The sequence below is a fragment of the Orbicella franksi genome, chromosome 1 (genome assembly GCF_964199315.1).
Source record: "Orbicella franksi chromosome 1, jaOrbFran1.1, whole genome shotgun sequence".
In the NCBI taxonomy this organism is placed as follows: Eukaryota; Metazoa; Cnidaria; class Anthozoa; order Scleractinia; family Merulinidae; genus Orbicella; species Orbicella franksi.
The window spans coordinates 7,567,090-7,626,061 of NC_138145.1; the positions used below are offsets into that span (position 1 = coordinate 7,567,090).

Consider the following 58,972-nt stretch of genomic DNA (forward strand, 5'->3'; position numbering starts at 1 on the left):
TAAATGTGCTATCGGCGGCTGGGAGGAGAAACCTGGCCATTATCGAGTGGGTCATGAGTAAACTTACACAGAATGAACGTATAGTTTATTTTTTATTCTATTATACAACTGTACATATGATAGCCTTTACAGCGCTTTTTCTTTTGCAGTGACAGTCTGCAGGAAGTGAGTTGATGGGTCCAGGTATAATTCATTCGTTCGTTCCTCCGATTGAAATATACAGCAATCCAGCACAAAACACCGCGAACAGTGTGGTAAAGAAAAAAAAACAAGCTTCGAAGAAAAAGAAAATGAGATCTCCGTCTTACCCTCAACAGCGAATTGCTAAATGAGTCCTTTGGATTAATACTGAGATCAGTGAACAATGTTGTCAATGTTGTTTGAGATAAATTTCTCATAATGCAAATCAAGTACCAACCGTTGAAGTCAAGAAAAAAAACGGAACTCAATTGAGCGGATAGCTATCTCTCGAACTCAAACCTATGTCTTCGCAACTTTCCAGTTGTTACTTGAGAAATTTCGTATTCCAGGTAAAATTAGACTCAGTACTATGGTTTACTCCAATCCAAAAGGCACAGCATTGATTAATCGATACTCCTAGCTAATGTTTTGTGCGTCAGTCTGGTTGAGCTTTTGTCTCAAATTGGACACATGCCAGGAGCCCATGCTCGTCCTGGGAAGTTTACTTGCCAACTTTGCCACCATGCCAGGGTCCGGTTGTTCAAAGCTCGATTAAGCTAACCCAGGATTAACATTAAGAATTTTGATTTCAGTCTTGTAACTTCTCGGCGAAGTTTTCTGTTTATAACGTTTGTCTTTCAGTTTTGAACTTGACTAAGCTCAAACTGCACAAAACGTGAGCAGTAAAAAACCTTTTTATACAAGAAAAATTAATACTTCGGTTAACTTTTAATCCTGGGTTAGCGTTAACCGGCTTTCAAACAACCCGGCCTTGCAGAGTAATATACTTGATGAGGTGCGCAGATGTCCCAAACTCACTCCTGTAGGAAAAGAAGAATGAATTATCTGTCCATCCATATAAGAACGGTTTTCATTTGAGTGTCAAAATGTAATTGGTTTTGCGTCAACTACGCCACACGATTGGCTTATAACACTAGCGCCACTTTTTCTACAAATCATGAGTAGAACCAAAACCAATCGTAACTCTATCGCACACGTTTTCCTGCGTTTGGCGTTAGCGTTGTCACGTTGACTTAATTCCAAGAGCCATATTTTATAATGATTCAGAGAGCATTTCATTCCATCCCTTCTATGTTAGAATACTGGCCCTGTAGATGAAAGAAAACAAACACACAACGCCAGTGATTTCTCCATTTTTTTCATTATTATTTTTATTGCTGCAAAAACTGCAGTATTGTAACCCGACAAAGACAGCTCTCGTCCCAATGACTTATTTCATTCGGTACTGTTAACATCGTTGACGGGTAGTTGCCGTTGTCACTGGAGATAAAAAAGGAAATAATAAATCATTCTAAGTAATTAATGATATCATTCGAAAACATGCTCTTGCTTTCTTGTCTCCTTGCGCTCTTGCGCTTAAAACGAAGAGAAAGACGCGAATGGAGAGAGAAGGGGGTTAACGAAATGATGCTAGTACATTTCTGGAAGGACGAAAAATTCTGCCAGCGTTTTACTGCTTTCAGCTTAAAACTCGTCATCAAACGTTTGTGAACCCAATATAACAACCCTTAGTTTTGTATTAAATCGGAGTGAAGTAGCTTTATGGGCGTCTAAGCCTCTTTGACTCACGGTTGCGCTGTCAAGCAGAAGTGTTTCAAATCAACGCCGGGTTGTCCAGGTGTTCAGCGCTTCAGTCAAGGGCGGTTATTTAAACGTTTGCTCTCATGTGCGGCGCTTATTCAAGTACGGTCTTATTTGAGTAACTACGATTCTTAAAAGTTAGTTTCATCATCAAATGCTTTTCTCGTTAAACGCGTTTTCAGATCTTCTGCTAACAGTCGGTTTAACATTACAGCCAGGCTTTCTGTGAAAAACAAAGGGTCTTTGAAAGAAAAATATATCAATATTCATAGATTTAAAATTTACCTGAGGACCCCTGCGACAACAATTCTGATCCGGATAAGGGCAATATCCATAGCCGTCGATCGCACATGAAGCACTGATGCAAAAGTCTTCGGGATTTTGTTGTCCGCAGGGCGGCAGTTGACGACTTTCCAATACTGCGTCATCGAATTCACCTGTTGAAACACCAATATGGGTGGAAATTCCTAAGTATAAACTTGTATGCTGCACATCTCTTCGAGTACTTTTCTTTTAATTTGCTTCGCTCATGTAATTTTTAAATCTGTCCCTCTCCTTTCTCAATAGCTGACTTGGGAGCAAAGATCAAGTAATTTTCGGCCAAGTTGATAAGGATTATATTAAATGTAATAATACATAAAATATATTCTGCTCGTACATTCTCGGTATTGGACTGGAACTAGCTTGCAACTGTGGCTAATGCAGGAGTCTTTTCAAATACAAATGATATTTATCTCTTTTTAATAATATTTCCCGCATGAGCCTCCATTGCATGCTAGTTCCAGTCCACTGACCGAGAATACGAATATGTTCTATTCCACAGGACCAAAACCATGTGCGTACATCCGGGTTACAAAGGCATTCGCCTAGCTTTTACTTCACATAAAGTCCACGTAATGTCAAATCCGATTAAAGATAAAGTGAACTACAGATCTAGAGGGGGAAACATTGGCTTTGGGGCGCTTATTACAAAGGGGCGCTTATTTGTAAAAACGGCCCTCAATGGAGAGCTCGAGCGCACTGAAAGGAGCGCTTATTGGAAGGAGGGCGCTAACTCAAATCATTGTGGTAGTTATTCTACTTTTCTTAGTTAGCCAAATCGAAATGTCAATTGTATTCCCCTAGAAAGACATTCAAGTAATTGAGACACAAAGATTTCACGTCCGCTGGCCAGTCAAATGCTCAAACATTGAGCTACATAACATTGACTAGAAATAACTATGATATATAACTAGGCCTAGAACTGAAAAGTGTGCCTCTTACTGTTGATTGATTGACATATATTTCTTTGACAGTTCCATTTTTTTCAGAGAACTCAGCGCTGCATCAAATCATGACCTAAGCTAACTCAATGTCGGCAAGCTCGGAAATGAACTAAGAGGGCATATAACTCTTGTGTGTTTTTGTAAACAATTCTTAGTGAGAAAGGATGAGTAATTTGATCGGGAGACTCTACAATTTTACAATCAGTTCTAGCATTTGTTAAAATACCTTCTTGGGGATCCCATCGTCCAGGAGCTCCCTCCAGCATCACCGAAGACAACAGAAGAATAAACGAAATAGTCTTCACGAGCGACATCTAATCCTTTGGGCACCGTTGGTAAGAGGGAAGAAAAGAAAATACTGTAAAAAACCTGCTGTCGAGGGAAAACATATGTGGAATCTAGACCAATAGGGTAAAACTGAAGACCTTGCCATCGAATAATATCCTCTTCAGTCCTATCGCAAAGATGTACGGGAAAAGAATTTGCTCACTGCCGACTAACACCGGCACCAAAAGTGGTCTAATAGAGAAGACAGTTAGAAACGATCAACAAAAAAAATCCCCTGGGCTATCGAAGAAGTTAAAAGAGTCTTCCAGTGCATGGTAAGGTTTTATGAGTTATTTTCGCCCAGGACAGAACGATGACTTCTTGTGAGAGATCTTGACTTAATTTAATTTTAATTTTGGTGTTGTAGGTCGATAGAAAGTTGATTTCGGCAATAAGTCTACAACTTAAAAATAATCCTGAAATAGTACCAAGGCACAAAAGCCCACGGTGAAAAACTTATTTTTGGCTATTGGAAACAGTGACATTATATTGTGTTTGAGGGAGTATCTCACCTTGACAGTTGCTATCCAATATAATAATACTCTAATAACGAGCAATTCAGCACTTCCTCAATGAAAAACTGCTGACGGAATCATCAACAAAGCTATAATAGTGTGCGAAGATAAACGTTTTGGTTGTAACAATTAAGCCATCGTAATGAGTATCGTGACACGCAACGATTGGCCACGTTTGGGTGAATAAATTACACAAATAGTGCGCGACAAGTCTCTTCGATACCGAAGCAATGTAACGGTTTCCCAGGTGTGCTGTTCCGTTCTGTTCTCCGTAAAGTCTCCCTGCATTACCATAACAAGTCAGTTGAATCTTCCTTCAGATAGTGCGTCACTCATACCAATTTGTAAATATATTTCTCGCTAAAGCATTGTGTGTAAAGAAAAACCGTGACAAAAACTCATTTTCGGAAAGAAACTCATTTTGTTTGAATTCTCATGCCGGAGGGCAAACTGAGTAGACAAGTCTGACAGAGGCGATTGTTTTAGATCTCTTGTTCTTTTCACTGAGAGCCTACCTTGGTGAAAATCATTGCAGTTGATGTACGGTCTCACCATAACACAGGGTATATTAAGTGACTGAAATGTTAGTTTCATGTTACTTGCAAGTTATTTGATTCGTAAATAGGTAAGTATAATATACAATGGTACAAGTTAAAATAATTAAAAGCGAGGTTAAGCTGATTAATCGAATTACTAATTGGAAAGGCCATGGATGTTGAATAAACGTGACAACTAACACAATAAGTCACATATATTTCGACTCCACTCAGAAGCAAGTGTGGTTAAATTTCATAGCATAGAAATAACTTTATCACTTAGTAGGCCATGCGAATTCCACGTGTTGCACGCGTACGTTGTTTGGTTTGATTGACAATAATGCGAGATCACACGAAACTCAATGCTCCGCATTGGCGTCTTACTAAAGGCTGGTTTTCACTAGCGACGGAGTCGGAGCCGGAGTCGTGGTCGGAGTGATAAGAGCGCTTATAACTTAGTAAAAATCGAAAATCAGATTCGTATGCGAAGTCGTAAGCTCGACGGAATCGGAGTAGGAAGAATCGCAACGTTTCCATTTCTTCCGATTCCGTTTACGACTCCGTCGCTTAGGATCCAATGAAAACTACATTGTTGGAGTCGGAAGGAGAAACGGAAGAACCAACCAATCACAAGGCCCGGAATCAAACATTGTGATTGGTTTATTCTTCCGCTTCCGCTTGCGACTCCGACAATTTAGTTTTCACTGGATCGTAAGCGACGGAGTCGTAGGCGGATGCGGTGTTCTGCTTCCGACTCCGTTAGTTTGATTTCATTAGATAGTATCACTCTAGGCTTCTGAGTACGACTCCGACTCCGACTCCGTCACTTAGCTAGAGAAAACCAGCATGGTGCAACGACATAACGGGTAACAGAGAGTTGTAACATATGCTCGGGTCGCCTCGGTAGCATTCTCGGGCCTAAATGGTGCTTTGGTTAACCTAAATAGCGCTTAGGTTACCCTAACTAGCGTCTGGATTAGCCCGAACAGCTTTCCTATTAGTGTAGATAGCACCAACTCGACAATGATTGCGAGGATGTGCTGAAAGCTATTACTGTTTCGCCGTTAAGTGTTTTACTAACAAACCATGAAAAGAAGCATCCGATAAATAACTCAGAAGGTAGGTGTTTACTTACACAAGTCTTAACAAGGAAACCGGCTTTACTTCTGCGTACCAAACCACAGTCATTATTGAACATTAGAAAGCTTTGTTGAAAGCCTGGAATATATTCGGTTTTGCTCAGTGAAGACCACGTCCAGATTCCAGATTGCTGAAATTATTAACAGTTACGTTAGATTCTGTTTTGCGTAGTATCTACAAAACTTAACGAGGCCAATGAGTTTGGATTCTTTTGAATTAAGGTGGCTCCCTATAGTTTTACGATCGCGCGAGCGCTGAGGAAGTAATCTGCGCGCGCTCAAAGGAAACGTCAGTGTTTGTCGATATTTTATTACGTCAAAGCGAGCACAAAAGGCAAAACTGACGGTGAATTTTCTCGCGTTTCCTTCGGTGAAATTCCGTAAAATTTGGCAGATTGGTAGAGAATATTTTACTTAAAATAAAATATCGAAAAAACTGCCTTTACAACCCCGACTTTTTTCGTGTTTAAAATTCGTATCCCGCTGGAAGCGATGTGATGTAAAAATTTTGGAAGATTTCACCGAAGGAAATTCATGAAAATCACAAATAAAGCCATAAAAACAGTAAAAAACACTTTTGTTTGGGCATTTATTATTTAAGACTAAATCCCAAAATTTTAACAAAGATGATAGCAAAACACTATTTAATCATTGCTTATTACATGTAATAAGTTTGAGAGGACTAGGTGTGAAAGCGAATTCAAAGACAGCATTCAAAACATAACACTTGCGCGCGCAACGCCATAAATGATTATCCTATGGAGCCACCTTAAATGTGCTATCGGCGGCTGGGAGGAGAAACCTGGCCATTATCGAGTGGGTCATGAGTAAACTTACACAGAAAGAACGTATAGTTTATTTTTTATTCTATTATACAACTGTACATATGATAGCCTTTACAGCGCTTTTTCTTTTGCAGTGACAGTCTGCAGGAAGTGAGTTGATGGGTCCAGGTATAATTCATTCGTTCGTTCGTTCTTTCGTTCGTTCCTCCGATTGAAATATACAGCAATCCAGCACAATACTGGTCGAATACCATAGCAAAATGCTTTTTTTATCCTAGATCTTCATCGATTGGTTTTAATTGAGAAACTACTGCAATGGATCTTTCTTGTTTGATTAATTTGCGCCGGAAAACCCCCACTTTCGTATTCAAAATCCCTTTGACTGAACGTCCTCAGTTTAAACACTTACCAAAACTGGCCGCAAGGGCTCCTTAAAGGAACATGAAAAGACGATACGAACACAAAACACCGCGAACAGTGTGGTAAAGAAAAAAAAAAACAAGCTTCGAAGAAAAAGAAAATGAGATCTCCGTCTTACCCTCAAAAGCGAATTGCTAAATGAGTCCTTTGGATTAATACTGAGATCAGTGAGCAATGTTGCCAACGTTGTTTGAGATAAATTTCTTATAATGCAAATCGAGTATCTCGGATCACAGTTTTGGCGCGAAGGAAACAAGATGGAGTCTTAAATCTTTAATTGGTATACTTCTAAAACAGTAAATACTATACTAGAAGTTTAAAAATAAATAACTCAAAAAGTAAGATGTTAGTCTGTCATACTCGCGTACGAATTGATGAAGAATGTTGTCTTTCGCGGTTATTTAATATTGTAAGATCAATGTATGAAATGCATTGTGGTATTAAAAAGAAGGGACGAATGGCAAAGGAAGCAATGCAAATTCCCTCAAATTTCCGCTCCTAGCTCGGTCAAATGACTTACCTGTCAACAGTCACAAGGGTTGTGAGTAGAAACACAGCCAAAATGGCGACAACTGTAGCGGACTTGTTCATCTTTCACTTTTGCTAAATAGTCACCTGTGATCAAATAGTTTGAATGAATTGATTGAATGTTTGCACTACATAAATAACTCAAGACTACTAGCGATACGTCTTTTTCGTTGAAGAACACAACACTTAGAAGTTTACATACCTCTTGGCTTCACGACTATTTTTTACGAGAGAAGACAAAAACGTATGAGTCAAGGTTGCCAACTTTTTGCCATTAGAGTAATATACCTAGGAGCAGAAGTGTGCCAAACTCACGTCCCTATCGATAAAGCGAAGTATTTACTAACTATTCATTTATATAAGCGTGTAAAGGGTTTAATTAATTGTTTCCTTTCTTGAAACATAAGCTTGGGATGCCTGTGTAGACGTAGGATTATTTCGAGTTGACCTTAGACATCGTTGAGTTCTTTAACAAAGTGTTATTATGTTCCCCTTTTTCCAGCCATGAAGAATATTTCAATAATTCGCCGGTCTCTTGAGTTGTGTCTTGGAACACGAGAACAGGGCTCGAGTGTTCGACAGCTGTGTTCGACCGAACATGTTTCAGGTTCCATAAGCTGTGAAGTTTGAAGAGCCCCAAACATGGTATTAAATCGATGGACACAGGGAAACCATTATGTGGAACTGAATATAACCACGCATGCCCAGGACAGAAGTACATCATGGGAACATATATATTAATGAAGTCAAGCTTTTTGTTAAGTGTTCACGTTTAGCTCCGATGTCGATCCCATGTTCACTTAGTTTCAAAAGACATGTTTTATTACGCCGGATTGAGAGAGTATTTCATGCCATCCACCATGTTAATTTTGTCGAGGTGTCTTGAGGATTTTAACTTTAGTCTCAAAATAGACACAATCTACCTCCTAGCTTGACGACAGTTCCACCGCGATTGGGTCAATGCGGCCAAAACTTTCTGTCATCCCGAAAAATATTTTATTACTAGAACAATGTACTACGTGCAGACTAGGATTATCTCCAGTTGACCTAAGACATCATTGAAGTCTTTAACAAAGTGAAGTGTCTTGAAAAACGAGAACAGGGTTCAAGTGTTCAACGGAACATTCAGATTCCATAAGCTGTGAAATTTGAAGAATCTGAAAGACAGCTTTAAATCCATGGACATATGGGAACCTGGAAATTGGAAATGAATATAACCACAGCTGCATAGGATAGAACTACATTACAGTATATTAATGAAGAAAATAAATTTGCTTTTCGCTAATTGTTCAAAGTTAGCTCGGATATCGTTGACATGTTCACTTAGTCTCAAAAGCCATCTTTTATTACGATAGAGGGAGCATTTCATTCCATACCTTCTTTGCTAGTAAACTGAAAAAAAAAAAACAACAACAGCAGCAACAACAACAACAACAACAACACAGAACGTTTCCCCATTTTGTTTTTTTATAGCTGCGAAAAAATACTATTGGAGGACAAATTATCCAAGCTTTATACTTCTTTCAGGTAAAAGGGAAGCACTAATTGAAAACTCAGTGATAAACGTGTCTGACCCGAATGGGACAGTCCTCGCTTCTTGCCAAAAATGGAGTAAAGTATCGTGGCTTTGTATGAGCGTGAGCCTCTTTGAATTCTGGCGCCTTAAAGTCTAATTAAGTGTTTTGAATGAGCGGCACCTTTTTTCCCAGGGGCACGATGCTTATTCGAGGACCAGGGACTTATTTGAGTAAATACGATATTTTTGGGGGTTAACTACATCATAAAAGGCTTTTTTCGTAACACTCCTCTAAGTGCTGTTCCCTCTGCAATCTTCTGTTAGCAGTCATCTTCACATTTTAACCTATCTATGGACGGCAAAGGATCTTTGAAAGAAAAGAAAGCGATATATTGATGAAAGTAAAATATACCTAAGGACCCTTGGGATAACAAATCTGTTCATAAGGAAAATACCCAAAGTTAGGGTTCCCACACGTGCAGTCCTGAACACCGACCCTAGCCGCAATTAACTATACCCTCAGGTAGGCTTTTAAAAATTCGAAGGAGACCTCAGGCAACTATGCACTGTTAGAAGTGTAATAATATCTATTTAGTGTTGAGTCATTTTTTGATTACTCCTTCCTAGAGAAACCAGAATTTATTTGTTATCTTCCCCTTTAGTACGTACACCTCCATAATGCAGGCACTCAGCTCTGCCTCGCAGGTGTCCAAGATACGTTCGACTGTATACTTGAGGAGAAAGTTTGTCCTGGTTGGAGGTTCACCCCCCACACAGACCCGCATCATTGGTGTGAGAACTATTCATACCGTTCTTTATAAATAGATTGAGGTGAAATGTTAACGAGGAACCTCGCAAAGCCAGCTAGAGTGACCATGTATAGAGCGTAAGGTGACTCTGGGAGCTGACAAGCCAGATACCTTTCTCCGTATCATTCACACTTTAGATATCTTTGATTCGCTTACTTAAGCCGGGACATTTATTTGATGCTTACCAATGTTCGAGCATTCCTTTATTACCACTGATGTAACTTATAATCCATCAAACTATTCTCGCTCGCGCACGTGATTCAGATCTAAGCCAGTAACTTGACTGAGTATGTCTTACCTAAAACTGAGGAATATTCGAGTGATATTCCCCAAATTTCAAGATCCGAGTGTTGCGAGAAAGATTTGAAGGATAATGGACACAATAGCCCCATTTGATTTTAAAATATGCTCGGGTATTTGTCCTCGGATATTATCTGTTCCAAGAAGCAAACAGTTCTGAGGAAAACTGAGCTTCTCGGAACGCATAATGTCGGAGAACAAATATCTGAGCATATTTTCGTGCCAAATAAAGGCTAATGGCTGCTATTGAATGGCAGTATGAATTCATCACAGCATTAGTGGTGGAAAGTGCTGGAAATTTGTTGCCAGCTTCCTTAAAAGTCCTTCTTCTGTACGCATGTACACGTATGTGAAAGTAATTTCGCTAAACCAGAGTTAAGTCATAACTGATCCCATATTATATCTCGCTGGGGCCAATCTTAGTGCGGAGTTGGTGTTGTAAACTTTTTTTGCTGTTTCGGATCAATCAAAATTCTCTTTTTTACCAAGTATCGATCTGAAGTTCAAAGAACAATGAAGAGAGATTATAATTCTTACCTTTAACCACCTTTTATTGCCTTGTAGTCATTTAAACAGTAATGGCATGCGTTTTTATGCTGTACTGATGTTTCTCAGTCTAAATAAAATGGTTGCTCGTGTAATACAAGAACTATTTGAAACAAATCCTATTTAACGCAAATCCTCATTTAAACTTGTATATTGTATAATCACGATATTAGTTGTTCATTCGTTGTTTATCATCATTCCACTAATGGCATGGCTCGTTAACGGGATTGAAATCTTAAGTGTTACTCTCCTGTATCGAATTCCAGCTGTTCATTGGAAAGGAGAGCCTTATTACATGCTACGACTCGTTTACAAGTAAATTACTCCTTTTCAAGTGCGATATTCCAGTTCCAGGAAAGAGCAAACATTGTAATACAATAATCTTGCATTTTCCCACTGCACAAGGCAAATAAGCGGGTTTCTTCTTCTTTTGTTTGTGTTTATGCTTATGCTTATGTCGTGGCTGTTTTCACTTGTGCTTATGCTTATACTTGTGCTTATGCTCTAGTGAAAACCAGCCTTAATTGGTCAATTTAGCGGGCCGTGCTCTCCTAAACGGCCCGCTAAAATTTACAGTTGGTTTTGCTGCCAAACTGTTTGGTGATTTATCGATAAGTGTTCCTACCTTTTATAGCAAGTGAAAGTTTAAAACTTTCTTACACTCTTAATTATGTAATAAATCCAGCTCACGACTTAAAAACAGTTTCAAACTGACTCATTTTGCTTTCGAGGTAAGTCAGAAATTTGAAGCCTTTCCGAGTCCGCGTGATGAATAGAAATCGTTTCCGAACCCGTCAGACACACAGTAGAGATATAATAAATATCTTACTAACCTTGTCTTCTCGGTCCTTACTGTAAGTTACGGACCCTCGCTTTTTCCCCTTCGATTTATGACCCGCGTGCTTCGCGCTTGGGCCATAAATCGAAGGGGAAAAAAACTCGGTCCGTAACTTACAGTACGGACCTCGAACTCGTTAGTAAAGAGGTATGTATGCGCATATTTTGGAGCATTCCACTGACTTAGTTACATTGTACACACTTTTAACTTCGCTTGCGGCTTTTTCTAGAACTATAAGGGAAGACCAAACATTGTAATATACCCTTGGATTTTACACATTCAAATATACAGCAATCCAGCACAATACTGGTCGAATACCATACCAAAATGGTTTTTTTTTCATCCCAGGTCTTCTTCCACTGGTTTTAATTGAGAAATCGCACTGCAGGGAGTCTTTCTTGTTTGATCAATTTGCGCTGGAAGACACCCACTTTCGTATTCAAAATCACTTTCACTGAACTTCGTCAGTTTAAAAGTCTGCCAAAAGTGGCTACGAGGTCTCCTTAAAGGAACATGAAAAGACGAAACGAGCACAAAACACCGCGAACAGTGTGGCAAACAAAAAGAACACAAGCTTCGAAGAAAAAGAAAATGAGATCTCCGTCTTACCCTCAACAGCGAATTGCTAAATGAGTCCTTTGGATTAATACTGAGATCAGTGAACAATGCTGTCAATGTTGTTTCAGATAAATTCCTCATAATGCAAATCGAGCAACAACCGTACGTTGAAGTCAAGAAAACAACGGAACTCAATTGAGCGGGCAGCTATCTCTCGAACGCAAAACTATGTCCTCGCAACTTTGGAGTTGTTACTTGAGAAATTTCGTATTCCAGGTAAAATTAGCCTCAGTGCTATGGTTTACTCCCATCCAAAAGGCACAGCATTGATTAATCGCGATCGATACTCCTAGCTAATGTTTTGTGCGTCAGTCTTCTTGTGCTTTTGTCTCAAATTGGACACATGCCAGGAGCCCATGCTCATCCTGCGAAGTTTACTTGCCTCTTCGCTTTACGACTGTTGTTTCGAGAGATGACAAATACGAACGAGTCAAGGGATCGTTGCCAACTTTGCCACCAGGGCCCGGTTTTTCAAAGGCCGATTAAGATAACCCAGGATTAACATTAAGAATTTTGATTTCAGCTATGTAACTTTTCGTGAGGTTTTCTGTTTATAATGTTTGTCTTTCAGTTTTGAGCTTGACTAAGCTCAAACTACACAAAACGTGAGCAGTAAAAAACATTTTTATACAAGAAAAATTAATACTTCGCTTAACTTTTAATCCTGGGTTAGCGTTAACCGGCTTTCAAACAACCCGGCCCCGCAGAGTAATATACTTGATGAGGTGCACAGATGTCCCAAGCTCACTCCTCAAGAAAAAGAAGAATGAATTATCTGTCCATCCATATAAGAACGGTTTTCATTTGAGTGTCAAAATGTAATTGGTTTTGCGTCAACTACGCTACACGATTGGCTTATAACACTAGCGCCACTTTTTCTACCAATCATAAGTAGAACCAAAACCAATCGTAACTCTATCGCATACGTTTTCCTGCGTTTTGCGTTAGCGTTGTCACGTTCACTTAATCTCAAGAGTCATATTTTATAACGATTCAGAGAGCATTTCATTCCATCCCTTCTATGTTAGAATACTGGCCCTGTAGATGAAAGAAAACAAACACACAACGTCAGTGATTTCTCCATTTTTTTCATTATTATTTTTATTGCCGCAAAAACTGCAGTATTTTAACCCGACAAAGACAGCTCTTGTCCCAATGACTTATTTCATTCGGTACTGTTAACGTCGTTGACGGGTAGTTGCCGTTGTCACTGCAGATAAAAAACAAGAAATAATCAATCATTCTAAGTAATTAATGATATCATTCGAAAACATGCTCTTGCTTTCTTGTCTCCTTGTGCTCTTGTGCTTAAAACGAAGAGAAAGAAGCGAAGGGAGAGAGAAGTGGGTTAACGAAATGATGCTAGTACATTTCTGGTAGGACGAAAAATTCTGCCAGCGTTTTACTGCTTTCAACTTAAAACTCGTCATCAAACGTTTGTGAACCCAATATAACAGCCCTTAGTTTTGTATTAAATCGGAGTGAAGTAGCTTTATGGGCGTCTAAGCCTCTTTGACTCACGGTTGCGCTGTCAAGTAGAAGTGTTCGGCGCTTCAGTCAAGGACGGTTATTTAAACGTTTGCTGTCATGTGCGGCGCTCATTCAAGTACGTGCTTATTTGAGTAACTACGATTCTTAAAAGTTAGTTTCATAATCAAATGTTTTTCTCGTTAAACGTCTTATCAGATCTTCTGCTAACAGTTGGTTTAACATTACAGCCAGGCTTTCTGTGAAAAACAAAGGGTCTTTGAAAGAAAAATATATTAATATTAATAGATTTAAAACTTACCTAAGTACCCTTGCGACAACAATTCTGATCCGGATAAGGGCAAGATCCAACACCGGGGTAGTCCCCACATGGAAAATTCATACAAAAGTCTTCCGGATTTTGTCGTCCGCAGGGCGGCAGTTGACGACCTTCCAATACTGCGTCATCGAATTCACCTGTTGAAACACCAATAGGGGTAGAACTTCCTAAATATAAACTTATATGCTGCACATCTCTTCGAATACTTTTCTTTTAATTTGCTTCGCTGATGTAATTTTTAAATCTGTCCCTCTCCTTTCTCAATAGAACTCTTGTGTCTTCTTGTAAACAATTCTTAGTGAGAAAGGATGAGTAATTTGATCGGGAGACTCCTCAATTTTACAATCAGTTCTAGCATTTGTTAAAATACCTTCTTGGGGATCCCATCGTCCAGGAGCTCCCTCCAGCATCACCGCAGACAACAGAAGAATGAACGAAATAGTCTTCACGAGCGACATCTAATCCTTTGGGCACCGTTGGAAAGAGGGAAGAAAACAAAATACTGTAAAAAACCTGCTGTCGCGGGAAAACATATGTGGAATTTAGACCAATAGGGTAAAACTGAAGACCTTGCCATCGAATAACATCCTCTTCAGTCCTATCACAAAGATGTACGGGAAAAGAATTTGCTTGCTGCTGACTAACGCCGACACCAAAAGTGGTCTAATAGAAAAGAGGGTTAGAAACGATCGAAAAAAAAAAAAATCCTCTGGGCTATTATAGAAGTTAAAAGAGTCTTCTAATGAACGGTAAGGTTTTATGAGTTATTTTCGCCCAGGACAGAATGATTACTTCCTGTGAGAGATCTTGACTTAATGTAATTTTAAGTTTCGTGTTGTAGGTCGATAGAAAGTTGATTTCGGCAGTAAGTCTACAACTTAAAAATAATCCTGAAATAGTTCCAAGGCACAAAAGCCCACGGTGAAAAACTTATTTTTGGCTATTGGAAACAGTGACATTATATTGTGTTTGAGGGAGTATCTCACCTTGACAGTTGCTATCCAATATAATAATACTCTAATAACGAGCAATTCAGCACTTCCTCAATGAAAAACTCCTGACGGAATCATCAACAAAGCTATAATAGTGTGCGAAGATAAACTTTTTGGTTGTAACAAATAAACCATTGTAATCAGTATCGTGCCACGCAACGATTGGCCACGTTTGGGTGAATAAATTACACAAATAGTGCACGACAAGTCTCTTCGATACCGAAGCAATGTAACGGTTTCCCAGGTGTGCTGTTCCGTTCTGTTCTCCGTAAAGTCTCCCTGCATTACCATAACAGGTCAGTTGAATCTTCCTTCAGATAGTGCGTCACTCATACCAATTTGTAAATATATTTCTCGCTGAAGCATTGTGTGTAAAGAAAAACCGTGACAAAAACTCATTTTCGGAAAGAAACTCATTTTGTTTAAATTCTCATGCGGGAGGGCAAACTGAGTAGACAAGTCTGACAGAGGCGATTGTTTTAGATCTCTTGTTCTTTTCACTGAGAGCCTACCTTGGTGAAAATCATTGCAGTTGATGTACGGTCTCACCATAACATAGCGTATATTAAGTGACTGAAATGTTAGTTTCATGTTACTTGCAAGTTATTTGATTCGTAAATAGGTAAGTATAATATACAAGGGTACAAGTTAAAATAATTAAAATCGAGGTTATGCTGATTAATCGAATTACTAATTGGAAAGGCCATGGATGTTGAATAAACGTGACAACTAACACAATAAGTCACATATATTTCGACTCCACTCAGAAGTAAGTGTGGTTAAATTTCATAGCATAGAAATAACTTTATCACTTAGTAGGCCATGCGAATTCCACGTGTTGCACGCGTACGTTGTTTGGTTTGATTGACAATAATGAGAGATCACAGGAAACTCAATGCTCATTGGCGTCTCAGTAAAACGTGGAACGACATAACGGGTTACAGCGTAACGAGAGTTGTAACGTATGTTCAGTTCGCCTCGGTAGCATTCCCTAGCCTAAATGGTGCTTTGATTAGCCCAAATAGCACTCTGGTTAACCTAAACAGCGCCTGGGTTAGCATGAATAGCTTTCCCGTTAGCCTAGAGAGCACAACTCGACAATGATTGCGAGGATGTACTGAAAGCTATTACCGTTTCGTCGTTAAGTGTTTTACCAACAAACCATGAAAAGAAGCATCCGATAAATAACTTAAGGTAGGTGTTTAGTTACTGAAGTCTTAACAAGGAAACCAGCTTTACTTCTACCAATCCACAGTCATTATTGAACATTGGAAAGCTTTGTTGAAAACCTGGAAATATATTCGCTACAGCTCAGTGCAGACCATGTTTAGATTCCAGATTGCAGAAATCATTAACAGTTACGTTAGATTCTGTTTTTAATAGTATTGACAAAACTTAACGAGGCCGATGAGTTTTGGGTTCCTTTGAAGTAAATGTGCTGTTGGTGGCTGGGAAGAGAAACCTGGCCATGATTGAGTGGGTCATAAGTAAAGTTAGACAGAATGAACGTAAAGTTTGTTTTTCATTCTTTTATGCAACTGTACTTATTGTCACAATTTAAACATATGATAGCTTTTACAGAGCTTTTTCTTTTGAGGTGCTACAGGAAGTGAGTGGATGGGTCCAGGTTTAATTTATCCATTCGTTCGTTCGTTCGTTCGTTCGTTCGTTCATTCGTTCATTCGTTCGAATTCGTTCGTTCGTTCATTCTTTCATTTATTCATTCATTCATGTATGCATGCTTGCATGCATTTCCACTAAGAAACAAGAACCAATGGTCATTTAGGGACTGGATATTTGTTTTGATGAATACAACTACCATGATTCCCTGCAGGCGCATCTCACGAAGGGAATTGGCCATTATAGGTATAATACCGTCTTCGATAATCTGACGGAGCCCGCGATGTTATCTCTGTAGTTGCTAAGCAACATATACGGCCTGTCCCTTATTGCGTCATGCTCTGGCGGCAGAATCCTGGATGAGCTTGTTACTTATTGGATAAGAAGAATAGGAAATCGTATGAAAGTACATAAGTATCGCAGCTTGTAATACATTTTCCTGTTTAATAAAAATCAAGTTTATTCACATTAATTCTCTGTCATACAAGACTTTCATTCTCTGTCGAATAAGACCTTCGCAAAAATGTCCAACAAAGTAATGTTCTTTACTTAGCTACGGGCTTAATCAGATTCCTAACGTCGTTTTCTAAATAATTTCCCTTTTTCTGGATGCCAAGAATCATGGAATATCTCTTGATGACGTGGGTTAAAAATTGGTAAAACTGTAAAAACTTTGCTCTGCGCGAGTGGATTCTTGAATATAAGAATGGCTAATGTATACGAATGAGAACAACTCTCCACAAATAATTTGACTGGCGATTAGTTGGAAAAATGATAAATGAGAAACGATGTTAGCGGTTTATTTTTCAAGCTTTTTTAAGTCTTAATGTTCTCCCGTTTTAAATATATTAAAATATGTCTATATATTAAAAAATGTGCTTTGCATCGTATATTAAACGTTAAGTTCTCTTTTGATAAATTCCTCAATCAATCTCCTAGTTTACTTGCCATGCATTAGTAAAACTCAACCAATTTTTTACACGCGCTGTATCTTGCGGTACGATTAAAACTCGTCATTTAGCAATGGTCACTTCTTCAAATCCGATGACCTTTCTTTTCAAATTTGGTCTGAAAATAATGTTACTCTTTTGTGACAAGATAGACATATCATTGCGGCTTAATCTTTTAAACAGATTTGAACCGATACTTTTCATCGTTTTATACATACGTGATCCCTTGAGTTCAAACTTCCTCGTTCTCTAACTATCACAAAGATAATTCCCCAGTGAAAGGGAAACCACTTTCATCTAGATTAACAACCGTTGAGGTACGTCTTGGGTAACTTGATGTATCTTCAGTATTAACGTACCTATAACCCAAAAATTTTCTTAGGGGGATTAAATCTTTGTATTGTATGGAGCAGAATGCTGCAAAGAGTCTTGTTTTTGGTTAAAACGGCGATTTCTTTATGAATTTAGTCAGTTGGAATTAATTAGCACACGACCGAGGGTAACGGAGACGGGAGCTAATGACGTCAAACAAGGATATTGGCGCCAGTTTTGAAGTGAAGAGAAGAGGAGTAGAAATTGAACAGTAGTAACGAATTTGCGCGGTATGTCAATGAAATAACATTTTTCTTGGCGATCTTAAACATTTAAGATGTTTAGATGTATTGCATGTTGATTATCCAAACTTTATCAGATTCTTTATCAGACTCTGGAAGACTGTTTCCACGACCTTGTAAACACCAGTTGATATAGACTACTCATTCCACAGGGAATGCAAAGCTGAACCAAATAAACCGGAATCGCTTCGAAGACTTGCAGAAAGAATTCCAGAATACCCTGACTTGGAATAACTATTTGCATGACAATTCGCCAACGAAAGTCTCACGTATTAATTTTTGCGATGGCTATTCGTTCAGATCTGTAAGCTATACACAAATGCGAAGTGCTCCGAATCGAGTCGATCGTTCACGTAGTACATACGTGTAAACAGACTGAGAAGATTTGCAACTCACCAGCGGTCACTAGAATCACTTAATGCATTTAAACAAAGATAATGGTTTGAATTCCGTACCAAATCCTGCAACCCGAACAAGCCAAAGCCCTTATAATTATGATTTCAGCCTTACTCATTCTTCGCTGCAGACTCGCCGATCGGTCAAACATGACCATGAAATCTTCCCAAATCTTGTTGGCTGAGGCGCTTAATGAACACTGCTTTGAACGTGATCGACTTTCACAGTTTTATACGTAATTTCCTTGCTCAGAATAATGTTACAACAACTCGAGGCAAGCAAGTATATTTGTGCGCATGTTGTGCAAATGATCTCCTTGTAGGACGTCACGAAATGCGCTAGACCCAGATATTTTTGACTTGTTCTTTGACTCGGTAATGGTTTTCATCATAGCGATTTTTCACGACTTTGAAAATTCATAAAAAAAACTCGCGGTTTCAACCGAAAGCAAAACTTTTTCGGTATTATGATCACGAATGTATCAATATTGTTTTCAACTAAAACAATTTTGGGGTTGTAGGCACTTTGATAGAAGCTGGTTTCTCCTGACAAGGACCGGGGACTCTTCAAATATCCACTCGCTGTGAAATATATGTAATATTCGTTTCTCCAAGACGGCATTTATTCCACATAGCCAAGATGATGACAGTAATGTCTTCCAGCCATGTCCATACAGCATACTCCGCCAGTCCCACAATCACCCGAGTCTTTGCATGTCTGAAACCCAGTGTAGTATGGAGTTCTTAGGGGACAGACGGTGGAAACTGAGGAAAAATAAACAAACATTTTTATTGACAAAATCTAAGTTCAGGTTATCATCTCAACGATTGTCAACCGCTGATTAGAAAAGCTTTCTGCTAACCCAAAAACCCCTTTGCAAATCTCTCTTTGCAAAATTACTCAGCTAAACTTAACTGCTGATCGAAAACAACATCGTGCTTCGATCGATTAACTGCCAATTGCGGTGGAAACCCGTTTCTGATTTGCGATCCCTGCATGGATGGGTGTCCTGAATGAGCGATACGTCTTTCTCAGGACCGGCCTTAGTCAAGCCTTCACACGTCGCAGGCCAAATGGAGGTTCAGTTTTCAAATAAGGTTACAGTGGCTGTACAGAACTAGTGGTATGATTAAACCCTGCTACATACGATTCCTTCCATCGTGGAACTTCTGCTCTAACTAAGGGAAAGTTGTAGAAAGTAAAATAAAACTGTTGTGTTATCACGGGTGCGTTTCTAATTTTGAGGTTTCGTCAGTTTAGACTTTGCGCATGCCCCTTACCTCGCGGAATGCACATCTTTTTTCCGTATGTACATTTGGTGTTGCAGCATGTCATGCCGTTCTCAAAGCAATCATCATCATTACTACACGGAAACGAGTAGAGTAGATTGAGGCAGCTGAGTGACTTTAAAGGTGGACATGAACCTGCAAATCAGACAGTTGAAAGAATACAAGAAGGAGATGTCTCTTTTGCGTAGGTTAGTTAATAAGAATTAGTTTAGCTCTTAAATTAGACCTGCAAGCAATGTTTAATTCGGTGGTTGTCATAAAATAAGCGGCTAGGTGTAGATTGCTTTTTTATGCACTGGCTAAAATACTAATCCTTAGGCCACTCCAACAAATTTCTTTCAATGATTCACGAGTGCATACATACATACTTACATAAAACTTTATTTTATCTCAGATTTTGAGTAGCCAAAAATAGGCTAGTAACTCCGAGAAAATTAAACTCAAAATAACGTAACACTAAGTATATTAAATCATAAAATATTAACTTAGAAGAAATAAAGTACCAATTGAAAAATTCGTTGTGAACAAAAAAGGTGTCCGATCGATGAACTTTGCGTTAATAGTTCTTCTACAAAAATGGACACTCTTTTGAGAACTAAACATATTCTTAACACTAACTCAGGAGTCATTCCTGTTAGAACGTTAGCTAATTAGAAATTATGGTTTACCTTGGTTAAGGATAGGCTTAATAAGCCCAGCCAACCCCTTGCCTTGAATATCTTGGATCGATGCGAGGTCATTAGATTCTGTAACGAAAGCAACCTTAGTATCAGTCGAAATCATCCGTTTAATTCCATCCTCAGAAATTATAATTCTAGATCTCTTTTTCTGAGTAATTCTTAGACTATGTGACAGTGTATCGAAATAACACTTCAAATTGGTTATGCCTGATTGTATTACTTGTCTGTTGTCTGCTCATTTACTTTTTAAAGTTTTCAGCGGTAGATAAACCGAATCTCTCACTTTAATCCTAGCTGGTTAAAGAAATCGGCTTTTAACACTACTCTAGTTTTTATTAGCAGAGTAAGGCGACTTGGAGAACCGCCACTTCCGTAGAGGGAAAGCTTGTCCGTCGCGCTCTGGTACGTATTAGATATTGGTTTCCTTGTAGTATTATCGGCCTTTATAATACTACCTTTAAAGATCAAGTACACGAGAAGTCATTTGCACCGCGAATCAAACTTTGGGGTGTGCCGCGAAACCAAGAGGTTTCATTTCAAGGCTTATATGCAAAAAGGCTCACCTGATGAATTGTGCAAAGTTTGCAAGTTATCAACTGTTGTTTTATTAAGGGCATTCCCTGAAAAAAGGAAAAGAAACACGCGAATGTGGACTTATTGAGGGTGATGATATATCGCTTAGAAGACGACGAAAGTAATCTTTAAGTCCAGAAAACTCCAAGAAATCCAATTTAGATTTAAAAAGCGGGTAAGTCATGTCCCCCACTACCCATTAGAATGAGGCTCATCCCTACGAAAACAACAGATATTTAAAGATGAATTGACGGAGTTGTATGTATTGGAAGGAACTGTGTTTCAACGGGACCTGAGCTTTGATTCGCGATCTCTGGTTTTTGATTTTCTCACCATCTCGGATCCCAGTGTGTGGCCTGATAGTACGTGGTAGAGTAGTGAAGCTCTGATGTTTCTCGGGCCTCTTCAATCGCAGTTAATAAAATGAAAAGTAACCTTGAGGATTCAGTTCCTTCACTGAAAAATTCTGTTCGCCTTTTAAATTTGATTTCATCCATAAGCTTCACGTGACGAATGAAAATACAGTTTCCAGAGAGCTGTGATTCACTGCATGATTCTAATGATGTTACCCTTCTGAAATTAAATGGTTTTAAGTTTACTAATATTCAAACCGATTCAGTGAACCGATTTTAAAACAATCATGAACTCTCAACAGTTTCGTTCATGAATTTTTCCTTTTGCCTTCCATGTTTCTGCTAACCAAATAGTCGAAACCAGAACATGAGGTCGTAATGATTATTACACTAAGTAGTCAGAATTATGTTATTCTGCAAATCCCCTATTTTGGTTATTTTTCTCATAGTGGCGTTGCATTATCACATCTCACTGATAAGACGATGTTAAAATAGTTCAGTCACGGTATTTTGAGTTATTTTGGCCCGGTACAATATTACCTTGAAATTGAAGGTAATATATCAGGTTATGTCCATATTTTTAATAAACCATAAACGAGCAATCACGGTTAAGGATGGAGAAGATTAACAAGGATTACAAACGATCAGCTTTAAAAATTAGGCCAAACTTTTCAAGATACGAAAACCGTGACGTCGATTCTTTAAATTCAATATGAGTGTGCACATAATGATGTATGTACTCCCATGTATCAGTGTACTTAAACGTAGGTGTACCAATTACGACCTCTTGCGAAAGGAAAGTGACTTCATGAATAATCCCGCATGGACACAAATAGTCACATGCAGTAGTGGACGTTGTGCATACCATGTGATTTTATGGCTTCTGCAAGTGCTCCGGCGAGAGTCTGGTTGCTAGAAGTGTCTGTGAGTGACAATGTACAAAATATGCAAGCATATGAATTGAATAATGGCTATAAATGCATAACAATGACAGGAAATGATCGAGGTTACTTGTTTTCCTAATTATATAGCTTGTAACGGAACATTAGAACACAATTTTAAACAGGAATATAAATATGTAAAAAGTAAATGTTCTCCGCATGGTCTGTGTAGCTCGAATATATTAAAGTATAATAAATAACTAGAGAGGATGTAAATATAAGGTAATACAATAAATTCCCCATACAATCCTTATTTTATAAATAGAAAACACGTTCTCCGTGTTTCTATCGAGTTTTAGTATAAATCTACCAGCGTTCTATCACGAATGCCGTTCTATGATTGGCTACGCTACTCTCTATCTATTCTGTAATAGATAGTGAGTAGCGTGACAGTGTGCCCTTCTTAACAAAATGACGGCCGCTCGAAGTGTCTGTAAAGAGGATTTAGATAAAGTTTTGAACGACTAGTAAATTTATACTAAAACAATTAGGTTATTCGCTCTCGATTTCTATGCGTGATGGTTGACTATCAAAATTTATCTAAATTGCAAACCCATAGCGACCAACCAATGAAGAGCGCCGGACCTATTATATCGGGCAAGGATCAGTTCGCCCAATGACTCCCATTGGGTCTAGAAACAGCCAATCCTGTAAAGCCAACTATGCTCATGTGAACAGCCCAAGCGATTCCACCCGTCACGAAAACATCTAAACAGCGCGAATGGGAACGTTATCCGCAGGGGATAATTTGATTCGAAAATAATCTGAGATGGATTACCTCGGGTGTAAGGCCTCTATGGGGGATGAAAACGTTTACTCTATGTCCTCCCTTAATAATTATTAAGCGTAAGACTGAAATTTATTTCTTTACCATTCAGTTGAGTCTCATTATCGAGGCTATTTGACATGGTCTGATTGACGAGGCTCCCTGAGGATTAAGCGAGTTAATATTAATATTGGACATGCAGGAATATATAAATCGTTCACGATACAGTTACTGCGTCTCGTATTTACCTGGACGAACTTATCAGACGTATTATTCGTCCTCCTGGGTAAATACGGTTAAAACTGTCATTTTAAAGACTTTTTGTTCCTGCTGTAGTGTTGTATCTTGATTTGAGGTACACGTTGATTCTAAAGAACGTTTAGTTAACAAGATTTGTGCGTAGGCTTATACACAACGCTCTACTGGTCACCTAAAAACTTGTAAAAAACTGAAATTTACCTAACCCACACAAAGAGCTTAAAATATAGGAGATTTCTTTGGTAGAAGGTTTTGTTTAGGACGTGTATCTAGCTAACGTAGGGTGAAATGGTACGCCTGTTAAGGAACTTTCCCTCCCAATTCTGGTGTAACCCTCACTGCCTACCTTGGTCAGTCTCTGGAATGGTTTCTTTCGTAATATCATCATTATGGATACCTGTATTACAGCACGAAATATGAAAATGTTAGCCTTAATTGAGAGCTTCAATCGTCGAGCGGGTTATGAAAATTTTGGTCCGTCAAAAAAGACAGTAGGGTAAACTGAAGGGATTGGAATTCCTTTGTATTGTAATTGTAGGTTTTGTTTCTAATTTGGAACAAATATAATTGTTGTGAAATTTTGGTGGGGAGGATGATTGCAGTTTGACTGCAGTTACAACAGGAGTGTGTTTGAATACCTTCTGTTTGGTTCTTTGGAGCATTTTCATGTGAAGTTTCATCTTCTTCACCAGCTGTTGAATTGTTAAGGGTTGTGTTTCTGTTACTTGCTTCGCTATCTCCGCTCCCGCTTCCACTTGAGTCTCCATTGAGTTGGCTGAGAGCTGTCGATTTTACAATGAAGAGCAGAGAAGAATAAATTGTACATACATGTACAGCGGTGCGAGCGACTTGGAACTTGATCTAACTTAAAAAAAATAGCAACTGATAAAAACGCCAGTGTCTTGGTGCATCAAGTTGTTGATCAAACATGGAAATATTGGCCTGAATTCGTGCGGTTATTCCCTGAGTACTTCAGGGAGCTTGATGGGCCGTAATATAGTCAACCACACCTTTGTTTTTGTTTAAATGCCCGAGTTTAGTTATTATATTTTATTCGGAGCAACTCGAAACGAAGGAAATCGCCGCGAAACTACTAAGGATGATTAATTAAACATACTTTCAGCAACACAATTTACAGCAAAGCAATAAGATTTCGCTTCACCATGCAATGTCAATAATTTCAATGGCATCCAAAGGCTGCCTAGGATCCTTAAGCTTCAGCAATCCAAAAGAAAAACAACAACTACAACGTCAACGAACAAAATAAGTTTTAATAAGTAAAGTGACGAAGGCACTTGCTTATTTATCTTTTTATATCTCGTGGCTGTCACCCGGAAAGCAGTAACGTGAAATTACCAAGTTCTGCGTATTTTGGAGGACGTATTCCATGACGGCTAATGTTTCGTTTTTCCTTTGGGAACTGATCGCTGGCATTACATATTCAGGTTTAGCACGTATTTAGTTAATTTCGAGATTCGAAGGCAAAGTAAAAATTCTTTTTTTGTAAGGTGTCACCGACGTCATTGCTTAAGCTTCCCAGTAAGACGATCCAAGATTAGAAGACCTTAGAGGATCACCGATGGCCGCTGAGGGTTTGATGTTGCCGTGGTCATGCCCAGCAATGAAGGATCCCAAGGCAGATAATTAAACCCCCCAATGCAATATTAATAATTAATTACGATGTATTATAAAATGCAACAACAACGATAGCATAAACAAAGGTTATTTTTACTTTTCTAATTATTCTTGGTAGATGGCTAACTTTAGCAATCCAAGGTACTTTGTGGACAAATTACCACTTACCACTTTGAAGACCACTTGTGGGTTTGGCTAATATGAGGTCATCATCAATGTTTTCTTTATCTGGAATGAGAGCATCAATTTCTTTCTTAAATGATCTAGTTGGACCACCTAGCAGGGTAGAGTAAACTATGATTTGCTGTAATAAACAAAATGACATAATATCTACTCACCATTGTTTTCTCCGACACCAGCATCTATGTCCTCTCCTTCCTCCTTGGAGACTAGGGCGAGCAGATAAGAGAATTGGTTTATTCTTAAGAACTAGACAAGAAACAGTCGAGTTCAAATAGTTTAAGTCATGTTCTTATCCGTCCGAAGGATGTTCGCAGAGTAAACGTTGGTTCAAGTTGCTTGATTAGCTAATCACAATAAAACCAAAACAATACCGGTTTGTTTTTGAGGAAACGAAACAAAAGCAATAACAGTTTGTTATGCGGATGCCTTGTTTTTTTTCTATTTTGGGAAAAGAAAAGAAAATGCAAGTTGTAGCTTTTCAAAAAATTTTAACGGTTATACTTTTGAAAATGTATGTTGACTAGCATACGAAAAGTCAAGTTCATGAAATGCATGTTTTTAAATGTTTATTACCGCTGTTTGTTTTATATTTTTAATCGAGCTACGATGGTCGAAGACCAAGAGTTTATATGATATTCTTTCGAGTTGTAGAAACACATCAACAACAACAAACGCTTTAATTTATTACCAAAATAGGAAAACACTTAGTTACAAAAAAGATAATTGAATCAGAAAATAAGCCAAATTCACCCAGAATAATCTAAAAGCTAATCGAGCTGATAAAAATTAACCGTTATTTATATAAAGGAGTATAACACTCGTGAGAGTTTGGTAGAACTCGAAAAATCTGTGGAAACACTCCATCGGCTCTTGTTCGCACATCAGCTCTACCATATTTCCACTCGTATTTCTATAACTCGATGAACACACCGAATGTCAAGATTGATGTCAATATTCTGATAGTACGGAACCGTTAGTTTTACCTCCGGCACTTCTACGATTACATAACCAAATTTTCGCCATGCCACCAAGGTACTGTTCTTGTGTTACCAAACAGGACGGACTCTTTTGTTTCATTTATTTTAGACAGGCTCTTTCTTTTGGTCTATTGCCACTTCTGTCCTGTAAGCCGCTATCTAACGTAAAAGTGTTTTGCACACTTTTGATACATGTACCTATGTATAGTATGTCATCAAAAGAAAATCCTACCTTCTTTGCTGTCTTGTTTGGATACTGGTAAGAAGTCTACTCCCATTCCCGCCGGAATTCCGGTGCTAGAAGGCTTTGGGATATGTTCTGTAACACAAAAACAACATATGCAATATCAAGAATATTCTCCTGACAAGATACAACATTTTTCTGTAGGTCAGAATATTCTTGCGTACTTAAGCATGACGTCGTCTGATGAAGAGAAATGCATTAAAGTAGAGGAAACATTTTAAGTAGCTCACCTCTAGTTACAGCATCTGCCACGAGACCCTGGTCTAGCTTAGAAGTAAAAGTTTTTATTCCAGCATTTCCCGCGGTTTTTCGTATCTCATCTGTGAAAAGAGCCATGGCAACTATTAGGGTTGAGGAGCAGGCGGCGAATCATTAAAAAAATAAAATAAAAAAGAGATCAATATATTCATTGACCACTCCCCCATTGGGGCTTTTCAGGGCCATTTTTCTACAAGTCGTTTCAGCCTTGTTTGAATTGTGCGAAAGTCACCCATCTAGATTATGGAATGTGACTCCTACGATGAGCCGTTAAAGCTCTTATGATTTCCAGATACGAGATATTACATATCTGCAAACAGTGGACTTCTTAAGTCTTCTGCGGCCTTCTACCTTTGACATGAGCGGCATCCGATCCTCTGTTGTGCACTATTGATAACGTTTACCTGGAGTTGTTCCTGATGTGTAAGTGGCCACGAATCCAGGTTTGGGTCTTCCAATGCGCTCCTTAGACTTGAAAGCAATCTTGAGCTCGTTGGAGGAAATATTGAAGGCCTTCGGAATCTGATTTCCACAAAGCTTTCCGATCTTTCCTTGAATAGGTTCGTCTATTACCACATAATCATCTTCACAGCTGTGGTCAGGTAGCAGTAATAGAAATGTTCATTTACGTATTACAAATTTACGGTATCCTACTCTTTTCTTGTCTTATTTTGCTTTCACGTCGGCCAAGGTGCGGCTAGAAAAGTACATTTTGATTTATAAAAATTATATACAATTTCCCCACCCCTCCCCCCCCAAAAAGATACTAAAGAAGCGAGATATTCTAAAAGCCGATGCCACAATTTAGTTTTTAATAAGTGGATTGAAACGAATTCTCATTAAATGCTATAACACTGCACTGTACGTGGTGAGTAAAATCACGTTCAAGGAGTCGAAATCTACATCAGTGCGATAACAATGGCCACTCGAGTCCTTGATAGAATTCATGGCATTTTCAATACAATGCAGTTAGCAAATATGTTTGCTTACTTTGTATTTCCTACATCAAAAGCTTGGAAAGCGACTTTGATTGGACCCTTTGCAACTTTAATGGTAGTATTGCACTCCTCGTTGCTTGGATACGGTTCTGGATAGTTAGGTGACGTTATCAAACCAACTGGTGACGTCAGAACAGCACCGCACTGATCTGTGTAGAGAAATTGTTAGCCTTTAACAAAACGTTTGTCGAAATCCTTTACTCATAAAGTAAACTTGTTATAAGTAGAAAAGAATATCAATGTTGCTCTATTTGATGTGTAATAAATAAAATCACAGTTGAGTTAGCTTATACTAATACACCACCAATAATACTAAGTTAGGTATCAAAATACATGAGAACTTTACAAATCATTATTAACATATTGAACTGTTTTTGCACCCGTAACCAACAGTTCCTTGAAACGCCAACATTGTTTGTAAACTTAAGTAGACCTTAAAACTTTGCTGTATTATGGCTTGTTTTTATACACTGAAAAGAACAACCCCCTCCCATTTGCTACCTCCAGGATTGACTGGTCTGTCGACAGCCTCATAAGATGCACTGAATCCTTGAGCTGTCTGAGATTCGTCAGAAAAAAACTTCACACAGAGTTTGTTTCCTGTGGAAATGAATGGAGCTGGTTCCTGTTTTCCACAGTATTTTGTTTCAGCTTTGAATGACGAACAGTCGCCATCCATAACCTTCACAAAGTCGCCTTTACACTTCTCGGGTCTTGAGGTGTCCTCCGGAGATACCACCTGCATGCTAAAACCAACCAATCAGACAAAAAAAAAAGCTTGAGTTTTCGACAAATAGGAGGTTAAGAGATTCATTTTTTGTCTTTATACATGCAGGTAAGAATAGTATAATTCGCTTGTTATTATTTTAATAACATGCTATTATTATTGTTGTTGTTGTTGTTATTATTATTATTATTATTATTATTATTATTATTATTATTATTAATGTCATTGTGGGCGATTTTCTCTTGCAGCATCCGAGTCCAAACCTTGGACTTTGGGAGGCAAAGAGGGTTTCTACTTGATGGAGAGGGTCCGCCTGAGAAGGTGGGCGGTAGAGAGGAGAGCTATTTTCTGGAGTTCATGTATGTTGATGTTGCCAGGGATTTTGTTGATGTAGCTTTCCATGCCCTTCTTGATGGTACCGAGGGCTCTTATAACCACCGGGACCGTTGTTGTTTTGAGCCCCCACATTCTCTCTATCTCGATTTCCAAATATTTGTATTTGTTAAGCTTTTCCGTGGTTTTGACTGAGGTGTTGGCGTCGAGGGGTACGGTCGTGTCAATGAGAAGGCAAGTTTTGTCCTTCTTGTTCTTTAGCACAATGTCCGGCCTATTAGCTGCGATGGTTCTGTCAGTGTGGATGGGCATGTCCCACAAAATGGTGATATTGTTTTTCTCGGTGACAGTCGTTGGTTCATGCTCATACCATCGATCCTTCACCTCAATTATTATTATTATTATTATTATTATTGCTTTCTTTCGGACCTAATGGCATTTTGTGGCTCTTTTGCGCTTACTATTTGACGATGAGTCATCACACTTAACGGCTATAAAGTTGCAAGCAATTACACAAGGCACCTTTCAAGATTGAGAGTAGAATTGTTTAAACAAAAAAGTAAGAGGAAAGTCAAAAGCATAACTTTTACCTGTGGAAATTAAGCTTGATAACCTTGTTAGGGTTGACTGAGATGGTTGTAACACACTCCTTGTTATCAGGGTAATCCGCTGGATAACTTGGTGATGAGAAAGTTCCAACGTCTGTTGTAAAGTTCCCGCCACAATTGTCTAAAATGTATCAGAATGAAATTTAATGTGTGACATATCACTGACTGGTTCAAGGACATGCAATGTCACGACTGGACTCAGTTGTTGTAGAAAAATGTCCAGAGAATCATAGTTTGGCTCTTTAACTAACGCCTTGACTTTAAGTTGTTTTGCCCCGTCATGATCAAACGTAGTTTAAAAGAATTGTTTTCCTAACGCAATCATGGAACCTAGCATGCAGTTAATGTCTTTTTTCTTTTTGTTGTGTCCCCAATTAGTTGTGAAAACTAAATACGTTGACACATTAATGAAGCTTTTACTTACTTACTTATTTACTTTTCTTACTTACTAGAAATTCTGGCACAACTAGGGGTTGCCACAAGTTGCTCGAGATTTCCCAAAAAGTTGCCCGAAATTTCTCAAAAAGTTGCTCAAAAGTTGCTCCAAAAAGTCAAAAGTTGCTTTTTGTAACGAAAGTTGCTCAAAAGTTGCTAAAAAAGCCAAACCTTTTTTTGTTTCTCTCTTCTTTTATTTGGTCTGATGCAAAAATATGCAATCTGTGCAACACGAGTAACATTTTTAACCATTTTTGTGCAATTTTGCGTTGTAACCAGCGTCGCTAAATACGAACGAATAAATACTACGCATCAATATCAAAATTTTTTAAAGATTTTTAAAATTTTTTTAAACAAAAATTTACAAAAATTAAAAAAAAATTTAAAAAAATTAAAGAAATTCACAAGTTGTCTACTGAAACATTGTAAAATATGGAAGTATATATGGCCAAATACAGCACTAAAAGCTGCTCCGATATCTAGAAAACTAGAAATTGCACAGAATGCAAAAAGTTGCTTAAACAAAAAAAGTTGCTAGAAATACGAAAAAGAAAGTTGCCAAAAAGTTGCCGAGCAACCTATGGCGAGCCCTAGGCACAAATACAATGCGAAGTCTGTTCATTTTGACATCTGGCTTTTAGCTGGTTATGAACGTGGTATTAACTAGTCCCAAAATGAGAGCATATACTCGGATTTGATGAAAGTGGTCCGAACTAAGACAAGGGGCTTGTCGTATAATGTTTTTTTTTTGAACACTTTAAAGCATAAAAAACACATGCAGATTAGAAGGTACAATTATAGTAATATTAACAAGTTGTCAGGCAAACTTACCATCTCCAGGACAAGGATTGTGCACATTACAGTGTTCTTGTGTTGGCGGCTTAAGCGCTGCATCGCATTGGGCCTCCTCCAGGTCCATTAGGTTTCCACGGTGATCTGCCTTCATACATTTTACGGTCCGCTTCTGAAGCCCACGTCCGCATTTTGTTGAACACTGTAGGGTTAAAGAGAGAGCAGGTGTTGTCCGGTGTACAGGAGGTTTTGTTTCAATAAAAAGCCATGCGCATGCTTTAGTTAATTGTGTAGAAAGCAGTCTGGAATTATTGAGAAAATCATATAGCTCATTGCAAAAATAGTGATGTGCGTAATGTGCACCTTCAAATTTATTTCTGTCGGCAAAAACGGTCAACTTCTTTTGTTACTTTTTCCATACTATAAGAAAGTGAAATTTGCCGTCATATGGGCCTTTCTTTGTTGCTATTTACTCCAGCTTGATACAAAATGTTTACTGATAAGCCACACGCCTACCTGTCCAAATGGCTGAGCCACCCACTCAGATGGGCACGGCACGTTATTACACGCTTCCACCATGGACGGTTTAGGATCTGAGCAGAGTCTGGGGTCTACGTCATATTCAATTCCATCAGCTGCCACTTGCATGCACTTTATTTCACGTGTTCTGTTCCCGCCATTACAGGTCTGAGAACAGTCTTCCCATCCCTCCGGTTTCCAACTATGATAAATATTGAGGTAATCTTTGTTAACCAGTAAGGAAACTTAAGACTTCATTTACTGTGTGATTCCCGGATCTCCCTAGCTAGGCCTCCCATTAAACACCCTGACTGTACTGAAGTGGGTCAGATGTAGACTGAAGTCGGGACCTGCATGTAAATTAAGGGCTATTCCTACTGTCTCGCCGTTCAGACATATGATCAATCTCAATTATAAATGAAGCAATTGCTTTGATGTTTTTATTCTAAAGTGAAGTCGTCTCATGACTACTTACACGGGAGGGCATGGTTGAAAGTTGCAGTGTACTGTCTCACGCGGTGGTCTCATGCCAGCATCACATTTGGCTTGAGTCACTGGTGAACCATCGTCTGACCTTCGACATTCAGCATACGAAGTCTCCGAACCTAACACAAGGAAAGGGAGCAACAAGGAGACTCACAAAGAAATAATATAGACCTCTTTGGTAAATAAAGGAAAGTATAATTGATAACAAGCTATAGATGTTTTAATAAGTCCAGTGGATCAGTTCACAACAGGATAAGAATTAGCAATTCAACACTTTTAGCTACTTCTCGACTACCTCTCTTGTTTTCTAATAAAACTAATATAAAACATTCGGATAAAATCAGTGAAAAAGAACATTGTTAACAAACACTGATCGCCGCACTACCTCCACCGCAGGATACACTGCAGCCAGATTTGACCACAGCCCAGTAAAAGTCTTCCTTCTGTGTGTCTTTGGTGATGCTTTCAGGAGAGGCGATTTGTCCTCTTCTGTCGACATCATAACCCATGCGCTTCAGCCAATCCAAGGCACTTGTGATAAGGTTAGCAGCTCCCGGAGTAACTTCCTTCTTTGTGCTTGTGCTGTTTCGTGCTACGCTGTCTCTGGATCCCGGCAAGCAAGTACTTCCATCTCCATTGCACACACCGCATCTATCGATTACTGCATTAGAACCAATTACGCCATCACAACCAACTTTCTATTGAAGAGATAACAACAATTGTCAGACTCGTGCTCATAACTGTTTACAAAATCTGGGTAACATATCAATTTGAATTATGTATACATGGCGAGGCGGATATGGTTGATAATCACAAAGGAAATAATATGTGCCTTTTTCACTCTAAAGAGAATTAAGAGGTATTAGCGGTGATGATCTCAGATGACAAATGATATAAACTTGGATGTTACCACAGGGAGATATAAAGGTCAAAACATTTACCACCAAAAGTTATCAATTGTTTTATCAACTTACCGTACATTGTCCCTCGATACACTTGTCAAGAGCATTTTTTTCACAGTCCGTGCCGTCGACAACGTTTCCAAAGGCAAAACCTAATCCAGTTCCTTTGATAAAACAGCCCAGAACACACTTGCTCTCTGCAAACAAACGTTTAGTTCTTCGCGATTCAATTAACTGCGATAAACCTTTTTTTGGTTTAGTTGGCTCTATCTAGCCCGCACTTTCAACTGAAAATTGCAGCAAGCTTCCAATAACACCAAAATGTGATATCTATCAGTAACATTAGGCGATTTGCAAGATGGCGTCACTTGCCTACAACTACATGAACCACAATCCTTCACTTTTTTTTTTCTTTTTCTCATGCTAACTGGGATCCTGCTATGGTTTAAAAACTAAAAGAATGAAGGAAAAAGAAATAAGTTACATGGATATTTGTAGTTGTAGTCAGATGATCGCGTAAGCGTACAATTGAATTGAAGCAAAGGGATACTGAATTTGAAAAGCTGATCTGCCGTAACCACATTAACATTCGTTACCCTATGCGTGATTGGCGTACCTAAATTAACACCCATTCAAAAGTGAGGTGTCCCTGATTTTCCGTTTTCCGTGAGATGCCCGACTTAATTTTATTGTAACGTGGTAATGTGGAATCCCTTTTTTATGTTGCACATTTATAAAATAACTACACTGTTGACTTTTGTTGAACAGCTAACTCTATAGTTACAATTGATAACTATGCTGGGTAGAGACGATTTTCTTGAAAATGGATATAACATGGTAAGCACACACAAGATCTTACTTAACGTTGAAGGTTTCCATTCCCACTCGTAGTACTGATCGTTGAACAATTGTGAGTTTTTTACTTGACATTGCTGGTTTCTGAATTCCATTGAGTCAGGCGAACAGGACTAAAAAGAGAACAGAACGTCGGAGTGAGATGAAGTTCCCGAGATGAACAGATTTCCGTCTCAGAGTACTTAAGGCAAACCCACGATTCGTTTATGGTACATGCCGCTTCAGGTAATTTTAAAGAATCGAAATAGAGCTTCGTTAGTGTCGATTCCTGTCTTGGTGGAATGAAGCCACTTAGAATATTGGCGCACACCCTGGACGAGATGCTAGTCCGTCCAGGTTGACGCTTACAGCTTACTGGTTCCCATTTATACTTCTGGGAGGGGAAAGACACTGCGATATTTAAGTGTCTTGTGTCGTTTAATCGAGTAACTTACCCCAGTGTTGCAAAGTTTGTATTCTCTTTCCTCTCCTTCACAGCGCTTCCCGCCATTTTTGGGGCTGAATATGAATATGAATATGAATATCTTTTAGTCTGCATGCGAGCCAAGTGGCCCATCAGGCCGGAGCCTATCCCGGTTTCTGTAGCATGAGGCGACTAGGAGTATTTCTACTCCCCCCCTGGATGGGATGCTAGTCCATCGCAGGATTACCCCCAGCATTAAGTTCGCCGGTACCCATTATTACACCTGGGTGGAGAGAGGCACAATGAGAGTAAAGTGTCTTGCCCAAGAACACAACACAATGTCCCCGGCCAGGGCTCGAACCCGGACCGCTCGATCCGGAGACGAGCGCACTAACCATGAGGCCACCGCGCCTTTTACTACAGCCATTTTTATTAAAAGACAGGGCTTTCTTGTTTTTTAACGACTTACAATAATTAACATATGGCATACTTGTTCTCCCAATTTCTTACATCTACAAATATATTTACTAAATTCACAAAAGTACTACGCTCTTAGTAAAGTGTTGTGTAAGGGTTGCTACTCATTCAACTTACAAATGTACAATGCTTCCCCAGAAGTAAACCTGTTGCTTTAAACAAAATCGTGTTTAAACAAAGGATTGTTGTTGTTTCTGTTCTTCTAAGCTGAGTGTAACTTTCGCTTTAATTTACGCTACCGAACGTGCTTTGGTCAATGGCGAAAGACCTTTTTTGAGGAAAACAAATATGAATATTTACCGAGGTGCGATGCATCTACGTTCTCTGTATTGCACACCTCCTCCACATGTTCTACTGCAGTCGGAATACTTATCGGACCATTTGGACCAGCCACCGTCTACGGTGTCAGGTCCTTCAGTGCCCAGAGGTATGCACTGACCCCTTCTACACCACTGCAACACGGAATCGTTTTGTAAAAAGTAAGTAACAGTTCAAAGTAGCTGTATTAGTATTGTAAGTTGTGCGAGGTAAAGGTATTAGTAATGTTAGTAGTGTAAAGTAACGGTATTAGTATTAGTATTAGTATTAGTAGTGTAAAGTAGCTGTATCAGCATAGAAAAAAAAGTGTAAAGTAGCTGTATTAGTATTGTAAGTAGTGTAAAGTAGTTGTGTTGTATTGTAAGTTATGTAAATAGCTTTATTAGTATTGTAACTAAGTGTGTGGCATAAACAATAAAAGTTTATTATTAAAAAAAAAAGAAAAGAAAAAACCATCAAGGTGAAGGAACGTTATTAGGTTATCATTCAGGAGCGGATGATAACGCTGAGATTTCTTTGCAACTATTTTTAGTACTTAAGGCTGCCAGCGATGATACGTTTTAATGAATCCCACTGTTCCATCTTCATTAAATAAACCAGGTTTCTCTTGCAGTAGCCCAAACCAAGAACAGAATTCCCCCAAGTTATCCGTCTTACAACAAAATGTGATACATTTACATTTCTTTCTTGCTACAAAATATATTCCAGTTACCATTACAGGACCTAAGTTCCTGTCTTTTCTAAAAAACCGTTTCGAATGGTCGAATAACGCGTTAACAGTTACCTTGCTATCTCCACACGGAGTGCCGTCAGCTGCAGGTATCTCAGCCGTCTTGCAGTTTCCACTTCCCCCAGGCACCTCACACCAGAGCTTCACGCAGATTTGCTGTAAATGCACACGATGGGAAAGTTATAACTACAACAAAACTTATCCTTAAGGCCTGTCCAAACGGTAAATGTTTGGTGACCAAATATTATCAAACATTGTTTGGTGACCAAACATGCTGATGTTGAAGTGAGTGGCCAAACGGTTAAAACATGTTTGATCAAACACAGATGAAACTATGGATGCAAGCCGCTGAGCAAGCGTGGGACGCATGCGCTCGCCAAACATGTTTGATACGGCTGTCCAAACGAACAAAACATCGCCCATCAAACACGAGAATAAAAGAAATGTTTTAAGTTGTTTGATCGAATGTTTGATGGCCTTCAAATTTTATCAAGCACGATCAAACAGCACCAAACAAGGTTGCCAAACGGTAAAATGTTTGGTCACCAAACAATGTTTGATGTTGTTTGGTCGCCAAACATTTCCCGTTTGGATAGGCCTTTACTGGTTATTTCGTGTTTTTTCTTGAAAAATAATCTAAGAATAATCTTTCAATTCATCTCTGGTGTAATTTTTGCTGAGACTATAAAATAAAAAAGATCGATACAAACCACCTCAGATATAAGAAATATTACACGAAGTAAGTTCTGTCTAATAGTCTTAGTATTCAGTGAGGTATCATTGCCCCAGTTATCATTAGCTGATTAGTTCTGGTACCTACTCTCAAGAACTTGGTGTAGCTTTTTGAAAATGAACACTCACGTCCATAAACTTTTGTCCTCCACAGAACTTAGCAGCCTGTCCGTAAGCCAGCTGACACTGTTCATGGGCGTCATACAGTCTACCGGGCTTGTCCAGAGTCCTGATTTCTATCACATTCGTTTTGGTTGGGTTATCATCCAAGCAGCGAGAATCCTCTGAGCTAAGTGATACAGTAGTGCTCTATTATTTTGTAGTCTATTTACATGTCTGGTTGTTTTACAGCTGTATATGAAAAGTTATGTCTGTGAGCTACATTTAGTGAGTAGCCAGCTGAAGTTTTCAAGTTTTCTTCTTTCAGCCATTGATAACCAAATTAGAGATACGTGCAGCTATATATTAGCTGCCAAGAACCTCGAGTCATAAATATATTCGTTACATTATTCCACGTATCCGTCCGATTTATATTCATCAGGGTCGGCCACGCTTTTTGATATACGGTATACAGGGGGATTTTAAATCAAGTAAACGGTATTTTGATGCTAAAATCGGGCCTTTTATGGGTATAAAGAATACCATGTTTTTTTCAAATTTTGGTATTTCGCATGAATTTGAGAGGACATTTTTTGGTATAATGGGTTTTAATTTTCAGGTATACTGGTATACCACTCTCTCCCCCCCCCCCCCCCCTCCCCACTGGCCGACCCTGATTCATGGATAATTGTTACGTGGAATCAACTACTGCACAAAATAGCCAGCTAGAGACGTTGAAAATAAACTGTATTATTTTACAATTTAGCATGCAAAACTATTCAATTTTAACGAGACGTAAATGATGGAAACATTGGCAAAACTCTGTTTTGTGGACATTTGACAGTCGGGAAGTTCATGGAATGGTTAGGAATCTTGTTGAAACTAAGTATTTATGAAATAAGCAATTATTATTTTGCCTTAGTACGTACTTTAAGAATTGTTGCAAGTAGTTCTTACTGCAAGCTGACCACTGGAAAGCTGACTGCTTCCCTGCCGGGTAAGATGCCATGATGTTCACACCATCAGGACACGCACCTCTGTCGTGGTTCATTCCAAGACTGAGAATAGCAACAGCAAAAAGTTATTACAATGTACTTGCTGATATATTGAAACTGAAAGACTTGGTATAATACACTTAAACGCTAAAAAAACATCAAAAAAGATGTCTGATCATAGCTCACCTGTGTCCTGTGTCATGTGCGAGAGTCATTCCAAGCATCAAACCGTTGTCTTGACCAACACTAGCAGAATTGGGGAAGCTGCACATTCCACGCGTTCTCGTAAGACCTGTTGGAAATTTAGCATTAATAGAGTGTTTTTAAAACATTCTAATTTCCTATTTTTATCAACATTGAAGGTCGCCTTGTACTCTTAGAACAATGTCCAGCAGACTAGTAACGAGATCCATTAATGAAGAGATATTTATCGCCCATATTCCCTGACACAAAAAGAAAAGGCCTGTCAGTCAGTTGGGAGAAACAATATTTTGTGCTCGGCACAATTAATTTGCTGCAGGTAACTTGTCGTACGGGACATAGCAATAATACGGTAAGAACTGTGGAGAAATGAGAATACCTAATGTCTCGCAAGGTTGGTTCTTGTCTTTACAAATATTATATCTGAAAAAAAAAAACAATAATCAGTATACAATAATCATATTTTTGTAAAGAGATACAAAGAAAAAAAGCAGAGATAATGAGGATATCATAGGCTACGCAGTAAGCCGGCACATTTCATATAAGTAGCTTCTGTTAAAAACAAGGATTAAAAAGGAGTCTCGACAAAACTTATATTAACAGTCAGGAACTATTATTGGGTGAAAGTTTATATGAGTGGGTGCTTTTTTATTGAACGACTGTTTTACCTCGTAAATAAAGTGGCATAATCGTAGTGATTTTCATCGTTGTCCAAAGGATTGTTATTCCGCTCCGCCCATCTGCCAAAGCTTTCCAGTGTATTGCTTGCGTGGTGGTTAACAACAAGTCCTGACTAATGAATAAAAATACTGAAAATTAGACTGACAGCTGGAACTAATACTTTGCTGTCACAAATACTAAAATCAGAACACCCCCTTTAATAACGTGACGTTTGGTTTAAAAACTGGCAAAGGAAATATGGGGTAAGTGTGCATTGAAGAAACGGCATCAAACAGTAGTTCTCGTTATTCTTTTGGATCAAATATTATTTATTTATGAAGAAGAAAGAACCAACTTGAAATCACTGTTCCTTGGGTCCACTCATATTTTATGAGATTGATAAGCCTTAAAAAATCAAAATCGTTGTTGCCCTGATGCCAGATGAATTTACAAGTTAACAACGACCTTCAATATCAATGGATACAAGTACTTCTGCAATGTTCCAATTAAATTTGCCAGATGAGTTGGTCTCATCTCGTGGCATTCCCCAAACATTTAACTTAGAATTAGCATTTCAACATATAATATAGTTATTTTACCTGCGGAGTTGTTAGAATCTGCATTCTACTAACTACAAAATTCACTTGATTCTGGCCAATGCTTCCATCTCGCAGAAGGTTTGAGGCCTAAACAATAAAGATGAAGATGAATTGTTGACACAGTGATGAACAGGAATATACCCTGTCGAAACCCTGGTTTTATCCAAATGGTGAAATAGATGAACGAATAAAACACAGCAACGGCAACATCAAAGATTTGGAGAAAAACATGCTCTTCACTTATCAACCAAGCGAGTTGGAAAAACTAAATTAAAGAGAATGTTACACTCTTCCACTTATGTACAGCGATTTGATTTTGGTACTGACTATCAAATGTTGAAAGTTGGCTTGGGTGAAATGTTGAAAATTTGTCAATTTTATGGATGATTTCCAAGGGATATTTTGTACTAGATTTTGTATAAAGATTTTAGAGAAATTTGATGTACGATTGCTTTGTAGAAAGCTAAAATAATATCATAGAAAATCAGATAAATCGACTTAAATCATGATTCTTTCTAACTCAAGTCAAATGATCCACATATGGTCAACACCTATCCTAGCTAATTCATGTACTCCTTATCTTGCCTGCGGCACTCATTTTTAAACATAGATTCAATCATAGTATCAAGTTCCTTGCCCAAGAACATGATACGTGGATTATGATCAGGCCCATTTCGAGGCCTTAATGAGGCATGGTGGCCTCATGGTTAGTGCGCTCGTCTCCAGATCGAGCAGTCTGGGTCCGAGCCCTGGCTGGGGACATTGTGTTGTGTTCTTGGACAAGACACTTTACTCTCACGGTGCTTCTCTCCAGCCAGGTGTATAAATGGGTACCGGCGAACTTAATGCTGGGGGTAATCCTGCGATGGAATAGTATCCCATCCAGGGGGAAGTAGAAACACTCCTAGTCGCTCCATGCTACAGAAACCGCGATAAGCTCCTGATGAGCCTGGCTCGTAGCAGTCTTAGCCTTCTACCCATTCCCAGGCCTCTGCAAGTATGAGCTGGCTCACTTACCTAGGAGATTTCAAATCTAAGTCTTGAGGCATGCTTTATTTTTCGTTCATTAATTTGTTAAATACTATAGAGTTGTATTGTACAGTTTGGAATTGTATTTGTTACTTACAATATTGCATGCGGACAGCGCGTATTGCTTCACGGCGTCTTCTCCGTGGAAATTCGTCATCTTTGGATCAACCACAACCAAGGTCTCTATGTATTTCTCTTCTCCAGGCCCAGCTGGTCCGTACCTTTGCGAGGGTTGCGTATCATTCAACGAACGTATTAGGCGAATTTTTGGGTCATCTGTGCAAACGAATTATATATATACACTTATGCATCAAACAACCATTTGGGGACAGTGTGTAAAGAGATGCATGAATATTCATAAAATTGAACGTCTATAATTTACTTGCCAAGAAGAATAATAAAGCAGACACAGATACAACATGTGTACCATATTTCGGCCAGCCAAGCCAGCCTTCGAAACTGAAAACTGAAAACCGTTCGAGCCAAAGCTATTTGAAAAGAAATGATCGTTACAAAAAAAGTGTTACCTTCGGTTCCACAAGCATGTACTTCCCTCTTTTCTCTAGCGGCATTAAGGGCTTGTCTTTTATCAAGGTTAGCAGCTCTTCTATAAATTATATGAGGTTTACTTCTACCATTAGTAGTTACTTTGTCATGCAAGTGAGTCGGAAGTGGTTCCAGGAAATAGGCTTCGTCCTCTGTGTGAATTAACCCAGTCTAAAGCAAAAAGAGAACGTGAAAAGACATCAGAAATGCGTAATTGTAGGACTCGACCGCGTTAGTTTGATTGAGCTGTTTGTGGCGTTTCCCGTGAGGCCAAAAATTGCGGTTTGAATTGCCGTACACTTCCAGAGCGAATGGAACAACATTTTCCGGAGAAAAGCAGAAAACCTCGCGCATTATACCCAAACTTTCGAAAGTGTCTCACCGAGAATTTTCTGTTCCAGTTTATTTTAATCCCCCTGGAATTTGCAAACATTTCGGTTACCTGGATTGCAGTTTGAAAATTCAATAATTTTTTTGATTTTTCAGAAACTTTCTCAGGAAATCTCCCTACCATAAACCCTCGTTTCTAGAGTCCCGGAGTTTGTGGTCGAAGGGACAAGGCGCCCTTGAACACTTGGCTTACACTGGAACGCTTTTCGATCCTCGTTGCTGACTTCATTTGAGCCTTTTGATTGGTTGATGGTCTCCACTATAAAGCTTATCCAATTCAAAAACGGTTGGAAGCGTTTTGGCAGTTCAACTAAACCACATGGACAGTTATCTATACTTAGTGAAAGTTGAGACGGTTTACATTCAGATATGACGTGAATGATTGTCCAATGCAAATAGCAACAAAACTGAACTCTGAAATCCCTTGTTTGCGTAGTATTGTGCACTATGCTACTAACTGAGAACACAATGACTAAGATTGCCGAATGCCAAAAAAAGTTACACAAGTCAACTTATTAAATTAGCGTAGTCGAGGAGTTGAACTTGGTGAAGCTGCGCTACAAATCAAGCAGCGACTAGATTAAGAGATAGAGCGGGTGACGAAAACTAGGTCGTTGTTCTCCTCCTTTATTGACCAAATACTCAGTCTTGCCGTGTCCTTAATTGTACATACAGACCTAACAGTTACTTCCAAGGGGAAGAAATGCATAGACGAGAAGTGGTAGTTGCTGCGTGCACTTACCAGTCCATGACAATTGCTCATTGCTACTGTTGATCTTGATCTAGCTTTCACTCTTCCGACGTAGTGGCAATTTTCCATGGTATGCCGTTTTAAAACTCTTCCATGTTTTCCTAAAACCTCCACTTTGAACGCAGGTGCTAATAGTCTCCTGTTTCGTTTCAAATGGAGATGAAGATCATTTCCAAAAGCTGACACCTTAAAATGCACTTCTTCGTTGTGATCTACCTCCTCTGAAAAGCGGCGAATACGTATTCTCGGATACGATAGTTCGTGAGAGACGATGCTGCCTTCCTCGTCCACTTGAATTGGATGCACAACGTTGTACTCAGGTACTAAAGGTGATTAAAGATAGAAACACGTAATAAGGTTCAGATATTAAATTATTTTACCCCCTTTACTTATAATGATGCCAGATTGGAAAGACTATTGGGATAGGACAATCTGCAACTAGGGAGCTCGAACCCAATTTCTAACTTAAGAAATGAGTTGAAAAAATTTGTTTGAACTTATTAAAGCGATAATTGTTATATAATATTAAGTCCTATGTAATCAGGATTTGTCCAAAAGAACTCAGGGGCCGGGCAGTGGATAAGCAGTAAACATTTCAATGTCCGTTGATATAGGTATGTTCCTTATATAGCATGCAGGGTCCAGTGCCAAGATTTACAGGGTAAGGGAATCTGAACAGGGTCTTGATTCCTCTGGGCTCTATTTCCAGCTGTTTAAGAAGATCAGAACGAACGCAATCATGCAGATGGGGTAAGAAAGGCGGGTTGGCAAAACGACAGGAAATGGGTTCTAGGTCTCATCAAGCACGTAGTTGTCTTGATCCCCAGTTATTTTAAAATTCCAAGCCACGTGAGATATGTTTCCCCAGGCTTTCATCTTTGTCGTTCGCTTCTGTTTGCACTATTAAAGTGCTTGGGTGTGTTAATGCAAAGTTATCGGCCAAGTTTAACTTCCATTTTTATGTCGTTCGCAAACAAAGATAACCGTCGAGCTCCAACTTACCCAGTATGTGGCCTCACCCTTTTGAAATCACAGTGTGATATAATTAACTTTTAAAACTTGTGAAATGGTAAACAGGTAAAAGGAACATTACCGTCGTTATGGGAATCTATTCCAAACAAGCGGGAGAGATCTCTGGTTGTCATATGTCTATGGATGCCGTGGGAATAAGGCTGCATCAAAAAGTGAAAAACAAATACAGCCATTAGTGTTATCGTTACGAATGTTTATGTTCCTAACCGTTTTAATCTTAACTGGACACCGAAACACCGATCGCATCACTGAAACACCGAAACAGGACGAGGCCCTACCATGTCACTTTGTCTCACCATATAGTTGCTATGGCAGTCGTGGACAGTGGCTGTACAAGCGAACTTTTATCCATAATTGGCAAGTTAAATGAAACAATGCAAAATCACGGCCTACGGTCAATGTCCATTCCACTCACTGGGAGCAAAAGCTCTAGCCTGATTACTTTCGTCAAGAGCGCCGTGTAAATTGAAGGTTAGCAATAACGCCACATTGGTTCCACTTAAACACGTTTTGTTTTTTCCTGAGCCTCGACCATGTTTCTCCACTACCGTGTTATTATCAAGTCACCGTAGGCATGTAATAATGCATGGTAGTTTACTCAACAAATTAGTTACTAGAATAATTTCGTGAACACACCAAACATGAGGAATTGATTTGCCGTTCGACATAACTTTCACATACAAACCGGTCTATCTATTGATGGTAATCATGAACAAACTCTCATGTACTTACATGCGTTTTCTTCAGTTCACCAATGGATAATGAACATAAGCACAGAACCAGTTTAAAGATCTTGAAACATCTTTCTCCCCCACCATCCATAGCGGCACAAGTGTAAACGACGTTTCTTCTTCTAATCAATAAAATCGACAAAAAGACAGAATATTAGTCGATACGTCTGTCGATTTGAAAAATATGGAGATAATATTTACTAATCAAAACTTCACTGCCCAATAATTAAAAGATTTCAATACCTTACACCCTCATCCTAGCAACATTTCATATTCGTGCGAAGCACTCTCCCCAGTCAGTTATTTTGAAATCGTATAAAATACTCTATTTCCAATAATTTATCGGTTTCCCTATATTATTGTGGCGACTTGAAAATTAAATTAAGTTAACACTCGAATCGTGACCCTCGACAAAGATATGTTAAACACACACAGAGAAACAAATCCAAACAAATCGATCGGAAAATAACAGCAGGCTAAACGCTCTGATTCGCCCGAGTGATTTAAGGCGTTTATTTGGCGTGACAGCCGTGGTACAAGCTTACCTCCGAGTGGCTTGGTGCTAGCTAAATCACCTTTTTATCCCTGCAGGATTAAAACTTTGAAAAACTTCTTGTATTCTTGTATTAAAATGCCGCGATATTTTCATAGCTTGGCATGGTTTTCAGTTTGTTATTTTTTCCTATCCCTATGTTTCTAAACTGGTAGTTTTTCGTGGTTATGACACATTGACCTGTTACGGCGAATACGATTGGTGGAATTTTATTAGTTTGCTGGTGGCATCACAGCAAAAGATGAAGCCTTATCAAAAATTTAAACTAAGGCCATGATCTTCCGTAGCGTTCAAACGCCTTGCAGTAAAAACCAACGAAATGAATCTACATTGGTAGAGTAACAAAAAATGTTTTCCTCAGAAGCTAATTTATTTTTATTGGTATTTCGGTTTGAGGCTTAAGCCTAGACAACGAAAAACATTTTCGGAGTAAAAAAAATGGCTCAAACCCCTAATTTGAAATTCTTATATCATATCATTTCTATGTTGATAACCGTCATTTTACTCGATTCGGTGGAGTCTAAAACTCTTTTTATTCTTTTCTTCATATGATGTGGATGGTTATCATGATTTCGGTGATGTTCATTCAGAACATTTCTTCGTTATAATTCAGTAACCGAGATTTTACAGATGATAGAAAATCTATGCAAAACATTTTTTTTTTACATTTAATTCACTGCAGCAAGCTTGAGATTGGCAATGCACCATAGATGTTTAGGGGGAAATTTAGTTACTACCGCAAAATGTGATTCGGCCTGTGAAAACACTTAGCTTCTCAGTGTTGAAAAGCAATTCACCTTATTAGCACTGAGGTGCTAATCTTTGCAACTCATTCGTTTTCCATTTAAACTAACAAATTAGTACTAATTCAAATATTTAGAATAATATTAACGGTGATTAGATTTACAAGTTCTGGATTTTGCAAGCCTTATGCAAGTAGACTACAAATGATGAAAAACAACCGTAAATCCGATTCCGGGGGGAAAGAGGCCAAAACCACTGTACAAGGCACACAAAATGACCTCATGTATCCAATGTGTACTGGATCCTCTATTCTTGTCTGATGTTTGAAAATTATTAATCATGATTTCCGTAAAAATCTGCAAAAAATCGAAGTACATCGCGTTAATAAAGACTTCTCGAGCCTTAGACACAGTATTGAGGGAGTAAACTACATCGATAACACACTGAATAAAATTTCGTGAACGGTTATAGAATGAGCTGTTGGAAATAGTAGAGTGTCAGTGTGTTTATTACTTTTGTGTGCCAAAGGAGGACGTTGTAAGAACGAATGAATGAATAGCCTGTGAACAGGCTTTCTAATCGAGGATGGGGTGAAGAGAAAGCGGGAAGTAACTAAACTTGATTTTCTATTATGATAATAGTTTCTTGTTATTTAAGTTATATCCATGTGCGAGCTTCGTCGTGACCCTTCTGTTTTCCAAACTCATGAGCACCTTGCTCGATCCACCTCGATCGACAGTGACATTTGTCTAAAATCTCTGATTTTACAGTGTGACGCAATTTTGAACTTTATTTGAAGCGCACCTGGTGGTAACAAGGCCAGAACAGCACCACCATTAGCCGTATGGAGGCAGGCCCGTAGAAACGAGTTTCTAAGTTGAGTAACCTGGCAACGAAATATACATCAGAACTGGTTGCCATGGTTTTTTGTAACAAAAGTTCCTTTTTGTACTTTACAAACACTTCCATCCTCCAAATGTAATGTCCCAAGTTTAGCTAGGTTTTGTGTTGATAACGGGAAGGTTATAGAAGAAGATCAAAGCGTCAGTCTGACTTACTCAAACTAAGTATATAGAAAAAAATTTGAATACATTACTTATCGAAATCTTGAAATCAAAGTACCTCTTCTAGAGCAATCTTTGCGACTGAAGGTAGCAAAGAACTTAGCAGTGCAAAATATTATTTCCTAAACCTTTTGTTTGTAAATACGTAGATGAAAGGGTTTATAAAGCTGCAACCAAATATGTATATCGTTTGAATTAGGAATGCAAATGTAGGCATTCTGAGGTGATCATATCGGTAGCGTCCGAGAATATCGATGAATTGAATGGTTATCACCGGAGCCCAGCAGGCCAGGAACCCCAAGGCTACAATTCCAAGAATTCTGGTAATTTCAGTTTCTTCTATCTGAGAGTTATTTCCCTGCTGTAAGTTTGAAGCCACAGTGCGGTTGTGACGGGAGACAAAGCGAAACACTTCGAAATATGCCGAGAAAATTAACACGCCTAAGATGACAGAACCAGCTATACTGCTGTAGTTCATTGTGTCGCCAACGTCTCTCTCAGGCAGAAAGTCATAACAGTAAGCCACTTTTGAATTATAGATTCCATGTCCAGAAGAAACGAGGAGAGAAAGTGATTGTACAATAACATTTAAAAGCCATAATATGGCCAATAGCCACGGTCTTCGGCTTTACAAATCGATGGTGTAACGTACGCTTTACCACGCATAAGTAGCGGATTACTGCTGTACATGTCATTGTAGTTAAGATCACACCCAATAAAACGTGAATAAGGAGCGCATTAAATGTACAAGCTTCGGAGGAAAAAAGCCATTTTCCTTTGATCAAGGACACAAACGAAAAGGCATGACCAAGCCGGCCATCAGAACGTCGCTTATCGATAAAAATAGAATAGCAGATTTGCACGTCGTCATTTGACTACAACTACCAGAATTCCTTTTGTTTTTTTCTTATTATTTAAATTTTGAATTTCCAGTGGGGTTTAAATAACAATTGCCCTGATTAGCATAAGAAACAGGAAAAGTGAGGGATTCTGGTAGTTGTAGTCAAATGACACCATCATACAAATCGCCTACTGAGATGTTGGCAGGAGTGCGAAGGCGAGGTTTCCATCAAAATAGTAAACTTGTAAGCAGGTTTCCAAGAAACGTACCCGACAGTAAAATGACCAGAATAACTGCTCCGACAAATATCTCCGTCGTTGAACGATGGGACAACGTCACATTTTTAGTAGAATTCATAACAATGGACCGTGACCACTTTAAACTTAAAACTTGATATTGAAAGTTATAGCAAGCCTGTAACATTGGCAGATGGCGTTCAACCACGTATTATGAGAAGATAACAGGCTAACGTTTAATTAAATTTACTTCCTTCCTTGATTGTTGATAGTTCGTATAGTGTGATCGTCCGGTTGAGTGTAGTTCTGAAAAGAACTGTTGTTAGTGACTGACGTTTCGACAACCTGAGCGGAAGTCATCTTCAGAGTCAAGTGAATAGTGTTGATAGCGTTGAACGTGATTGGTCAGTATAGCCATGATGGTATTGGCTGAAAGACTCGTGTAAAGTTTGACATCAGTCATTGGTGGGTTTCGATCCGTCTTTTGTTGGTCAAATAGGCCGTTTGTCGGTTTCGTTTCCGTCATGGATAAGTCGTTTGTAAGGCGCCGGTAGTTGTTGACATCTGTTAAGAGGCGTTTGTTCTAGGTTAGTGTACCAGCTTTCCAGAGTCAGTCGTTGAAAATAGTTTGTACTGTAGGTTAAGCACTGAGCAGAGTCCCAGTCAATGTTGTGGTTTGTCAGTTGATGATGTACAGCAATGTGATTGTTGGCATCACCATTTCTCGTGGCTCGTTTGTGCTCAGTCAGTCTCGTGTTAAGGTTTCTGCCAGTCTCAACAATGTAGGAAGCCTGGCTGTCGGAGCATTTGATCTTGTAAGCTGCTCCCTGTCTGTTGTTAGGTTCGTCTCTGTCTTTCACGTTGGTCAGGAAGTGTCGTAACGTAGTTGTAGGTTTGTGGGCTACACGAATGTTGTAGGGCTGTAGGTTCCGTGAGATGGTCTCAGAAGTGCCCTTAATGTAAAGTATAGTCACTGTAGGAGGGGGACAGGGGGGAGTTCTGAACACCGCAACACCGCAAAAAAATTAACGATCACCGCATCACCGCAAGAAAAGTCAACGAAACACCGTCACCGCAACACGTACTTTTAGCGCCATGATTCGTTCATCTACACTTAAAATAGTACTTTTATACCTCAACAACTTTCCACAAAATAAACACATCACAACACTTTTCATTGGGCATATGTCGATACTGCTGATGCCTGTAAATCAGTTTTCTTGCTCTTGTGAAGAAACCTTGCGCGAAGCTAGGAAGCGGACGAAGAAAAAAGAGAGGAGCCTTTACCCCAGATCCCTCTCTTCTTTTACTTCGCTCACTTTTCTTAGTGTATCCACTGACTGAAGCCCTATCTTGACTGAAAGTATTGCTTTCCGGAGCTAGCTGCGTTTGTGTTCGGTATCGATAATCGTTTGAAGAAATAGAAGGTCAAGAAAGACGCAGGACCTTGGAGCGGGTATAGACCGGTATCAGAATGACCTCTAGACGAAGCCAAATAGCAAAAGGAAAAAATAGTAAAGGTGTGTAATTTACAAAGCTTCCTTAGCTTAGAAAGTCTTCTTTCCGGCCGGAATGAGACCCTGGTCTTTGCAGCGGTGGTTGAACCAAAGTTGTTGGCGTATTCGTCTGACAGTACTTACCGAACTGATGAAGTTGTTCGCAAGTCGTTCGTTCTGTCGTCCAAGTGAACGTAACATAGTAAATGGTAACATAGTAACATAGTAAAACCCACCAATGACCGATGACAAACTTTGCACGAGTCTTTCAGCCAATACCATCATGGCTACACTGACCAATCACGTTCAACGTACCAGACTTATAACATTATCGACTGACAAACACTATTCAGTTGACTCTGAAGATGACTTCCGCTCAGGTTGTCGAAACTTCACTGAGTCACCAACAACAGTTCTTTTCAGAACTACACTCACCCGGACGATCACACTATACGAACTACTGATACTCCTGGGTTCAAACCAATTACTATGTTGATTGTTGATGTGAAAAATTCAACGTCACTGTAAAAACAAACATTCTTATTCAAAGAGCTGTATTTTATTAACATTTTTGACTTTCTTGGTTCACCTGTTGGTGGGATCAATTTAGCAATTTTCAGTGTGTCCGGGAAAATACCTGTATAAGCCTTCCACTTTTTTTGAGCTAACTACATGACTATGACTCTGAAATAGAGCCGAAGAAAGTCTATGTTGTAACAATCGTTTTCCATTGTAATAAAGCTGGCATAAACGAAAACGTTATTTTCAACAATAATGTTAACGATCCTTGGACTCGTCTTGTTTGTTATATGACCTATGAATTAAAAGTTCAGTTCAGTGGCATTGTCCCCGTTTACGGGACGATCTATTTTCCAAGTTGAGTGGCTCTCAGTCACTTTGATTTTCTTTTTTTCTTTCTTTTCTTTTGTTTTTTTTGTTCCAGGGACTAGCAGTTGTTATGACCTCAGCCACAGCTGCTAATCTCGGTTTCTCATACTGTTATGGTGGAATGACTGCTCTGAAAGGAATGCTTTTCAAACTCGTCTACGGAGACAAACTTATGACTCAAAAGAAGCAAAAATGCTGGAAAGAAACCCTTAAAGGAGAATTGGGGAAACACTACAGAGATATCATAAATTCCAGAGGGCCGATAATAAATGAATCAGATCGGATCGTTGAAAAAAATTTCCTTTGAGGCAAAGAAGGTATCAGATGACTTTAATGATGAAAGGTGAGCGCTGCAAAAAGACGTACAAAACTTAAACAAATGGAGTGCGGATTTCGAGGAGAGTACCGTCTGCTTACAAGAAGTAAATGAGAAGTTTAAGGAGCTGCTATCACTGTAAGTGGTTCCTTTATTGTACCCAGAAGGCCTTCGGTGACTGGGAGGAGTTCAAGCACCTGTGTTTGGTGCGTGGATCGTCACTTCTAATTCTCTTTATCAGTTTGGGCCAAATAGTAGTATCAAACAAATACCCAATCATTGGTTAAGAAATACGGGCCGGTTATTTAATAAGCGAAGTCTAAATTAGCCATTGTTTATCGCTAATTCGCGATTAAGACATTGTCTATAGATAACCGTTAAGCAATTTTTAAAGTAATCGTTGGATATTGACCTTCAGTAGCATTTTTAAATAACAAAACTGACAAAAGTTCAAATGAAGCCTGAAACTACTGTGAAATTGATGTTAAAATCTTTTAAAATCCAAGCTTTCGCCGATCCACGGCATCATCAGGGATGATGTAAAGTATTTGCCAAACGCGGTATCTATTCGCAACCCTAAGTGTAGACACGAAAATTGTCTCGTTAGTAAGCCAAAACATCTCTCAAGATGCATATGGTGGGTACAGTCGATGGTCCGATCACGACTTGAAAGTGTGCAATATCGTAAAACGTTCTCTTAGTGTCAGTCAAATTATCAGGAAGTGACAAAAAATGAACTTTGTGAATTACTGTGCATGCAACAAACACAGAAATACCAAATAAATCGCCTACAATGTTCCAGTTGCGTAAAATATCAAAGCAATCGGAACTTGCTACATTGATGTCAGCGTAAGACTCCTTCTCGATCTTCATCCAAAATTGGGAAATTTTAGCGTGAGAAAAACATTGGAATCCTGGCATACCGCAATCACAAATGAATCCGACAATAATTCAAACCATTACTGACTTAAACTATACTCAATTCTTTTATGAAGCCCATATTAGCATTTTATTTGCTCACAGGTATCTTTTTGTCCTTATTGCATGTTTTTCCACTTTACACTTTTTACCGTATATATTGTCAGGGGAAAATATAGCAATGGTGTTAAAAATAGGACTTCTACTTTGTTGGAGCATTGTTTGGCTAAAATTTGTGAAACACCTTGTATGTTCGGAAGTTAAACAAACAGTGACTTGCGATAAAGCAATCTCTCTTGTGTTTTAAGTAAATAAGTTTCAATACGCTCGCATAGAGATGGTCGCTGTTCAAACTACGGTTTTGCACAGTAAAAAAAAAAAAAAAAAAAAAAAAATATATATATATATATATATATATATATATATATATATATATATATATATATATATGAGTAATAACGAAGAGGCAAGATTTGCTGTTACTCCGAGTTTCGTGCTTACGCACTCATCAGACAGTATTTAATGATAAGCATTCCTATCAACTAGATATATATACACGGTATTAAACAATAGGCTAATTGCTGGACTAGTTGCATTACAATAAGTGATAGTTATACTGGAAAACAATAGGTGTGAAGACAGAAATTACGGGGACGAGTATAAACTGCGTGGGTGCAGTACAATATAAAGAAAGTGTCAAGCGTTCTTCAAGTAGAATTTGTTCTCGTGTCGGCATTTAGAAATAAGTTCTGATCTTTTGTTTAGTAGATTGTCGTTGCTATGTTTGATAATCATTAGTTTTTCTGTGAGGCAGAGGTCGCATCGTTTGGAAATGTTGTTGTAGGGTCTTGCACGGCTAATAATTGACCATTTGATGTTGAAGTCTTGTTTTTTGTCGTGTAGTTGCCAGATGTATTTAGAAAGCTCGGTGCTGTTGATGTGTTTTCTGTGCTTAAATGTGGATTTGTGCTGCGAGAATCTCTGTTTGAATGTTCCTTCTGTCAGTCCAATGTAGTTCTTGGTTGTGTTGTTAGTTGTAACTTGTGCGTTGTAGATTACACTGGAAGTCAGGCATTTGTTGTCTAGCGGGCATTGGTCTTTTTTGCGGCAGTTGCATTGCTCTTCGGTGATTGCGTTGGCGTTGTTGTCGGCGTTTGTTATTTTCATGTTGTGTTTGTTGATTACTGTTTTCATGTTGTCCATGCAACTGTAGCTGACTTTGACGTTGTTTTTGTTGAAGAGGCTGTGGTATTTATGTTGGTTCGGAAAGTGCTTAGATATGAGCTTCAGGAATGTTCTACCGATGTTTGTCTTTACGTTTTTACTAAATGGAGGGTTGTACCATATAATGTTTCTTTGTCTGTTGCGTCGGGGGCGTGTTGGTTGATTGTCTTCGTTGTAAATTAGTGTTTCAGAGTATCCGCTGCTTTGAAAGCCAGCGGATACTCTGAAACACTAATTTACAACGAAGACAATCAACCAACACGCCCCCGACGCAACAGACAAAGAAACATTATATGGTACAACCCTCCATTTAGTAAAAACGTAAAGACAAACATCGGTAGAACATTCCTGAAGCTCATATCTAAGCACTTTCCGAACCAACATAAATACCACAGCCTCTTCAACAAAAACAACGTCAAAGTCAGCTACAGTTGCATGGACAACATGAAAACAGTAATCAACAAACACAACATGAAAATAACAAACGCCGACAACAACGCCAACGCAATCACCGAAGAGCAATGCAACTGCCGCAAAAAAGACCAATGCCCGCTAGACAACAAATGCCTGACTTCCAGTGTAATCTACAACGCACAAGTTACAACTAACAACACAACCAAGAACTACATTGGACTGACAGAAGGAACATTCAAACAGAGATTCTCGCAGCACAAATCCACATTTAAGCACAGAAAACACATCAACAGCACCGAGCTTTCTAAATACATCTGGCAACTACACGACAAAAAACAAGACTTCAACATCAAATGGTCAATTATTAGCCGTGCAAGACCCTACAACAACATTTCCAAACGATGCGACCTCTGCCTCACAGAAAAACTAATGATTATCAAACATAGCAACGACAATCTACTAAACAAAAGATCAGAACTTATTTCTAAATGCCGACACGAGAACAAATTCTACTTGAAGAACGCTTGACACTTTCTTTATATTGTACTGCACCCACGCAGTTTATACTCGTCCCCGTAATTTCTGTCTTCACACCTATTGTTTTCCAGTATAACTATCACTTATTGTAATGCAACTAGTCCAGCAATTAGCCTATTGTTTAATACCGTGTATATATATCTAGTTGATAGGAATGCTTATCATTAAATACTGTCTGATGAGTGCGTAAGCACGAAACTCGGAGTAACAGCAAATCTTGCCTCTTCGTTATTACTCATATACTCAGCTCTACACTATATGTGTATTGAGCACTATTTTAATGGGATCTGCTACTTCCTCATATGGTTATATATATATATATATATATATATATAAAGAAAGCTATTTTGTTCTATTTTCAATTTTCCAAAAGTAATGAATCTTTATGCAGCTTTTTACGCTGAATATACAGCCTACGCATATAACTTTTGTTAAGTCTTATTGACACATTTATCTTGAAAGCTGAGTTTAGTTAGTTGACGATTTCAATGACGCCGACTCTATTCAGATGTCTATTCATGCCTTTTAGGTTGTCATTAGTTTCAAGCTGACTTTATTCAGCCGTCTTTACTTTGTTTCTTACATGATGCAATCGTGTATTGCGTTAGTATAAGTAAAGTACTCTGTTCATTGTAACACGATTTACATCTCGCTCGATGATTTACGATTTACATCTACCATTTCTGTCGAAGTTGAAGAAAGAAGAATAAACGTGTGAATTCCAAGTTCTCTGAGTGTCCTGTTTTCCGTTGTAGCAGATCCGACGATACTTTGGAACCCGTGACAAGTTCCTCTCCCGTAGCAAGCGAGTTGCTCCGAGCTAATTCCCGAGTCAAGCGCAGTCGTCCAACCAGTTAGGCCTCTCAACGCCCGTTTTCCCCCAGTTCGAGTTCAGACAGGGAAAAACCTGTTGTCACAATATTTCAACGATCGCGCAATTTATTCACTCTTTGTCAAGGATTGCAGACTGGCTCGTAATTTTAAACTATTTTAACCAGAGAACGTTTTTAAATTTTAAAGGAATCTTAGAAATTAAATAGCATTGTTTTAAACTGAGTTAAAAATTAATTTTCACAGTTTAAAAAAGTTAAAACATATTAAGATTTTAGGGCCATTCCGGTATGGAAAAAGGTGATAACATAAGAATGTGAAGTTCCCCAGCTTTTCATTTCACTTCAATACCATAAGACAAGACACAAAGAAGTCTTGGCAAGAGATCTCAAGACTTTAACTTTCGTGGCTAAAATTGTTTTACGGTTACCAGTTAACATTTTCCAATTAGCACGCCTAACGGCTAAATTTTTGGCACGTTTTACGGCCAGCGGTTAACTCTATCGAGACCCTCTCTGAACTTTCTGTAACACAGTAGTCCGTCCATTTTGAAATGGCTGACTGTCAACCTAGCTGCTCAGCAAACAGCGTCCAAACTTACTTGTGAGTAGGTCTAACTCGCTATTGTACCTTACTCAGTGTGTAGACGTAATCTAAAAGCGGTGATGGTGAAAGAACGTTTTAATAATCGTTTTTCGCGTTTTAAACATTAGTTAGACAACGACTTTCGTAAAAGCGGTCTAGATCGACTTCGTTTAAATAATCGACCCGTAGTGTTCATCTCATGACATAACACGTTGCCATAGAACAGCACTACCTGTCAAATACACCTAAAATACGTTTTAGCGTGAAATGCTTATTATACTCATAAAGGGGCTTACTGATCCCCATTTCGAATGATTGTTTTATAATGATGAGTAGGACACAACTTTTTACAATAGGCTCAGAGCCACCATCCCTAAATCATTTTTTTATCTTTTTGCATGTTTTATTCAGATTAGTCTTTTACCAATCCTTTAGCACACACTTAAATAATAAATAAATTTAGAAATTCGAATATGACGCAGATGGTATATAGTGTAGTTTGTACCTCATTAATCCTTGTTACATGAAAGTAGCAGGGAACTGATATAATAAAGGTAAATTTTACTCTACCTCCCATTGTTTTCCTTCAATGATCACACAGCAGATTTACTGGGTCTAGGAGCTGTGCCGTGCACTTTCTTGGCCACACTGTTGCTGTTTTTATGTTTGATGTGTTTTTCAAACAGCAACCTCTTAGCCATTCACACCTCCCTTTATGCCTTTCATTACGAGCGAAGCCGATGGGGAAATTTTTACCCGAGCGAGAGAGAATATTTTTATTGAGGCCACACGTGCTTCAACTGTTGTCGGTTATTACGTTTCATGGTCTGCAATATCCAAAATTTGTGTTTTGACCGCGTAAAGTTAACGTCACAGCAAGATGACGAGAATACAAGCTTATTTGACACAAAAGTCAATCACTGCATCTTGAACAAGCTTCGTGAGAAAAGCTTGTCTGATAATAAACTTGATCACCGCAACACGTGAGGATATTGAAGGTGCCATGTCTTTGCCGTCTTGTGTTTAAAACAACCTTCAACTCAATATTTGGTATCGGCATACCTAAGATTTTCGGCATGGCTGCAAACAATGATCAAAAATCGATCACTGAACGTATTGAGTGGGTCACCGTCGACGCTGTTGAGAAGTTTCTGGAAGCTGAAGCAGTTCATCCTTGGTGCTGCTACAACCGCAAGCAAAGTCGGTGATATGGGGAACAAAAGCAGGCCAGTGCGACTGAGTCCAGGGAAAACCAGTGTTCAGGTTTATTTTCCAAGGAAATATTATATAAATTATCTTCCAGGAAAAATGTCTGAAATATTAATCCTCTTTGCTCTAACAAACACCTCACCAACGCAGGACTGAGCTTATGTAATTCATTCGATACTTTTGAAAAGTATTCTAGAATTGTTTACTTTTGGTTGACTGAACACCTTGTATGCATCATTTGTCACAAGCTTAAAGATTCGACTGAACATAAATTCTAGTTTAACCATCATCTAATTCCCATCTAGAGTAATGTGACAACTGCTTCGACGATTTAAATGACGCTTGAATTGTTTCTGTTCCGCGAAACCAAAACATGCAATTTTCATTATTCTTTATTCCCGTCAAAAGTCCGTTTATATTTGAATTTATAATCGTTAAAGTTTGTGTATTCAGATACCTTACCACCACAACTTTACTATTCATTAACCTTACTATTTTCCTTTATTATGTTTTCAATATTTTAACACAAATACTCTGTCTTCTTTGTATTCCATGCGTTTTGAACGCTGGAGTGTATTTTACTTAACAAAATCAAAGCACTGCTTCAAACAATTGAATCAATCGATCAAAGATTAACACATCTTGAAAGGGAGTTTGTTATGAAAGAGACGCTAGCATCCTTGCATTGATCAGAAACGTGGCTCGCACGTGAACAGTTTTCAAAAAATAAGCTTTTGATTGGTTCATCATGTATGTCAGGTGGCTAACACTCTCTTGGATTTTAATGAAATCAAAAATATCATGCTGTTCACTAAACCAAAACTAAACGTTATCACTCTTATGGAAATATCACATTTTATGGTTTGCCTTCTTTTTCTTTAAATTATTGCAAAAAAAGATGTGTGATATATTACTTTAGCACTCCAAAAGATTTTACTCAGATTGTGCTGCAGTCTAGCAAGTCCATATAGGGTTTAGCAATAAACAGTCATTTAACATACAAACTGGCGAGCCGCCAGAACCTCCAGGCTATATACCAAAATAACTAGACTACTGCTCTTGCCTAATGTCGGACCATAATTGGAGGGGTAATGTGACTTTTATTTATAATGCTGGCGTTGCTCCTAAAAGCACTTCGCAAGACTGCAACTGGCTCTTAAGCTAAACCATTTTGATTGTTCTGGATCCTTGATCGGCGGTAATTTTAACTTTGTATTTAATAACTGGTTTACGCTTATTCTCAGTACAAAAGACAAATCTAACATTCAAGTTTGGCTATTTTCTCTACTTCTATTAGAATATATGCTGATCGTTCACCCAGCTGTAACTTCCAGCTAGGAATTTACCTGTAGTTCAGGTACGTATTACGGGCAATCTTAATTTACGTTATTGTATAACCTCAAGGCAACTGTTCAGATTAACCATGTTTATGTGGGGTATATTAGGCAAGGGACATGTTTCCAACGCTACGAAAATAATATGCAGTGAGGTTTTAATTGCAGTAAAAAATTCGCTAGTACTTTGAGATTTATTCGACTGAAGACATCGAAGTGTTATTGAAAAGAATGCCCAGTTTCAAAAAAGGTATCTCCTTCTGTCATCGTGTCGAACTTGCCGGATTTACCCGACCTAAATGTTTTCATCAAATTCTCGAACCTACCTCTGTTCGATTGTCTTTCACGCTGGCTCGCTTTTCAAGCTGCGCGAAATGTGTTGTCCAAGTGGGGTTTGGGGGGGGGGGGGGGGGAGGCAATCGTAAGTAAACGAAAAACTTAATCCAAAATGCTCTTAGACCAAACAAATTACATACCACCGTTATGTCAAGAAAAGAAGATTATACACGACTGAGAGAAATATATCTCGAGCATTCTGGGTCCAAAAATAAATCAACTTCATGCTCACTCGAATCACCCACCCTTTACTCGTCAACCCTTGAAAATTCAATGGTCAGCCCCCAGGAATATGGCGTAGTTCTTTTACGAGCAAGTTTTTTGCGTGTTGCTTAGCTTGTTTGCGTATGCATGTCGTAGCAGTATACCAGAACAAAAGGTGAATATTTATTCTCTGTATTTATTTCATTACAACATGCAAACATATTGCATGACTGAAAGGATCGATACTCAGGTTAACAGCTGACTTCGGTCGCGGGCCCGTATCTCCTCGTGATCGCAAGATTAACACTGAAGTATTCTTAAGCAAACCTGGGCAAACTGATGAATATCATACTTCGCGCTAATCGAGAATTAATCTGACTATTTCCTTGAGAATTGTTTCACTAGAACTTCGAATCAGTTCTGAGCGCTTGCCTCTGTACTTACCGCGGGTAAAACACAGCTGAAATGAGGAACAGTTTGCAACAATACAGATGTCATGTACTAAAACCCGAAACAAGCGAGCGACACCGGCGAAACGCGCGAAACCATAGAAACAACCAAACAGAAACCATCGAAACAAGCAAAACAACCAAAACGAAACGACGCAAACGGGCGAGACGACCAAAGCAAAACCACGAGCGAGTGTACGATGTCCTCACTTTTGTAGCGGCCACTCACTCAAAAGCCTCCATGAACAACTGATGTTGCACATAAAACGGTGATAGTCTTTGATCAAGAGCATAAATAAAGTTAGCAAAATTGCAAATGAAGTATTCTTTTTACGCTTCACGCTTCATGCTTCACGCTTCACAAACACGGGATGTCTTTTTAGTTCAAATTATAATAGCGGAGCTCCTACGCGCCGAAGGCACGCGAGCGGAGCCTCATACCTTAGAAAATTTGGTACCCCATCGATCTGAAAAATTTTGGTTGTCACGTGACTGTCCGCACGTACGTGCGTCCGTCCGTCCGTCCGTCCGTACGCCAATACCTTGAAAACTAAGAGAGTAGCACCATTACCATAGCTGCATCTTTGATTTTGGGCATCCACGTTATTGTTAACTGACAGCTGTCAAAACAAGCTATCCGCTGACCAATATCACGTAACAATATCGCAGGCTCGGGCTTCGATCTCATCGAGGTTGCGTGTGTTTTTGGAGTTGACCGCTGACCAGTTACTGGTTCTCCGATTGGATAACGGGCTCAAGTCAGGTTATTTCTCTGGGGGAGAGGGAGGGAGTACTCGCAAACGCAAAATTTCGGCGCATAATTAACCCCTGGCACGTTGTTGACTTTTCTTCTGACATATTCCTTGCACAATCGTCTCTTGGCAAGTCCCTGATATATTGCGTACCAAGGTAAGGTAAGGTAAGATAAATTTATTTTGAGTCGTAAACGTGGGGAGTGGTTGCCCAATCTCCCGAGCCTGAGACTCATGATAAAAACGCACGACTTTCTACAACAACGTTACTACTTAAAATTGCTATATTCGCTAAGATAAATTCAGAATTAAAAGAAGCCATAATCTGGGAAGGAGACTTTAAGTCTTGGGATATCGGACAATTTTGCTATTTTTAGAAAAATTGCACCATCCTGACGACACATATCCGCGCGGATCCACGCGTATGTCATGGGTTCTCGTGTGGATGTTGTCACGTGGCGTGATCAGATGGTGAGAGTTGAGACATTCTCTTGCAGATTTTTCACAGCGATGGTAGGGAATAAGGCAGGGACTAAGAACCAGGGCGCTTATTTGTAGTTCCATGCTCTGAGCTAATGGAAAAGGTGAGTTTTTCAGGGTCGAAAAAAAGACTTCAATTTCGCGCTGTGAATGAATAATAAGATCTGCTCGCGCTAGTTGTAGGCCTACGCGTACGCTTTTGCGTTCGTTCTGACTAACAATATAGTAAGAACACTCTCTTCTCTGGTATCGTGTTAATTTGTGAGTTTCTCAAATAATGTTAAATTATAACCAAAACCTGCTTTTGATAGTTTCTTATTGTTTCTGCTTGTTTGGCGAGTTTGCAAAAGTTTTTGAGAGGAAAGTCTGACGCATACAAGAAGCTCATTTGCATAGTGTAGCGCGTTCACTTTCAAGTCCGAGTCGGTGTTTTCAATTGTCAACAAATCTTGACAAAGATTTCTTTCGTTATCTTTTGTGCTGAGATGCTGCAACAAATTTCACCAACACCAAAAGGCTACTAAGATTATGTGTTTCTTCAACATAGTGAAAGTTTACACTGCGAAAATAAAGTAGACAAGGAGTTTTGATAACTCGATCAACAAAATTACTATTCGAGTTGATTTAAGAAAGCGTCATCGTAACTTTGCTGATTATTTCTGCTGTATTCACATATTTTCAGCTAAGCTTTTAATATGTTCTCATACCTTAAACATATCTAAAAACTAGAGATATTATATGAGTTCGATGTAC

General features: G+C 38.8%; 2 protein-coding genes and 1 long non-coding RNA gene across 7 annotated transcripts in view; 1 reads left to right on the forward strand and 2 right to left on the reverse strand.

The window, feature by feature from the left end:
* Window positions 1–1,007: 1,007 nt before the first annotated feature.
* On the reverse strand, window positions 1,008–5,647 carry LOC145487491 (uncharacterized). Its single transcript, XR_014049414.1, has 4 exons — window positions 5,561–5,647; window positions 3,274–3,367; window positions 2,068–2,219; window positions 1,008–1,461 (listed from the first exon to the last, which is right to left on the reverse strand). It is a non-coding gene; the product is annotated as an uncharacterized LOC145487491 (long non-coding RNA).
* A 10,870-nt stretch (window positions 5,648–16,517) lies between these two features.
* Window positions 16,518–43,483, reverse strand: LOC145487279 (A disintegrin and metalloproteinase with thrombospondin motifs 6-like). 5 transcript variants are annotated; one of them, XM_081466029.1, is made up of 37 exons: window positions 43,354–43,483; window positions 42,810–42,930; window positions 42,139–42,217; window positions 41,037–41,368; window positions 39,886–40,075; window positions 39,456–39,634; window positions 38,330–38,416; window positions 37,739–37,863; window positions 37,450–37,493; window positions 37,056–37,161; window positions 36,804–36,932; window positions 35,905–36,064; window positions 35,098–35,199; window positions 34,296–34,447; window positions 33,550–33,613; window positions 33,120–33,228; window positions 32,333–32,457; window positions 31,744–32,056; window positions 31,348–31,477; window positions 30,870–31,074; window positions 30,393–30,555; window positions 29,109–29,247; window positions 27,960–28,204; window positions 27,451–27,607; window positions 26,865–27,052; window positions 26,433–26,522; window positions 26,191–26,277; window positions 25,137–25,187; window positions 24,967–25,026; window positions 23,802–23,945; window positions 23,510–23,560; window positions 23,011–23,067; window positions 22,064–22,120; window positions 20,836–20,892; window positions 20,261–20,338; window positions 19,584–19,727; window positions 16,518–19,067 (listed from the first exon to the last, which is right to left on the reverse strand). In XM_081466029.1, the coding sequence occupies exons 2-37, from the start codon at window positions 42,897–42,899 to the stop codon at window positions 18,925–18,927; spliced, it is 4,632 nt and encodes a 1,543-aa protein (XP_081322155.1). In that variant the 5' UTR covers window positions 42,900–42,930; window positions 43,354–43,483; the 3' UTR covers window positions 16,518–18,924. The 5 variants fall into 5 exon arrangements, with proteins under 5 accessions (XP_081322155.1, XP_081322170.1, XP_081322177.1 ...); XM_081466044.1 differs by lacking the exon at window positions 43,354–43,483 and adding an exon at window positions 43,052–43,317; XM_081466051.1 differs by lacking the exon at window positions 22,064–22,120.
* Window positions 43,484–55,733: 12,250 nt separating this feature from the next.
* Window positions 55,734–58,972, forward strand: part of LOC145487350 (uncharacterized) — a 40,921-nt gene continuing 37,682 nt past the window's right edge. Inside the window, exons 1-2 of the mRNA XM_081466116.1 lie at window positions 55,734–55,862; window positions 55,962–56,021. The gene's annotated coding sequence lies outside the window, so the exon portion shown is untranslated. The remainder of the gene's footprint in view (window positions 55,863–55,961; window positions 56,022–58,972) is intronic.

Excerpts from the sequence above, each read along its gene's own strand:
- LOC145487279 (XM_081466029.1), bottom strand. The coding sequence starts at position 42,899 with ATGGATGGTGGGGGAGAAAGATGTTTCAAGATCTTTAAACTGGTTCTG. Across the intron at positions 42,218-42,809 it reads GTGAACTGAAGAAAACGCAT|CCTTATTCCCACGGCATCCA; the intron begins GTAAGTACATGA and ends TTTTTGATGCAG. Across the intron at positions 37,494-37,738 it reads TATGCCACTTTATTTACGAG|ATATAATATTTGTAAAGACA; the intron begins GTAAAACAGTCG and ends TTTTTTTTTCAG.